This window comes from Excalfactoria chinensis, chromosome 6 (genome assembly GCF_039878825.1).
Source record: "Excalfactoria chinensis isolate bCotChi1 chromosome 6, bCotChi1.hap2, whole genome shotgun sequence".
NCBI classification, from domain to species: domain Eukaryota; kingdom Metazoa; phylum Chordata; class Aves; order Galliformes; family Phasianidae; genus Excalfactoria; species Excalfactoria chinensis.
This window is the reverse complement of record NC_092830.1, coordinates 19,734,734-19,802,238: the sequence shown is the minus strand read 5'-3', so window position 1 is coordinate 19,802,238 and position 67,505 is coordinate 19,734,734. Positions and strand designations below refer to the sequence as shown.

The following is a 67,505-nucleotide window of genomic DNA, read 5'->3' as shown; positions in this document are numbered from 1 at the left end:
TGCTGAGGAAGCTCTGTCAGGACTGGGCTGGGAGCATGTGTGGTCACCTAAGCTGAAGGGCCAGAGCTCCTGTGGGAGGAAACTGTGCCTTACCTGCTGAGAAGGGGATGAAGAACTCACTCTTCCTAAAGGTGCCTTTCTCATTCAAGAAATGTCCAGGATTAAACTCAGTTGGGTTTGGAAACTCCTTGCTGTCGTACAGTGCAGTACTGAGGAGGGGAATGACAGTGGTGCCCTGCAGTGACATAAGAAGAGCAGAACATGAAGGTGGGTGGCACTGGGTCACTTAATCCTGCTCCCTGCCAAGCTAAGGCTGTACTTAGTGGTATGATCATGTAAGAGGACGTGAAGAAATGGGAGTACCATGGAACAGGATCCAGCAGAGTGTGGTGAGCAGCTCGGTGCCTGTGTGAGGTGACACAGCTATGTTTTGTTGTGAACTTTGCATTTTTCCCCTAACTGGCCAGTGTGGAGAGCAAGAGAGCAGAGGTGCTGGGCAGAGCTAGTGTTCCAGTCTTGGCACACAGAGCAGCAACAGGGCATTGCAGGGAAGCTACAGGAGCCTGGGACTGTGGAGATATTTCCTTTATGAAGGCGTGAGTGAGGACAAGGTCCAGACCCAGCAATTGTTTCTACTTGCCAGTATCATTCAGCCTGAGGGCAACAGTGCTGACATTCTGTTGCCAGTCTGGATTGAGCGTGCCTGCTAACCTTGGGAATGACATAGCCTCTGAAGCGGACATCTTTGGTGACAGCACGAGGGACACTAGTGGGGATAAGGGTGATGAAGCGCTGGATTTCATGGACCACTGCATCTGTGTAGGGCATCTGGGTCCGGTCAGCCACGCAAGGTCTTCGTGATCGTCCCACTACCCGGTCAATCTCCTCTTGAACTTTCTCTGCCACGAGAAGCACAGCTGGTAAGATGGGTGAACAAGGCAACTCCCACCCAAGCAGACTGTTGTAAACAGTCCTCAAATCCCGTGTGTTCATTATTAAATTACTGATGATGGGGACATTTCTGCTGATTTTGGTGTTGTCTGGAATTCCTCTCCCCAGTGCAGCCTATTCCAAGAAAGCCTTTTAGCAACTTGATTATCTAGGAATACCAAGTTATAAAGTTGTGGGCACAGTCAAGTCCCTGGCCAGTGGAGGGTGGAGTAGTGGGAGGTGGAGTGGTGGGTGGGCTGCATTTGCTCCTGTTGCCAGTGAAGCCTTGAGGTCTCTAACAGCCATGCAAGGTATGATGTTGCAAGGATTTTGACTATGTATGTAGAGTATGTGAGAATAATGTTGGGAGAGGGAATTACTGTGAGATCTGTGTCAGACCCTAAAGAATAGTAGAGATAAGAAATACTGTAGACTGTTACCTTGTATCTTTGGATACTTGAGAAGAAGCAGCAGCCCGTATCGTGTAGTGGTGCTTGATGTCTCTGTTCCCGCAATGAACAAGTCAAAGGTTGAGGTTATCAGGTTCGTCATGTGGAAGTGTGATTTGGGATTGTCTTTTTCCTAGAGAAAAGGCAGTGCTGATTCTCAGGTTGAAAGGAGAATTGTGTCCCTTTCTTGTGTCACCCCATAATTTTATTTCCACCCAGAGCTGTTGAATGTCTCTGCTAAGCACGGCAGCCAGCTGGGAGAAAGCATCAGCAGATGTGTATTTGGGGATGAGCTGTGGTTTGGTGATTCCTTACCTCCTGCATTTTGCTGAGGAAGCAGTCGATGAAATCCTGTGGGGCACTGGGATCCAGGGAGGCTTGGTGCAGCTTTACCTCCTCTGCCACGAAGGCTTTTACAGCATCAATTTCTTTGAATATATTATTGTGTGGGCCAGGCAAGTAATCCAGGATGTAGGAGAACATCTGGTATAACTGGAAGGAAAGAAACAGAGAGGTCACCGGAGTGACAGTTGCCCTATTCTTTGTGATTAACAAAAAGCTAAGGCAGCTTCAATACCCACAACTGAGCCAAGCAGTAGGGCTGTGTGACGGGGTGTTCCAATAAAGCAATGGGGACCTGCTTGAACCTGGTCTGAAATTTCAGTTATTCATAGAACCGTGGAGTTGCTCGTGTTGAAAAAGACCTTAAAGATCATCACATCCAACTGCAACCTAACCGCACTACCCTAACTCAAACGACCCACTGTTAAGTCATTTCCCTGAGCACCACATCTAAATAATTTTTAAACGCAGCCAGGGATGCTGACTCAACCACCACCCTGTAAAGCCTATTCCAGTGCTTAACTGCCCATTCCTACTGAATGGCTTGGGATGGAAAGGACCATCAAGATCATCTTGTTCCAACGCCATTGCCATAGTGTGGCAAGGTTGTAACTGTGTCCTGAAGATATTCCCTTTTCTGCAGCAGCATGTTGATAGGTCCTACTGTGAAGAATTAAAAGAGACTTCCCTGTGAGGGAGGCCTCCTGTTCCCACTCTGAAATGTCTGCTGAATGTACCTGTCCCCAGAGGGAGTTCATCATCTCAAATATGTTGTTCATATTGTTCATCAGGGACAGGAACTTCTTGTCTTTATAGTCATATCGTCTCCCAAAGACGATGGAGCATATGACATTGGAGAAAGCACAGCTCAGCTTGAATGTTGGGTCAAAGGGCATTCCTGTGAGTTCAGAAAAGTTACAATCTATAAACAGGTAAAGAAATAATTCAAGAAAACCGATGGCTGCCATGGGTAACATGAGCTGCAGTGGACAGTGGGAATTCACAGTCTCCGAATGAAAGCAGAGATGTTCTCCAAAAGGAACTATGCATGATTGTGTCACTGTTAACAGCTTTCAGGGATCAAATGCACAGGAAGGTGCACTACCAGACTCACAGAACAGTTCAGAGACGTCTGAGAGGCCTCCTTGCCCACTGCTCAAGGAGGGCTGCCTCAAGCCACTGCCTCAGGAACCAGTGCAGACATCTTTTGAGTATCTCCAAGATTGGAAGCTCCACAGCGTGTGCTAAGAACGTGGGCTCCCTTGGCATGTTCCTTTTTTGCAAATGTAGGCTATATTAGAAGTGGATCGTACCATTTGTTTTAGTGAACTCTTCAAGCAAGTGCTCAGCTTCCTCCTGGATCCTCTCTTCAATGCTCCTCTTCCCCATCCCAAAGTTACGCAGAGTGGTGAGAGCAAACCGCCGCACTTGTAACCATCCCTCGTTGTTGCTGAAAACAATGCCTGTTGAGGAAGAAGAAAGAGGCCAGGCCCGTCATTGGTGTGCTGGACCTGAGCTGACTGAAGGCTTGCAATGAGAGTGCTGTTTCTGTGGGAGCACTGACATAGCACTGTGGTTTGGAGGCTTCCTCTGGAGATGCTGTAGTCCAGGAGCCCACTTTTGGCTTTCCTTAAGACATAACCTACCTCCTTGTTGACAGTTCATTCTTTGTAACCACACAGAACTTCCCTTGCTGCAATATGGCTCAGTTGCTTCTTGCCCTTCACTGTGCACTCATGAGACAAGTCCAGCTGCATGTCTCTCTTACCCTCTTCAGGTAGTGGGAGCCGGAGGTTGATAGCTGCTCTGCCTTCCCTTGTCCCTGTGGCACTCACCCTCTTCTCTTTGTCTGCCCTCATGTATCATTTGCTCCAGCCCTCCCCTGCCATACTTGTCCTCAGCACTTCCCCTTTCCTCTGAGGAAGCTCAGTCCGTGAACATACCTAGTCCTTTGTTAGCCCGATCTCCAATAGGCATGTGTCCTCTGGCAGCAAACTCATCCGCACGATCAATCAAGGCTTCTTTCACCACCTCATATCCAGATAGCACCACCACTGGAGTTGAACCCAGTTGCACTGAGAAGACTGGCCCATATTTTTCAGAGAGCTGTCAAAATGCAAGAGGGAACATGGCCGTGGAGCAGGTAGAGAGGAGGGACTGAAAAGTGATCAGGCTGTTGCTTCCTGCTGAAGTCTGTGCCTCCCTGTGGAACTGTAGATGTTAAGTAATGCCTGGTTCTCTCAAGACAAGCATTAGTGAGCCATCAGCCCCTAAGCAGGGGGGGCAGCAGTGAAGGGGCCAGCTGAGATCCCCAGGGCTTTTCTGCTCCTTGCCTGTTGCCACTCAGCAGGGTATAACCACACGTCATTCCCATGCACACAGCCCACACACTGCTCACTATCAGCAGAATCTGAGAGGAAATATAGGAATCCTTACCTCCTCCAGAGTTTTGGCTAAATTCTTTGGTTTCACCTGCAGTATGTTCCCTACGATGGGAAGGGGAGCTGGTCCCTCAGGCATCTTCCCCTTTCCAGACCTTTTCCTCCATTGCACGATGGAGAGCAGGCAAGCAACGCAAACCAGGAGGACAACACTGGCTGCTCCCAGGAGCAACATTTCCCAGGTGGGCACAAGCTTCTGATGTTGCTGTTGTGGCTGACTGTGTCTTTATATACTGAAGGGTTTTGCTTTGTTAGGTAATCAACAGGTTTTTGATCACATGGCTGAGTTACCTAATACTCCTTGTTTTACTTCTGTGACTGCTCTGTATTGTGAAATAAGGGCTTCTCAGGTTGTTGATTAATGACACGCCTTTTGTCAAACAACTGCAGAGGCCAACAGAGTTTAAGAAACTTTGTGCCTGCTCACAGGACTACTTGTTTCCCTCAATTTTCATAGTTACAAGTACATAGTATGGGTGTGGTGTTCCACTTGAGGTGCTCCCTGTAATGGGCTGTTGTAGAGCATGTCTCCTGTACATTTGTGCCTTGTGGATTTGCTTTTCTTTAGCTATGCTTCACTTCTCACTGTGTGGAGTCATTTGTGCTTGTTCCTGAAGTCTTCCTGACACCACTTGTTTTTGTCACTTTGCATGCGATATTCTGTAAATCTGGTGTTGTTTTGCATGCATAACAGTCAACCATGTTTCTCTCTCAGGGCAAAGTATGGTCTCTCTAGAGAGGAATGTTTTATTTCACTTGAACACAAATGTCTCTAGAGATGGTAGTATACAAGAAAGATATTACTGAATTAGCTGAGAAAGACATAAAAGAAGGGAACTGTTCCTTTGGAGTGACATCTTCAAGCACTCTTAGAAGACAGAGAGACAGAGGGAAGCAAGTAGAGCAGAAAGAATTCTAGAACCTGTGAGAGTCTCTGGGGAATGGCTCCCCAACCTGAGAAAGATCTGAGCATGTGAGAACAAGACTGGGTGCGTATCTTACTGCAACCAAACAGAGACAAGGCATGAAAAACCCTTGGAGACAAACCAGCAACTATTTAGGGCTTCAGCAGGGTGCTCTCTAGACTGGACTGTACGATGCCCTCATTGCTGCATAGAACAGCCTTGGCTCTGGTCTTCTGAGTGGTAGAGTGGAGATTCTTTCATTCAGGGTGAGTGTGAGGACATCATCTTTGTGGCATCTCATGCAAAAGGGATAGGGCATCTCTGTGTACCATCTCTTCATCTGGTAACAGTGTTCCCAGTGGCCCTCATTGGTAGAGCAGCATATGTTGAACACGGTGGTGGTATTATCTCAGCACCTCATGCTGCTTTGATTTATTAAAAAACAAACAAAACAAAAAAACCCCAAAAACTGGGATCATTCCTGCAACTGTCCTGATGCATCCTGTATTGCAAACAGTGCTACAGTCCAGAGCCAGGAGTATTTAATGGAAATCTTCTCTTTTCTCATGTCCACAGCTCACTAGTTATCCATCAATTGCATGCTGGGGACTCTGTCTATGCTTCCAAGTTAGCAGCTTGTACGTAGAACTTGAAGCATTGACACCTGCAACAGAGAGCACTGTCACTCAGCTTTTTGCACTTATGCCATGGAATGAGCAATCAGTGCATCAAGAGGGGGAAACACTGGGAAAAGCAGGCAGAACTGTTGGACTGGCCAGTGAGGGGAAGAACTCATCAGGAGAGGAAGAGCTGGAAGGGCCATCTGGATCTCCAGAATGAAGTGTAAAAATGAGCTGATCTCAGCATTATGTTGTGAACACGGAACCATCTCTTGACAGAAGCTCAGCCTGCACTCCGTGGCTGTTGTCTGAAATAGGTGCAAGCACACTGTGATGGGTTTGGAGGCAGCAGGGAGCAGTAGAATGTGTTAAACTGCTGACTTGAGTCTACTTGCAACCGTCAGGACTTTTTATTCCCAGCTTGTCCTACAGCTTAAGAGGGCCAGGCTAAGAGCAGGTGCTTCATAGTGCTTGGCAGGAGAGCAGGATGGGTGTTGTAGGGCAGTCCCTGGCTGTGTTTGGAGCTGTGTTCTTCTGGGGGTTGCTTGGTCCCCTTGTTTTGTTTGCAGGGACTTGGAGTAGCCCTTTTGCTGACCCTGGCTTGCTGGCATGTGGTCAAGGGAGTTTGCAGCTCACCTTTCCTCCTGGCTGGGAAGGGAATGTTTCCTTTGTGCTGACTGCTTGGGGTGTGTGAGGGTGCTGTCTTCTGAGTGCTCACCCATCAGATTTGAGGGTGTCTTTAAGCTCAGTGGTGTCACTGGTACTCTCTGCTGCACTGATGCTGACTGGATGGACCTTGATGGACTTGAAATGTGACTGCATCAGAGTTTCAGGACATTGGTGAAAGCTCACTTGAAGGTGCACTTGTTTGAGGCAATCTCCAAAACAAGAACAGACTGGGAAGTCTGCTCTTAATGTTGCAGCATTTTGGTTTAATTTTTGGAGGCATTGTTGTATGAAAGACTAAACCAGAGTTGGCAGTGAGCTCCCATGTCTTAAAAATCCAGTTGTATACTACAGCATATAAGGAAATGTGGCCTATTGGTCAAGGGATGTAATTCTCCTGCTCTGCTTTGCACTTCTGAGACCAAGAATGTCCCAGGATTAGAGAGTCACGGACTAGCTGTAGCAGGTCCAGAGGAGGGTTGTGAAAGGACATGGGTGGGCTGGAGCCCCTCTCCTGTGAAGTTAGGCCTTCACAAGGAAGTGGAAGGTGTGTAGTGATAGGACAAGGCGTGATGGTTTTAAACAGAAAGGGGGTAGTTTGGATAGACATAAGGCAGAAAATATTCAAGGCAAGAGTGTTTTGGAGCAGGAACAGGCTGCCTATAGGAGCTGTGGATGCCCTGTCCCTGGATATGTTCAAGGCCAAGGCTGGATGGGGCTTAGAGCGACCAGGTTTACTGGATGGTGTCCCTTCCCACAGCAGGGGTGTTAGATCTAGATGTTCTTTGATGGTCCTTCCAACAGAACCATTCTATGATGCTGTGGTATGGAAAAGTTCTGTTGTGGAAGGCCCAGAACTTTCTACTTTCCATTTGACTTCTGAAATACCTTTACTTGCTTCACTGGTGAATAAGTGAATTGCAAGCAAGTTTAGATAAGATTTTGATGCATAATCTCTGACACTGCCAGGGCAGATGGAAGTTCATGTGTCTCCAATAACTTCTAGTGGGTGAAAGTGGAGTTCATGGGTGTTTGCTTTTCAGAGGGCTTCATGGGAGTTTGCATTGCTTCATGGTGTCTCTGTGCTGCTGGTTCATACCCATGCTGGCTTTTGTGTAAATTTCCCCTGTTCCTGGGTTGCTGGGTTCTGTTCTCAGTACTGCCTCACTCTTTGTGCCATAATTGTAGAACAAACTCTGCAACTAGGATTACTTCCAAGATTTCTGGCTTTTATCAGGATGAGTTTGGTGTGTTTAATTATTCCCTCCAACCTGGCGCTCGCACGGGAATTTTTTTTACAAGTGGGGAGAACTCATGAGTTGCTGTCACTCTGACCATTTCCTGCTGGAAGCCGTATGCCTTTACCAGTCACAACAGCTCCTTTGCAAGTAAATCTCAAGCTTGCGGGACATTTCAGCTCTACATAGAGTCTCTGGTAGGCTTGCTGTCTGCTCCTTCTCTCTTTGGACCTCACTTCAGCAGGTGTCAGTAGCCAGTGCCACTCCTGCCCTCAAGGCTGCCAGCACCCCCCTTCCACAGGATGCTTGGAGAGGTTATCCCTGCTGTCTGCAAATGCCATTTGGCTTTGGCACTGGCTGGTGTGTCAGTTTTAGCATGTCTGTTTCTCTGTTGTTTTGCATGGCGTACAACGTCCCTTGCAAGGCATAGGGCAGATAGACAGCATTCTCACTGGAGGCAGTCCCAGAGTGCACAGGGCCATTTGCACTTTGATTCACAGCAGTTATTGATGGTGGTATCTAATTTCTTCCTTTCTTGTCAAAATTCCCCATAGAACTCTGAAGGTGACTGCGTCTTTCATGCTCTTTTACAAAAGCACCATAAATTGAGTGAATGCGCTGCATAGGATGAAAGTCAACTGCTGTTTGGGAGCTGGGGAAGATGGTTCAGAAAAGGAAGGAGCTGCTCTGATACGAACGTGTATGTTCAGAACCTTTTTTGCAATGCTTTCCTACTGCTGCCTGAAAAACGTTGTGCTTTGTGACTGTCATTCCTGCAATGATACTTTGCCCAGGGATGGCAACTTTCCTCCATTCTCTATTCCTCCTTACTCAGAGTGGTTTCTCTCTCAATTACACCGTTCCTTCCTCTGTTCTCCCACAGAAGATATTTCATCTGAAATGTGGAGTGGGAGGGTTTATTCTCCTATGATTTCAGATGGGCATGCTGTGTGAGAAGTGGTTTCAGCAGCCCCTTCTTCTTTCAAGCAAGGTGCTGAGGGGCCATGTTGATAGTCAGTGTTGTATCAGGTAATGCTTCAGGGAGACAGGGGAGCCATGGTGAAGGTGTGCCCAGCCCATCCAGCCTGTGCAATGTATGGGCCATAGCATGCCTGATAATTATGAAGGGCTCCCAATAGTGGGCAGAGGTGCGACGAAAGGGGAATGACATTGAAGCTCTGGCTTCCTTCTGCCTCTGATCTGGGTGTGTGCTGTCATCCAGGAGGGATGATGCAGCTTTCTGTCAGGCTCCTGTGGGCAGCACACTGGCTGGAATCCTTGCAGGCAACAGCAGTGAGTCCATTGGTGAAGCAGGCAGGGCCTCACACTTGGGAGGACAGCTCTGCATGCACAGTGCTGCCTGCATGCACTCTGACCTACTCCGCTGTGTGAATCAGTGGCTGCAGGCATGGCCCTAACCCAAAGAAAAGAAGAGCTCAAGTCCTCATAAGCAGATTGTTCTTTATTGGATTGTTAGCATACACATACACAACACATTCCATCTGCAAAGTTGTTGCTCTTGGTGGAACCTGTATGGCCATAGAAACAGGTGATGGGCAGCTATGGAGTCACAGTTGTGAAGCAATCAGCTGTTCAGTGGGACTGCTGTGCTCAGGGAGCATATGCAGAGTGTCATTGCAGTGGGGTGCAACATCACCTTCTGCGCTGTGGTGAGGAGGAGCAGTTCTGGGAGGTGTTCAGAGCATCCGTGTTTGATCTGCCTGGGACTTTGTCTGTGGGCTATCTTCATGGAGGCTTTGGGTTGTTGGGGCAATGCTCCTGCTTCTGGTTTGAGATGGGGAGCTGTAAAGGAGCAGACTGGCTCAGGAACTGAATAGTGAAGTTTTGTGCCCCTCAGCGGGGGATAGCACAGAGCTGGTAGTAGGGAGGAATGTTTCCTGTCCCACTCAGTGTTGGGGTGATGCTGAGTTCCTCAGGGCTGACAACAGGCTTCAAGGTGAAGTTCTGCAGGATGGTGGTGAGGAGTAAGAATATCTCCATACGTGCCAGGCCCTCTCCAGGACATATTCGTTTCCCTGGAAGCAAACACAAGCAAAAGGTCTGAGCAGGTGCTGTTGAGTGGCTCAGAGTTTGTAGCGAGCCCACGTGTTATGTATGCAGCCTTACTGACTAGATGCAGCCACAGCAGAAGTCTTGAACACAGAGGAGGAATGGAGAGGATGGGAGAGTGAGGGAATACAAAGGGTGGGTGGGAGTGGAGGGCTGGGGCTATTGGATGGTTGCTAGTTGTAGTGGGCTCCATAAGAGGAGCATGGGAAAAGTGGAGCTGCTACTTGGATGGCAAGTTGAATAAGGCTGGCTTTAATGGATGCATATGAAGGTGACAGGTATTTGAGAAAATGAGAATGGGTCCCCTGCATGCCATTCCATCAGCAGCTCCCAGGGAGGGCTTTGAAAATCTGTCAGGCGCCAAACAAGGTGTGCAACAGGGCTAGGGAAGGGATCAGCAGGGAGGAATGATACAGAGGGCAGTGAGTGCTGAGGAAGTTCTGTCAGGACTGGGCTGCGAGCATGTGTGGTCTCCTAAGCTGAAGGACCAGCGCTCCTGTGGGAGGAAACTGTGCCTTACCTGCTGAGAAGGGGATGAAGAACTCACTCTTCCTAAAGGTGCCATTCTCATTCAAGAAATGTCCAGGATTAAACTCAGTTGGGTTTGGAAACTCCTTGCTGTCATACAGTGCAGTACTGAGGAGGGGATAGACTGTGGTGCCCTGCAGTGACATGAGAAGAGCAGAACATGAAGGGGAGCGGTACTGAGTCACTTAATCCTGCTCCCTGCCAAGCTAAGGCTGGACTTAGTGGTATGATCATGTAAGAGGACGTGAAGAAATGGGAGTACCATGGAACAGGATCCAGCAGAGTGTGGTGAGCAGCTCGGTGCCTGTGTGAGGTGACACAGCTATGTTTTGTTGTGAACTTTGCATTTTTCCCCTAACTGGCCAGTGTGGAGAGGAAGAGAGCAGAGGTGCTGGGCAGAGCTAGTGTTCCAGTCTTGGCACACAGAGCAGCAACAGGGCATTGCAGGGAAGCTACAGGAGCCTGGGAATGTGGAGATATTTCCTTTATGAAGGCGTGAGTGAGGACAAGTTCCAGTCCCATCAATTGTGGCTACTGGCCAGTATCTGTCAGCCTGAGGTCAACAATGCTGACACTCTATTGCCAAACTGGCAGGAACGTGCCTGCTAACCTTGGGAATGACGTAGTCTCTGAGGTAGATATCTTTGGAGACAGCATGAGGGAGGCTTGTAGGGATGAGGGTGATGAATCGCTGGATTTCATGGACCACTGCATCTGTGTAGGGCATCTGGGTCCGGTCAGCCACGCAAGGTCTTCGTGATCGTCCCACTACCCGGTCAATCTCCTCTTGGACTTTCTCTGCCACGAGAAGCACAGCTGGTAAGATGGGTGAACAAGGCAACTCCCACCCAAGCAGACTGTCGTAAACAGTCCTCAAATCCCGTGGGTCCAATATCAAATTACTGATGATGGGGACATTTCTGCTGATTTTGGAATTGTCTGGAAAGCCTCTCCCCACTCAGCCTATTCCAAGAATGCTTTTTAACATCTTGAATAAATAGGAGGTCCAAGTGATAAAGATGTGGGCATAGTCAAGACCTGCGACACTGAGGGGGTGCACTGCATGGTCTCCATGTGGTATGAGGGTGCAAGGACAATGCCCATGCATGAAGTGTATGAAACAGAAAGAGTACTAGATGTGTCACAACGTGGGGAGCAGTAGAGGGGAAAGGACTGTAGACTGTTACCTTGTATCTTTGGATACTTGAGAAGAAGCAGCAGCCCGTATCGTGTAGTGGTACTTGTTGTCTCTGTTCCCGCAATGAACAAGTCAAAGGTTGAGGTTATCAGGTTCGTCATGTGGAAGTGTGATTTGGGATTGTCTTTTTCCTAGAGAAAAGGCAGTGCTGATTCCTGGGTTTAAAGGAGAATCGTGTCCCTTTCTTGTGTCACCCCATAATTTTATTTCCACCCAGAGCTGTTGAATGTCTCTGCTAAGCACGGCAGCCAGCTGGGAGAAAGCATCAGCAGATGTGTATTTGGGGATGAGCTGTGGTTTGGTGATTCCTTACCTCCTGCATTTTGCTGAGGAAGCAGTCAATGAAATCCTGTGGGGCACTGGGATCCAGGGAGGCTTGGTGCAGCTTTACCTCCTCTGCCACGAAGGCTTTTACAGCATCAATTTCCTTGAATATATTGTTGTGTGGGCCAGGCAAGTAATCCAGGATGTAGGAGAACATCTGGTATAACTGGAAGGAAAGAAACAGAGAGGTCACCGGAGTGACAGTTGCCCTATTCTTTGTGATTAACAAAAAGCTAAGGCAGCTTCAATACCCACAACTGAGCCAAGCAGTAGGGCTGTGTGACGGGGAGTTCCAATAAAGCAATGGGGACCTGCTTGAGCCTGGTCTGAATTTTCACTTATTCATAGAACCATGGAGTTGCTCGTGTTGAAAAAGACCTTAAAGATCATCACATCCAACTGTAACCTAACCGCACTACCCTAACTCAAATGACCCACTGTTAAGTCATTTCCCTGAGCACCACATCTAAATAATTTTTAAACGCAGCCAGGGATGCTGACTCAACCACCACCCTGTAAAGCCTATTCCAGTGCTTAACTGCCCATTCCTACTGAATGGCTTGGGATGGAAAGGACCATCAAGATCATCTTGTTCCAACGCCATTGCCATAGCGTGGCAAGGTTGTAACTGTGTCCTGAAGATATTCTCTTTTCTGCAGCAGTGTGTTGATAGGTCCTACTGTGAAGAATTAAAAGAGACTTCCCTGTGAGGGAGGCCTCCTGTTCCCACTCTGAAATGTCTGCTGAATGTACCTGTCCCCAGCGGGAGTTCATCATCTCAAATACGTTGTTCATGTTGTTCATCAGGGACAGGAACTTCTTGTCTTTATAGTCATATCGTCTCCCAAAGACGATGGAGCATATGACATTGGAGACAGCGCAGCTCAGCTTGAATGTTGGGTCAAAGGGAATTCCTGTGAGTTCAGAAAATTTAGAATCTATAAACAGGTAAAGAAATAATTAAAGAAGACCTATGGCTGCTGTGGGTATTGTGAGCTGCAGTGGACAGTGGGAAATCACAGTCTCTGAATGAAAGCAGAGATGTCTTCCAAAAGGAACTATGCATGATTGTGTCACTGTTAACAGCTTTCAGGGATCAAATGCACAGGAAGGTGCACTACCAGACTCACAGAACCGTTCAGAGACTTCTGAGAGGCCACCTTGCCCACAGTTCAAGCAGGCCTGCCTCAAGCCACTGTCCCAGGAGCACATGCAGACATCTTTTGAGTATCTCCAAGATTGGAAGCTCCACAGCGTGTGCTAAGAACGTGGGCTCCCTTGGCACGTTCCTTTTTTGCAAATGTAGGCTATGTTAGAAGTGGATCGTACCATTTGTTTTAGTGAACTCTTCAAGCAAGTGCTCAGCTTCCTCCTGGATCCTCTCTTCAATGCTCCTCTTCCCCATCCCAAAGTTACGCAGAGTGGTGAGAGCAAACCGCCGCACTTGTAACCATCCCTCGTTGTTGCTGAAAATAATGCCTGTTGAGGAAGAAGAAAGAGGCCAGGCCTGTCATTGGTGTGCTGGACCTGAGCTGAGTGGAGGCTTGCAATGAGAGTGAGTGCTGTTTCTGTGGGAGCACTGACATAGCACTGTGGTTTGGAGGCTTCCTCTGGAGATGCTGTAGTCCAGCAGCCCACTTTTGGCCTTCTTTAAGACATAACCAACCTCCTTGTTGACAGTTCGTTCTTTGTAACCACACAGAACTTCCCTTGCTGCAATATGGCTCAGTTGCTTCTTGCCCTTCACTGTGCACTCATGAGACAAGTCCAGCTACATGTCTCTCTTACCCTCTTCAGGTAGTGGGAGCCAGAGGTTGATAGCTGCTCTGCCTTCCCTTGTCCCTGTGGCACCCACCCTCTTCTTTTTGTCTGTCCTCATGCACCATTTGCTCCAGCCCTCCCCTGCCATACTTGTCCTCAGCACTTCCCCTTTCCTCTGAGGAAGCTCAGTCAGTGAACATACCTAGTCCTTTGTTAGCTCGATCTCCGATAGGCATGTGTCCTCTGGCAGCAAACTCATCCGCACGATCAATCAAGGCTTCTTTCACCACCTCATATCCAGATAGCACCACCACTGGAGTTGAACCCAGTTGCACTGAGAAGACTGGCCCATATTTTTCAGAGAGCTGTCAAAATGCAAGAGGGCACATGGCTGTGGAGGAGGTAGAGAGGAGGGACTGAAAAGTGATCAGGCTGTTGCTTCCTGCTGAAGTCTTTGCAGCGTTGTGGAGCTGTAGATGTTAAGTAATGCCTGGTCCTCTCAAGCCATCAGCCTCTAAATAGGGGGCAGCAGTGAGGGGGCCAGCTGAGATCCCCAGGGCTTTTCTGCTCCTTGCTTGTTGCCACTCAGCAGGGTATAACCACACATCATCCCCACACACACAGCCCACACATTGCTCACTATCAGCAGAATCTGAGAGGAAATATAGGAATCCTTACCTCCTCCAGAGTTTTGGCTAAATTCTTTGGTTTCACCTGCAGTATGTTCCCTACGATGGGAAGGGGAGCTGGTCCCTCAGGAATCTTCCCCTTTCCAGACCTTTTCCTCCATTGCACAATGGAGAGCAGGCAAGCAACACAGACCAGGAGGACAACACTGGCTGCTCCCAGGAGCAACATTTCCCAGGTGGGCACGAGCTTCTGATGTTGCTGTTGTGGCTGACTGTGCCTTTATATACTGAAGGGTTTTGCCTTGTTATGTAATCAACAGGTTTTTGATCACATGGCTGAGTTACCTAATACTCCTTGTTTTACTTCTGAGACTGCTCTGTATTGCAAAATTAGGTCTTCTCAGGCTGTTGGTTAATGACACACCTTGTGTCAAACATCTGCAGTGGCCAACGGAGTTTAAGAAGTTTTGTGTCTGCTTATCAGAGTACTTATTTCCCTCAAAGTTCATAGTTACAAGTACATAGCATGGGTGTGGTGTTCCACTTGAGGTGCTCCCTGTAATGTACTCTTATAGAGCATGTCCTATGTACATAGGCAGCACGTTGACTTCCTATTCTTCAGCATTGTTTGTACCAGTTATCACTGAGGGAAGTCATCTGTGCTTGTTCCTGAAGCCTTCCTGACACCAGTTGTTAAGGACACAGTGAATGCAAACAGTGCTGCAGTTCAGAGCCAGGTGTATTTAATGGAAATCATCTCTTTTCTCATGTCCACAGCTCACTAGTTATCCATCAATTGCATGCCGGGGACTCTTTCTGTGCTTCCATGTTAGCAGCCTGTGTGTAGGATCTGAAGCATTGACACCTGCAACAGAGAGCACTGTCACTCAGCTTTTTGCACTTATGCCATGGAATGAGCAATCAGTGCATCAAGAGGGGGAAACACTAGGAAAAGCAGGCAGAACTGCTGGACTGCCCAGTGAGGGGAAGAACTCATCAGGAGAGGAAGAGCTGGAAGGGCCATCTGGAGCTCCAGAGAGGAGTGCACAAATGAGCTGCTCTCACCTCTATATTATGAACACAAAACCATCTCTTGACAGAAGCTCAGCTTGTGTCTGTTTGCTGAAATAGGTGCAAGCACACTGTGATGGGTTTGGAGGCAGCAGGGAGCAGTAGAATGTGTTAAACTGCTGACTTGGGTCTACTTGCAACCGTCAGGACTTATTATTCCCAGCTGGTCCCACAGCTTAAGAGGGCCAGGCTAAAAGCAGGTGCTTCATGGTGCTTGGCAGATGTTCCTCTTACAGTAGCCTTCCAACACTTAAAGGGGGGTTCCCAAGAAAAAAAGTGGATTGTGTGTAGTGATAGAACAAGGCATGATGGCTTTAAGCTGAAAGAGGATAGTTTGGTTTGACATAAGGCAGAAAATATTCACAGTGAGAGTGTTTTGGAGCAGGAACAGGCTGCCCACAGAAGCTGTGGATGTCCTGTCCCTGGATGTGTTCAAGGCCAGGCTGGATGGGGCTTAGAGCAACCTGGTTTACTGGATGGTGTCCCTTCCCACAGCAGGGGTGTTAGATCTAGATGTTCTTTGATGGTCCTTCCAACACAACCGTTCTATGATGCTGTGGTATGGAAAAGTTGTGCTGTGGAAGGCCCAGAACTTTCTACTTTCCATTTCACTTCTGAAATACCTTTACTTGATTCACTGGTGAAAAACTGAATTGCCAGCAAGTTCATACAAGGCTTTGATGTGCTAATATTAACCTCTGCATAAGCTCTGACATTGCCAGGGCTGTTCATGGAAGTTCATGCGTCTCCAATAACTTCTAGTGGGTGAAAGTGGAGTTCATGGGTGTTTGCTTTTCAGAGGAGGTCATGGGAGTTTGCATTGCTTCATGGTGTCTCTGTGCTGCTGGTTCATACCCATGCTGGCTTTTGTGTAAATTTCCCCTGTTTCTGTGGAGTAGGGTTCTGTTCTCAGTACTGCCTCACTCTTTTTGCCCTAATTGTAGAACAAACCCTGGAACTAGGATTACTTCCAAGATTTCTGGCTTTTATCAGGATGATTTTAGTGTGCTTCAAATATTCCCTCCACCCTGGCGCTCACACAGGAATTTATTTACAAGCAGGAAGAACTCATGAGTGTCCTCACTCTGACCTTTTCCTGCCGGAAGCCATAACCTTTTTCATGTCACAATGGCACCTAAGGCTTTCCTGAATATTATCATCTGCTTGCAGAAGCCAAAGGCAAACAGGACTGGTTGTTCCTCTCCATCTGCGTGAAAGTCTGGGGAAGTGAGTTTCCAGCCTTCTCTTCACCATTCCTGGTTCCATTGAAGGAAATCCATTGGAGACATGTGTTTGGGATTTTCATATAACAGGCTAGCTGTGTTGTAACTTGGTCTCTTTTATTTGCAAGTAAAACTCAAGCTTGCAGGAAATGTCACCTCTGTGTAGAATCTCCTGTAGGCTTGCTGTCTGCTCCATCTCTCTTTGGACCTCACTTCAGCAGGTGTCAGTAGCCAGTGCCAATCCTGACCTCAGGGCTGCCGGCACCCCCCTTCCACAGGATGCTTGGAGAGGTTATCCCTGCTGTCTGCAAATGCCATTTGGCTTTGGCACCGGCTGGTGTGTCAATTGTAGCATGTCTGTTTCTCTGTTGTTTTGCATGGCGTACAACGTCCCTTGCAAGGCATAGGGCAGATAGACAGCATTCTCACTGGAGGCAGTCCCAGAGTGCACAGGGCCATTTGCACTTTGATTCACAGCAGTTATTGATGGTGGTATCTAATTTCTTCCTTTCTTGTCAAAGTTCCCCATGGAACTCTGCAGGTGACTGCGTCTTTCATGCTCTTTTACAAGAGCACCATAAATTGAGTGAATGCGCTGCATAGGATGAAAGTCAACTGCTGTCTGGGTGCTGGGGAAGATGGTTCAGAAAAGGAAGGAGCTGCTCTGATACGAACGTGTATGTTCAGAACCTTTTTTGCAATGCTTTCCTACTGCTGCCTGAAAAACGTTGTGCTTTGTGACTGTCATTCCTGCAATGATACTTTGCCCAGGGATGGCAACTTTCCTCCATTCTCTATTCCTCCTTACTCAGAGTGGTTTCTCTCTCAATTACACCGTCCCTTCCTCTGTTCTCCCACAGAAGATATTTCATCTGAAATGTGGAGTGGGAGGGTTTATTCTCCTATGATTTCAGACGGGCATGCTGTGTGAGAAGTGGTTTCTGCAGCCCGTTCTTCATTCAAGCAAGGTGCTGAGGGGCCATGTTGATAGTCAGTGTTGTATCAGGTAATGCTTCAGGGAGACAGGGGAGCCATGGTGAAGGTGTGCCCAGCCCATCCAGCCTGTGCAATGTATGGGCCATAGCATGCCTGATAATTATGAAGGGCTCCCAATAGTGGGCAGAGGTGCGATGAAAGGGGAATGACATTGAAGCTCTGGCTTCCTTCTGCCTCTGATCTGGGTGTGTGCTGTCATCCAGGAGGGATGATGCAGCTTTCTGTCAGGCTCCTGTGGGCATCATACAGGCTGGAATCCTTGCAGGCAGCAGCAGTGAGTCCATTGGTGAAGCAGGCATGGCCTCACGCTTGGGAGGACAGCCCTGCATGCACGGCACTTCCCACATGCACTCTGACCTACTCTGTTGTGTGAAGCAGTGGCTGCAGACATGGTCCTAACCCAAAGAAAAGAAGAGCTCAAGTCCACATAACAGACTGTTCTTTATTGGATTGTTAGCATACACATATGCAAAAGAAAAAGAAGAGCTCAAGTCCTCAGAAACAGATGTTCTTTATTGGATTGTTAGCATACACATATGCAACACATTCCATCTGCAAAGTGTAATGCTCTCAGTGGGAATTGTACGGCCATAGGAGCAGGTGATGGGCAGCTATGGAGTCACAGTTGTGAAGCAATCAGCTGTTCAGTGGGACTGCTGTGCTCAGGGAGCATATGCAGAGTGTCATTGCAGTGGGGTGCAACATCACCTTCTGTGCTGTGGTGAGGATGAGCAGTTCTGGGAGGTGTTCAGAGCATCTGTGTTTGATCTGCCTGGCACTTTGTCTGTGTGCTGTCCTCATGGAGGCTTTGGGTTGTTGGGGCAATGCTCCTGCTTCTGGTTTGAGTTGGGGAGCTGTAAAGGAGCAGACTGGCTCAGGAACTGAATAGTGAAGTTTTGTGCCCCTCAGCGGGGGATAGCACAGAGCTGGTAGTAGGGAGGAACGTTTCCTGTCCCACTCAGTGTTGGGGTGATGCTGAGTTCCTCAGGGCTGACAACAGGCTTCAAGGTGAAGTTCTGTAGGATGGTGGTGAGGAGTAAGAATATCTCCATACGTGCCAGGCCCTCTCCAGGACATATTCGTTTCCCTGGAAGCAAACACAAGCAAAAGGTCTGAGCAGGTGCTGTTGAGTGGCTCAGAGTTTGTAGCGAGCCCTCGTGTTATGTATGCAGCCTTACTGACTAGATGCAGCCACAGCAGTGAGGTGAGTGGAGGTTTGGCTGGATGTGTGAAGGCAGAACAGGAGCAGGAGAAGTCTTGAACACAGAGGAGGAATGGAGAAGATTTGAGTGTGAGGTGATACAAAGGTCGGGTGAGAGTGGAGGGCTGGGGCTATTGGATGGTTGCTAGTTGTAGTGGCCTACCTTAGAGGAGCATGGGAAAAGTGGAGCTGCTACTTGGATGGCTAGTTGGATAAGGCTGGCTTTAATGGATGCGTATGAAGGTGACAGGTACTTGAGAAAATGAGAATGGGTCCCCTGCATGCCATTCCATCAACAGCTCCCAGGGAGGGCTTTGAAAATCTGTCAGGCGCCAACCAAGGTGTGCAACAGGGCTAGGGAAGGGATCAGCAGGGAGGAATGATACAGAGGGCAGTGAGTGCTGAGAAAGCTCTGTCAGGACTGGGCTGGGAGCATGTGTGGTCACCAAAGCTGAAGGACCAGAGTTCTTGTGGGAGGAAACTGTGCCTTACCTGCTGAGAAGGGGATGAAGAACTCACTCTTCCTAAAGGTGCCATTCTCATTCAAGAAATGTCCAGGATTAAACTCAGTTGGGTTTGGAAACTCCTTGCTGTCATACAGTGCAGTACTGAGGAGGGGATAGACTGTGGTGCCCTGCAGTGACATGAGAAGAGCAGAACATGAAGGGGAGCAGTACTGAGTCACTTAATCCTGCTCCCTGCCAAGCTAAGGCTGGACTTAGTGTAGAAATGGGAGTACCATGGAACAGGATCCAGCAGAGTGTGGTGAGCAGCTCGGTGCCTGTGTGAGGTGACACAGCTATGTTTTGTTGTGAGCTTTGCATTTTTCCCCTAACTGGCCAGTGTGGAGAGCAAGAGAGCAGAGGTGCTGGGCAGAGCTAGTGTTCCAGTCTTGGCACACAGAGCAGCAACAGGGCATTGCAGGGAAGCTACAGGAGCCTGGGAATGTGGAGATATTTCCTTTATGAAGGCCTGAGTGAGGACAAGGTCCAGTCCCAGCAATTGTTGCTACTGGCCAGTATCTGTCAGCCTGAGGGCAACAGTGCTGATATTCTGTTGCCAGTCTGGATTGAGCGTGCCTGCTAACCTTGGGAATAATGTAGTCTCTGAAGTGGATGTCTTTGGTTACAGTATGAGGGAGGCTTGTAGGGATGAGGGTGATGAATCGCTGGATTTCATGGACCACTGCATCTGTGTAGGGCATCTGGGTCCGGTCAGCCACGCAAGGTCTTCGTGATCGTCCCACTACCCGGTCAATCTCCTCTTGGACTTTCTCTGCCACGAGAAGCACCGCTGGTAAGATGGGTGAACAAGGCAACTCCCACCCAAGCAGACTGTCGTAAACAGTCCTCAAATCCCGTGGGTCCAATATCAAATTACTGATGATGGGGACATTTCTGCTGATTTTGGAATTGTCTGGAAAGCCTCTCCCCACTCAGCCTATTCCAAGAAAGCTTTTTAACAACTTGATTAAATAGGAGGACCAAGTTATAAAGGTGTAGATACAGTCAAGTCCCTGGCCTCTAGGGGTTGGGGGGGGTCAGGTCATGTAGAGGGTGGGCAGCGTTTGCTCCTGTTGCCAGTGAAGCCTTGAGGTCTCTAACAGCCATGCAAGGTATGATGTTGCAAGGATTTTGACTATGTATGTAGAGTATGTGAGAATAATGTTGGGAGAGGGAATTACTGTGAGATCTGTGTCAGACCCTAAAGAATAGTAGAGGTAAGAAATACTGTAGACTGTTACCTTGTATCTTTGGATACTTGAGAAGAAGCAGCAGCCCGTATCGTGTAGTGGTGCTGGTTGTCTCTGTTCCCGCAATGAACAAGTCAAAGGTTGAGGTTATCAGGTTTGTCATGTGGAAGTGTGATTTGGGATTGTCTTTTTCCTAGAGAAAATGTCATTCTGTTTATCATGTTGAATTGAAGAGTATGGTTCTTCCAGATATGTTGAATCTCTCTGCTAAGGTGCAGCAGCCTTCTGGGGCCCTACAATGCTACTAAAAGGCTGCAAGCCAGCCCGAATTGCATGCTGATCTGCAGCTGAATGCTGTCTGGTACACAGCTGCCTTCTTGCCCTTCTTATGCCACCTTCTATCCAGTACAAGAGCTGCCAGACCAAATTGCAAGTGCCCCTGGTTAGTACCTGGTGAGATCATGTCAGTCAAAACTTAGCGTAATTCCACTGCATACACCTGTTGCCATGGCTGAGAATGGGGAAGGAGTAAGTCTGATATAAATATTGGTTATGAGAAGGAAAGTGATTCAGCTTAGGTGTGTTTTAGAATGAGCTGAGGCTGTATGCTCTCTCCTTACCTCATGCATTTTGCTAAGGAAGCAGTCGATGAAATCCTGTGGGGAACTGGGATCCAGGGAGGCTTGGTGCAGATTTACCTCCTCTGCCACGAAGGCTTTTACAGCATCAATTTCTTTGAATATATTGTTGTGTGGGCCAGGCAAGTAATCCAGGATGTAGGAGAACATCTGGTATAACTGGAAGGAAAGAAACAGAGAGGTCACCGGAGTGACAGTTGCCCTATTCTTTGTGATTAACAAAAAGCTAAGGCAGCTTCAATACCCACAACTGAGCCAAGCAGTAGGGCTGTGTGACGGGGAGTTCCAATAAAGCAATGGGGACCTGCTTGAGCCTGGTCTGAATTTTCAGTTATTCATAGAACCGTGGAGTTGCTCGTGTTGAAAAAGACCTTAAAGATCATCACATCCAACTGCAACCTAACCGCACTACCCTAACTCAAATGACCCACTGTTAAGTCATTTCCCTGAGCACCACATCTAAATAATTTTTAAACGCAGCCAGGGATGCTGACTCAACCACCACCCTGTAAAGCCTATTCCAGTGCTTAACTGCCCATTCCTACTGAATGGCTTGGGATGGAAAGGACCATCAAGATCATCTTGTTCCAATGCCATTGCCATAGTGTGACAAGGGTGCAACTATATCCTGAAGATATTCCCTTTTCTGCAGCAGCGTGTTGGTAGGTCCTACTGTGAAGAATTAAAAGAGACTTCCCTGTGAGGGAGGCCTCCTGTTCCCACTCTGAAATGTCTGCTGAATGTACCTGTCCCCAGCGGGAGTTCATCATCTCAAATACGTTGTTCATGTTGTTCATCAGGGACAGGAACTTCTTGTCTTTATAGTCATATCGTCTCCCAAAGACAATGGAGCATATGACATTGGAGACAGCGCAGCTCAGCTTGAATGTTGGGTCAAAGGGCATTCCTGTGAGTTCAGAAAAGTTACAATCTATAAACAGGTAAAGAAATAATTAAAGAAGACCTATGGCTGCTGTGGGTATTGTGAGCTGCAGTGGACAGTGGGAATTCACAGTCTCCGAATGAAAGCAGAGATGTTCTCCAAAAGGAACTATGCATGATTGTGTCACTGTTAACAGCTTTCAGGGATCAAATGCACAGGAAGGTGCACTACCAGACTCACAGAACCGTTCAGAGACATCTGAGAGTCCTCCTTGCCCACTGCTCAAGGAGTGCTGCCTCAAGCCACTGCCTCAGGAACCAGTGCAGACATCTTTTGAGTATCTCCAAGATTGGAAGCTCCACAGCGTGTGCTAAGAACATGGGCTCCCTTGGCACGTTCCTTTTTTGCAAATGTAGGCTATATTAGAAGTGGATCGTACCATTTGTTTTAGTGAACTCTTCAAGCAAGTGCTCAGCTTCCTCCTGGATCCTCTCTTCAATGCTCCTCTTCCCCATCCCAAAGTTACGCAGAGTGGTGAGAGCAAACCGCCGCACTTGTAACCATCCCTCGTTGTTGCTGAAAATAATGCCTGTTGAGGAAGAAGAAAGAGGCCAGGCCTGTCATTGGTGTGCTGGACCTGAGCTGAGTGGAGGCTTGCAATGAGAGTGAGTGCTGTTTCTGTGGGAGCACTGACATAGCACTGTGGTTTGGAGGCTTCCTCTGGAGATGCTGTAGTCCAGGAGCCCACTTTTGGCCTTCTTTAAGACATAACCAACCTCCTTGTTGACAGTTCATTCTTTGTAACCACACAGAACTTCCCTTGCTGCAATATGGCTCAGTTGCTTCTTGCCCTTCACTGTGCACTCATGAGACAAGTCCAGCTACATGTCTCTCTTACCCTCTTCAGGCAGTGGGAGCCAGAGGTTGATAGCTGCTCTGCCTTCTCTTGTCCCTGTGGCACTCACCCTCTTCTCTTTGTCTGCCCTCATGTATCATTTGCTCCAGCCCTCCCCTGCCATACTTGTCCTCAGCACTTCCCCTTTCCTCTGAGGAAGCTCAGTCCGTGAACATACCTAGTCCTTTGTTAGCTCGATCTCCGATAGGCATGTGTCCTCTGGCAGCAAACTCATCCACACGATCAATCAAGGCTTCTTTCACCACCTCATATCCAGATAGCACCACCACTGGAGTTGAACCCAGTTGCACTGAGAAGACTGGCCCATATTTTTTAGAGAGCTGTCAAAATGCAAGAGGGAACATGGCCGTGGAGCAGTTAGAGAGGAGGGATTGAAAAGTGATTGGGCTGCTGCCTCCTGCTGAAGTCTTTGCAGTGTTGTGGAGCTGTAGATGTTAAGTAATGCCTGGTTCTCTCAAGACAAGCATTAGTGAGCCATCAGCCCCTAAGCAGGGGGGGCAGCAGTGAAGGGGCCAGCTGAAATCCCCAGGGCTTTTCTGCTCCTTGCTTGTTGCCACTCAGCAGGGTATAACCACACATCATCCCCACACACACAGCCCACACATTGCTCACTATCAGCAGAATCTGAGAGGAAATATAGGAATCCTTACCTCCTCCAGAGTTTTGGCTAAATTCTTTGGTTTCACCTGCAGTATGTTCCCTACGATGGGAAGGGGAGCTGGTCCCTCAGGCATCTTCCCCTTTCCAGACCTTTTCCTCCATTGCACAATGGAGAGCAGGCAAGCAACACAAACCAGGAGAACAACACTGGCTGCTCCCAAGAGCAACATTTCCCAGGTGGGCACAAGCTTCTGATGTTGCTGTTGTGGCTGACTGTGCCTTTATATACTGAAGGGTTTTGCCTTGTTATGTAATCAACAGGTTTTTGATCACATGGCTTATTTAATCAGTTCTCCAAATCAGTCATTTGATTTTTCCTTGTTTTGCAAAGCAGGTACTGTCAGATATGAAATGGTGTTTAAAGGCACACCCTGTGTCAAACACAGCAGTGGCCTACATGTTTAAAAAATCTCAAGTGTGTTCATTATACTACTTATTTCACTCCAAGTTCATTGTTCCAGTGTTCATACTGTGGGAGTGGTGTTCCACTTGAGGCACTGAAGTTATAGTTATACATCTGAGATTGCTGTAAGGCAGACACATCCTACAGACAGCCTTGCCCTGGTCCATTGTGGTGGCAGCTCTAACCCACTGAGTGGCCCTGACCCTGTCTTGGGTGCATGCCTGTTACTCACAACAAGATATCATTGGTATGATGTTTACACTGTGCTGAAACCAGAGCATGGGGAGGGTGCAGTGCAGTGCTGGTACTTTTTATGGTGTGTAATTTTATACTTCATTACATATTGGCTAGAAACAGTCCTTTGACCTGTGTTAAATAAGCAGCTTCGCTTTCCTTTTCAATAAAGGAATTGGATTCATTTTCTTCCAATAAAGGAAATGGCCTAAAAAAAACCATCAGTTCTTTTGGTATATCTGTGAGTCCCTTTTCAGTAGACATAAATGTATTTCCTGTGAATTTTCATGTGGAATGTGGAGTTTCAATCACACAAAAGTCAAAGGAAAGTCTGATCATATCTTTTTACCTGGCCTTCATATGCTCTCTCTTTCCAGAGAAAGTATCCCTTGCTGCACAGTCATGCCTTATTCATGTGATCGCATTTTGGCAGTACATACATTTGCGAACCACTGTTTTCAAGGGTGAAGCACAGAAAGGGCTACATTTCATCCAGAATCTCTGATGACTCACCTGAGAACTGCCTAGGAATCACAACTACTCCCATCAAACCAGGCTGACACAGTTGTTTCACAAAATCAAGGTCACATATAGTATCATAAAATCATAGAATCACCAAGGTTGGAAAAGACCTAAAAGATCATCCAGTCCAACCGTTCACCTATTACCAACAACTCCCACTAAACCATGTCCCTCAACACAGCATCCAGTCATTCCTTGAACGCCCCCAGGGTCAGTGACTTCACCACCTCCCTGGGCAGTCCATTACAGTTCCTCACCACCCTTTCTGAGAAGTAATGTTTCCTAATGTCCAGCCTGAATCTCCCCTGCCACAGCTTGAAACCATTCCCTCTAGTCCTAATATCCCACTAATGTTTTTGTTGCTCTCTTCTTTTATGTTTTTATTAAAACAAAACAAAAATTTTGTTACTAATATGCATTAACTACATTATGTATTTTACAAGGGCTGCTCCAAAAGTAATACCACCTATATTATTATGTTGGCCCATGACATCAGAATTGGATGTTGGTGGGATGGCAGTGGAGGCTGAACCTTCCTACCAGTATCCTGTTCCATGTTGTTGCTGTGTGACAGATGGCAGCAGAGGGACAGTCTGACAAAATGGCATCTGAGATGGAAGCGCATATGGAGCAAAGGCATGCTACTGAATTCCTCTGTGCAGAAAAAATGGCATCCACTGATATTTTTCAGTGCTTGCTGAGCATTTATGGAGACCAGACAGTGGATGTGAACACACTGAAGCAGTGGTGGTGCATTTTAGTAGTGGTGATAGTGGGTCACCTCCATTGGTGTAGACGTTTATGAGTGCAGCATGCAGGTCTTGTTCATCGCTGGTGATTGCACAGCTAATTGTGGTGAATATCTTGAAAAATAGTGTTTTGTACCTGAGAGTTTGCTCAAATAGTTTTACTGTGCTCTTTGCATCTGTTGTAGTTTCATGGTAATAAATAGGAGGCATTACTTTTGGAGTGTCCTACATAGGTGTGGCCTAAGACAATTCCTCTCCAAGCCAAAAGGTTGGACACATATGTTGTAAGGTGGAAGAAAACAAGCAAATGGATAAGGAAAAGGTTTGGGAATGAGACAGATCTACATCTTTCCTCTCAGCAAAAGTGCTTTCCACTGCTTGTAACAACTTCCAAACAAAGCAGTTTGCTTTCACAGATATCAGGTGCATTTCACTTACCTCCCATCTCCACATCAACCGACATGGCAGTCACGTGTATGTACAGAGAAATTAGAAAGGGTGATAACTGAAACCATTCTCAGCACAGATATTGCTGTGGTGAAACTACAGCACTCTTAGAGTTAGGTTTGTTTGTTTGTTTGTTGTTGTTATTGTTGTTTTCAAATAGAGCTATTCTTTAAATATCTGCAAAAAAATTTTCCATCAACATAAACTATAGGTAAATTGAAGAGAACCATTTCTGTAGCTCCAAAGTACTTGCTATTATTTAGCCAATTATCAGCAGTAAATGTTGCTAACGTCTGAAAGCTATACGGCAGGTGTGTGGCAAAAGCAAGGCTGTCTGCATGAGAGGAGGAGAAATGTTGCAGTTACAGGCAGACAAAAGGGTACTGGCAGGATAAATTTTCTCCGGGATAATGGAGGACCTCCTCTTATCTATGCTTCTGGCCCACTGACAGCTTCCCAAGGAAACCCGCTGGCTTCTGGTGTGCAGGTCCCACAGAGCAGGTGGTCCCGATGCTCAGCAGTCTGTCCCTGTTATTCCCAAACATCTTGCACTGTAAACAGTGCTGCAGTCCAGAGCCAGGAGTATTTAATGGAAATCATTTATTTTCTCATGTCCACAGCTCACTAGTTAGCCATCGATTGCATGCAGGGGACTCTTTCTGTGCTTCCATGTTAGCAGCCTGTGTGTAGGATCTGAAGCATTGACACCTGCAACAGAGAGCACTGTCACTCAGCTTTTTGCACTTATGCCATGGAATGAGCATCAAGAGGGGGAAACACTGGGAAAAGCAGGCAGAACTGTTGGACTGGCCAGTGAGGGGAAGAACTCATCAGGAGAGGAAGAGCTGGAAGGGCCATCTGGAGCTCCAGAGAGGAGTGCACAAATGAGCTGCTCTCATTTTTCTCATTTTGTGCTCATTATGAACACGGAACCATCTCTTGACAGAAGGTCAGCCCGTGGCTGTTGGCTGAAATAGGTGCAAGCACACTGTGATGGGTTTGGAGGCAGCAGGGAGCAGTAGAATGTGTTAAACTGCTGACTTGTGTCCACCTGCAACCATCAGGACTTGTTATTCCCAGCTGGTCCCACAGCTTAAAAGGGCCAGGCTAAGAGCAGGTGCTTCATGGTGCTTGGCAGGAGAGCAGGATGGGTGTTGTAGGGCAGTCCCTGGCTGTGTTTGGAGCTATGTTCTTCTGGGGGTTGCTTGGTCCCCTTGTTTTGTTTGCAGGGACTTGGAGTAGCCCTTTTGCTGACCCTGGCTTGCTGGCATGTGGTCAAGGGAGTCTGCAGCTCACCTTTCCTCCTGGCTGGGAAGGGAATGTTTCCTTTGTGCTGACTGCTTGGGGTAAGTGAGGGTGATGTCAAGGGGCTTTCTGGCTGCTGCTCTCTTTACCCAGTGTTGAGGTATGGCTGGAATGTGAAGGATGCTGGTTCTGATGTGATATGTTAATAGTTCTAGTGCCACTTGTGTAATCTGGGAGCTGATTACCTGACCCAGCACTCAGGGATTTGAGTGGAATGCTGTGCCTGCATCTAGCCTTGGCTGCTAGGCTCTCTCCCAGCTCTCTGCTAGCACAGACCCTAATGTGGGCTGAGATGCCCTTTCTTTTTACCAAACAATAGAGATATAGTACACTTATGCCTTCAGCATAGGGTGCTGAATCCCTGCTTGTTTCATCTCCTCTTAGATACTGAGGGGAAGGCACATGCTCTGAAGAATGATTCTGGCTGTGGTCTCTGGCTGTTTGAGGCTCCAGATGGCTCCAGGGTAGTGTCAGTTTCCTACACCAGCTGCTATGTCTTCAGATGGGTGAGTGACCTGGGGACCCTGCTTGGGCTGCAGTGGCCTCTGCTCTGGTTGCATTGATTAGTGTGGTTCTCTCCTAGGATGGAAGTTACTTCATAATTGTTGGGCTTGAAGGGACAGATGCTGCTGGACAAAAAGTTCTTCATGAAGAGAAGCTGTTCATGTGCCCTGCAGACCTTCCTGGTAAGACTGACCTCTCCTGATGAAGTGCTGCCTGTGAATGGCCCTTCCTAGAAGGTGCCAGTTCCTAGACCACTTGTGGGATGGAAGAGGTAGCTCATGTCTGTACAGGTGACATCTTGGAGGATGTCAGTGCAGAGGGCCATGGTTTTCTGAGTACTTGCTTGTCAGCAGGCTTCTATGCCAGCTCTGAGCCATATGTTTGACACTCACCCGAGTCTGAAAATTCCCTCAACTCGTATGCAAAATCAAACTAGTGTTCCCTATGCCCTTGACCCTCTGCTGCTGTGCTCTTGCTGCAAGTTCTTTCTGTTTCTTGTAGCTCTGGATGCTCCTAGCAGCAGTGTCTGTTCTGCTGTCCACATCCAGGACCGGCTGCCCTGTGCCTCCTTACCAGTTAGCCAGGGAGACTGTGAAGTGCGAGGCTGTTGTTACAACCCCAGGGACAAAGAGAAGACTTGCTACTATGGTAACACAGGTGAGTGTGGATGGCCGTCCTCCTCTCTGATGCGGTGGCTGGCTGGAGTACCTGTTTTATCTGGCAGAGCAGGTGGCTTAGGGATGTGGTTCCAGTTGTCAAGGAAACTCATTCATATGTCCAGCCCATAATAAGTACTGCAACAGATTTGAGTTTATGTCCAGAATCAGTGCTGCTGAGAGTATCTAGTGCTGGTAGCACTTGTACCAGTGCTTTTACCTTGCTTTATTCAGTATATGCAGTGGGATTTACAGGAAGGAGGTCTTACTGCTCTTCTCTGTGCTACGTATTTGGGGCTGTTTCTCCTTGGACTTAAGACTGACTCTTTTTTTTTCCCCCCAGTGACAGCGCACTGCACACCAGATGGCCAGTTTTCCATTGCTGTCTCTCGAGATGTGACCCTGCCACCTGTTGCCCTGGATTCTGTGCATCTGGCCAGGGGGCACGTTGCTGGCTGCATCCCTGTAGTGAAAAACAGCGCCTTTGTTGTGTACCAGTTCCCACTCTCTGCCTGTGGCACTACTTTTCGGGTAAGAGTTATAGCTGAGTGAGCTGAAGCTTGTAAATCTGTAACGAGCTTGACTATGCACTGGGCACCCTATGAATTTCCAGAAGCCAACGATTGTTCTCCAGCCTGAGTTCACTGCAGTCAAAATGTCTGCCCTGTTATTGCAGGTGACTGGAGATCAGGCCATATATGAAAATGAATTGGTGGCATCCAGGGATGTGAAGACAGGGAGCCTTGGTTCTGTTACTAGGGACAGCACTTTCAGGTAATACCCTGGGGCAGGCACTGCTCTAACAAGCAGGATCTTGTCCAGAGAGCCTGCACACAAGTTTGGAATGTACAGCAGTCACCTGAATAGGCTGGGGACTAGCATGTCCCCAATCAAGGGGAATAAAGCTAGTGCTGCTGATCAGTACCACCCTGTGGACTCTAATCTGAACTCTGAAGAGAATTTTGACTCTTCAAGAGGAAGCACTGGAGGAGACTCTGGAGATATAATTAACTAAAGCAGATATTAGGTTGTGATCTTGGAGAAAAGCTAGGCAATGTCAGAGTAGCCTGTCCACCTGATTAGTGTTCCTGCCCCATCAGGTTACATGTCCGCTGTAGCTTTGCCATCACTGGGAATTTTGTGCCCTTGAGTGTTCGGGTCTTCACGCTGCCACCACTCCCTGCTGTCTCCCAGCCTGGTCCTCTGTCCTTGGAGCTGCGTGTTGCTTCAGGTATGAGAGGTCTGCAGGACTTGGTCTGTCTTCTTGGTGTAGGGCTCTGATCTTTGCTGGGTAGTAGGAGAACGACTCCTGCTACTGCTTCTTTGCCACACAGAGGACTTGATGGCATAGCTATGAAGGATGCTCTCAGTTTCTCTACTTGTTTATTCCTGCTCTAAAGTAACCCTCTTTTCTCATCCAGATGAAAGATACAGTTCATACTACACTGTCAGTGACTACCCCATTGTGAAGGTTTTGAGAGACCCTATTTACATAGAAGTTAGAATCCTTCAAAGGACAGACCCTGACCTGGTTCTAGTACTGCACCACTGCTGGGCCACACCAAGTATCAATCCCCATCAACAGACACAGTGGCCTGTCCTAGTGAATGGGTAAGTGGCTTGTAAATAATGTTGGGTGTGGGGGAATGACTTGTACCCATTAACTTTTGGCCTCTTTCTCAGGTGCCCTTATGCAGGAGACAACTATCAGACACAGCTGGTACCTCTGAGTTCTGCCTCAGGACTACTGTTTCCATCACACTACCAGCGCTTCACCTTCTACACATTTACCTTTGTGGACTCTGATTCCCAAGAGTTGCTCTCTGGGCTGGTAAGCTGCCTTCCTGGTTCCCCAGATTCCTCTTGAATTGGTTCTTATTGCTCACACATTAGGTGATTTCCTATCTTCATTCCTTGAGATGATTTTAAGTATAGGTAATGTATCAGTGGTGCAATGTGACAGAAAATAAGGTTACTGAAACAGCAGATCTACTTAAGTACTAGCTTGCTGTCTAAGATGTGTTGAAATAGTTGGACCACATGCCTTAAACTACACAAATCAAATCTGTAAACTTCTTGGCTAAAATGACTTGGAAGTAACTTTCTGGTGCCTGTAAGGTATCTGGTATGTGACTCTTGTGAACTACTGAGTACTTGAAAGATAAAGTTTATTGTTTCCTATGCTGTCTGCTCAGTGCTCCTGGATCAGCCAATACTCCAAACTGGTCCCAGTTGTGTACCTAGGCAGTGCTTACCTAACTGAGCTAATTCTAGGAGTCCAGGAGAAGTGCTGTAATTCCAGATCTGCCATATTTTGAAGGCTGTGGTCATGGTATCAAAGCTGCTATCCTGGCCAGATTCAGTGCACCACAGCAGGATATTACCTTGCTACACACAGTGAGCAATTCAAGGCTGTGTTGCCTTCTTTCTAGGTGTACTTGCACTGCAGTGCCTCAGTGTGCCACCGGTCTGTGCAGGAGTCCTGCACCGTCACTTGTCTTGCTAGATCCAGTAAGTGTCTTTGCCTTGTTGCATCTGAAGGGGCATCAGGGCTCTGGTCTCCCAGCCAAGTGGGTAGGAGCACATGCTGTTCCTTGGTACAGGTTAGCAGGCATTTCCTGCTCCTTTCCACTGAGGAAAGGCTCTCGCCACCCTGACAGAAATGCAGGAGTTACTGTAGGCTCCCCTCTCTGTTCTGATTCATGGCAGGCTTGGCTGAGTGTTGAGAAGGTAGCCAAAGCCTCCTGGCCTTGAAGGTTAGGCATCTTTGTCATCTACAACTCTTTTGCTGCTCCACAGGAGGTAGAAGGAGTGCTGAGCATACCCTTCAGGATGGTGCCTCCCGGGTTTCCAGCAAAGGCCCTGTTATTTTCCTGCAGGATGAGCTAAGACAAGTAGCTGATGTGAATGATTTCAGTAAGTGTGCAACTCAGTATAGGTATGGACCAGTCCCTTCCCCAGTCTAATTCTAACTAGGGCTTCTCTTCTCCACAGGAACAGCTGCAGCCACCTGGGCTCTGGGTTTTGCTGCTGTGGGTGCTGGGGCAGTGCTGAGCATGGTGCTGGTGGCTGCTGTGCTGTGGTGGAGAAAGTGATCTCACTTGTTACAGGCACCTGTGTTGTAATAAAGTGGTTCCCAAATGTTAAGTCTCTGGGATGCCTTCTCCTTTGTCCAGAGCATGAGGAGTGGAACAGGAGTAGGCCTTGGCACTGTGGTTGTTTTGTTTTCTTGCAAGACAAAATGATCCTGGTGGCTGTTTTCCAAATGCCCTTTATCTAAACTGATCTTGCTGTCTGTCTGTTCTGCTATGGGATTGGTGCAACTTTCTTCAAGTCAAGAAGGAGCCTCTGCTCTGCCTTGAGAAACTGCAGGCTGAGCTAGGAGTGATGCTGCGTGGTTTCTGCATTTCTCACAGGTATTCTTAAAAGTACTGATCTTAGCTCCTCTCAAACACAGCTCAAGTGCAGCAAAGCTAATTAAAAGGTATTTTTGCATCTGCTGTCTCTTTAGGATATGTAGGGCAGCTTGTGGCTGTAAGGAGGAGCTGAGAATCTCCCATTGCCCCAGAGCACACCAGCTCAGTTGAGGCTGTGCTGCTCTTTCGTGCTATCTCCAGGACAGGATAGTGCTTAGTTCTGTTGTGCTCAGGGCAGGAGCAGGTGATGCCCTCCACCCTGTCGTGCGAAGGCAGGGGAGTTCTCTGGCTGGACCATTATCAGCTTTATTTAAGTCTAATGCCTCCCTTAAGGGAGTGCCTCTTGCAGTTCAGTGGTATGTGTGAAGCTTATCTGAGAATGCAGTTCATGAACTTATCTGCCTTCTGACCTGTCTTTAGCAGCCTGCGTTATTAATTATAGGGCGATCAGAGGAATAGCGCTGACCACACCTCAGATCAGAGGCGGTCATCCGGCACTGCTATTAGTCGTGCACGCAAGCCGATAGCCGAAGGCTGCGGGAGCCTCCCGTGCCAGGCGGGCAGCGGCGCCCGGCCGTGTGCGGGGGGGCGGCTATCGGGGCCCGACCGGGAGCTCGATGCCGCCCCCCCGTGGGCTGGTGCTTGCGTGCTGGAGCCAACGCTTGATGAGGCTGGGGGCTCTGAGTGAGAAGGTGCTTAAGAGCTGTGCAAGTCTATGCGAGCTCTTTGGGTGCAAGCCCGGGGGCTGGAGCGACGCGTGCTGTGGCTGTGCGGCGGCTGTGCTCTGCCGGCGCCCAGCTGGCTGCTAGCAGCTCCATGGCCAGTGTTTGGTTCGGGGGTATTCTGTGGGTTACCATACCCCTAAAACATCACATTCTAGTCAGTCGCCTGTAGACACAGCAGTTGAGCAGTGCTGCTGCTAAACCTAGATCTCCAGAAACACTGGATCTGAGCACTTGTGTTTCTTGTCCTGGATGTCTTTCCCCTTCTCTCTGGCAGTGCTGAGCGCTGCGCTGCTGTGCCTGCCCGCAGCTGTGGACATGGAGCCCAGTTTGTGAAGTTGATCAGTCCAGTCTCTCCCAGCTGTGTCAGTGGGGCTCCCCCGGGCTGTGGGGAAAAAGCAACAGCCTGAGAAGGACCAACTCCTGCTTTGTAGGCATTGAAGGTGTTGAAAGCCCAGAGGTAATGTTTCCTTCCTCGATGAGCTGTGCTCACCTGAATAATATGCGGCAGTAACTGTACTCCAGCCCTGGTCTTTGTTAATAAAAGATCTGAAACCAGTTATTTCGTAAGTGATTTTATTATTAAACTTATTAAACTGTAATACAAGCATATCTTAGAGTGGAGAACTATACAGTATGTTACATGTTATAAATATAGTCTTGAAAATACATGAATATATTTCATATAATGCCGTAATAAAAAGAGTGCTAGTTCATCTTAATTTTAAAAACTGTAACACCTATAATGTGAGGAGAGTAGGGGATGGGGAAACACCAGTTCATGACTCTCTTGAAACCCTGCAAGTCCAGTTCTGCACTGATTCACATTCCTTATAGTGTCTGCACAGGTGGAGGGTGTAAGTTGAGGCAGGATTTTTAGCCCCTGGGATTTATGGAGATATACAGACTATTCACAGAATAATCAAGTCATAAATCTCTCTAGCTTTGAAGGAAGCTAGCAAGATATACAGTGAATAACCAAGTGTCACAGCAGCAGCTACAGTTAATGACAACTGAAATATTAAACACAGCACCTACTTCAGGGTACTAACTGTGAGTCAGCACAAACATTTTTTTAGATGCTAAATAACAGCAGCTACACTGAACTTCACCTGCAAACTATACTTGTGCTAAGTAAACACGTTCTGTTGTTCTAGGTGAGCAACAACTCTTTGCTTTGTGTTGCTGCTAGAACTGGGCTCAGAGAATCTCAGAAGAGATCCTGCTCTGCCTTGGAGGGCTCCAGCTGCTGTGAGTGAGCGAAGAGGAAGCACCTGCTGCTGAAGGTAGTGTGTTACTGTCATCTTCTGAAATCTCCGTTCCCAAGGATGGATCAGAAAGGATTTTTAAATAGCGAGTGCCTAACTTATGGTGTTATTGTCATTCAGGGGAGTAGCCTGCTCCTATAACAAGAGACAAAGTTGGTTTGCTTTAATCTTTACTCCATAGGCATAAATTCTTTTGCTAGTAGGAGCTAGTGCACAAAGATTACTGCAGCAGCAACAGCACCTTCAGAATCAGATGCTGTCAATTCTCTGAGCTCTGTGGAAGCATGGCAATAAAGCACCCACTAAGCATGGCTGTAGCATTAAAAAATAATACAAACTAGTAAGTCTAAAAGAGCAGCCCAAGGGGGGGAAGATGCAGAATACAGGGGATGTGAGTAACTCATCCTTTTAGCCCTGCTCTTCCAGAAGATGGACAGCACAGCCTGGTAGAGAGGTGGGCTGCTGGGTAGCTGAGATGCTGCCATGGATGTACCCTCCCAACTCTCTAATGGCCAATTCTTGCAGGACCATTCCTTGTGTTGACTTCTGTGTTTGGATGGCACTGAAGTCAAGGAGTGTTTGCAGATGGTGCAGCTGGTCGTGGGTTTGTGGATGGCCCTGGGAGAGAGCTTGGCTTTACAGACTTTTGTTCCTGTTGCATCTGAGTAAAACCATATAGCTGGTGAGGTGCTACTGGAAAGGGAAGAGTGTGCTGAGGGCAAGCAGCCTGCAGGTCAGCCCCCAGCTTTGAGGGAGATGGCTGCATTCCCAATGGCCATCTCTGCACCTGGCATTAGGCATGGTGCTCCTCTGGCCACTGTGAGGTTGAAGTTCATTTCAGCTGTAGGAGGTCCCCAGGAAGCAATGATAATTTAAAAGCTTTGGTGGTTCAGGTAGTACTGTTCCTAGCATAGACAGGAGGAAGAATTAATTACCGAGTCTCATTTAAAAGCCTCTCCTGGTTATGGCACCAAGATGGTGGCTGCAAGGTTCTTCTGTGGCTTTTGAGTATGCGGCAGGTTCAGGAGCGAAGCCATAGGTAGCTGAGTATGCATCTGTCCACAGACCTTTATCCACCTCCATATTCCTTCTTTCCCTTCCAACATTCAAATCAGAATTGCTCCGCCAACAGCCAGAGGATGCTGAGTGTGCAAAGCTGCACAAAGCACCCCTGGGCTCTTCCATTTTGTGTCCGTCACTGTTCCCACTTCTCCTTCCTGAAACAAAAACACGTGGTGAATGTAAGGGTTGTAACTAGAATGTAACTAGAAAGGGTTGTTCTGCATTTACCCAGTGGGCTTAATCTGTTTATTTTATCATGGGCAGATTGTTTTCCAATATATGTTTGGTTTATTATTTGGCAGTATTTGACTAAGACTGCAGGTAACTGAACTTGCCGCTGCGTTTCTTTCTGCACTGAATGTAATGCAGAATGCCTGTGTGATGCAGGCTAAATGACTACAATTGCTTTAAATTAGCTGTTCTTTTATTCTTAAGAGGAGGGGGCAGTGTGTGTCTGTTAACTCAAGGGTATATGGGCCAGTCTTCAGCTGGCATAAATCCATTAGTCTGAACTTCAATAGTCTGCTCTGTACCTGTTAGAGTATATCTGGATGAGGGAACAGAACTGCATAATTTCTGTGCTGAGTGGAGGAAAAAAAACAATGTAAGATGTTACTTTACCTTGTCCCATTTAACTTGGGTTATCAGAAGGGCCATATGTTTTCATTCTTTGTATTTTGTCCCAGAACAATCATGGAGTTCCTCTCAGTTCTCTCAGCTTTCCTCAGTTCCGAAGATGTAATATCTGGCCTTAATAAAATTAAAAATACAATTGCAGTTGACAGCAGTCAGCACACATAATGGTGTTTTTAGCACTAATATGCTGTGCATATGTACCCACCATCCAAGCAGCACCCAGTGCTGTTTCCCCATGCCAGCCTGGAATTCCAGACTATGTGCTGGTCAAATACTTGTGGCAGCATCCAAAAGAAACCCAAAACACTACAAAATGCATCACTTGGTGTGATACTGCAAAGAAGGAGGGAGAGAGATTGGTGGCTCACTGTCACAGGGGTTAAACAATTTTGGCCTCCAGAAGGATGTGAGGAATTGGAAAGAACAGGGCTAAAGGACTGAGCTCACTTCTTAGGCCATCGCCAACTTTGTTGTTGTTCCTTGTTTATTGCTTCCCCCTGCAGTCAATGCAGTGCATGCTGTTTGCTTGTAATGTCTTAGACCTCCAGGACTTGGGGAAGAAAAATTGTTTGGAGCGCTTTGTAAAAATAGCTGCTGATTGAGAAATAGAAGCTGTTTGTTGTTTTGTGTTTTTTGGTGATTTTTTTTTTCAATGCAACATTTTAAAGCAGTTCAAATGTGTAACAAATAACTCATTCCTATCTTTGAGATGAAAGCTGCTCAGATCACAAACCACAACTGATGTGATGCTGACTTCTATTTTCTAGGTACTAATTTTTATTTATTTATTTATTTTCTTTCTAAATGTTGTAGATTTTCTGTTTCATTAATTCTGGCTGATTTTATGCCTTGATGCTTTAGTTCTTTGGCTGACTCTGCCCCCCTGGGAGTAACTTTCCCTATGAAGAGTGCTGCTCAGACCTGGGCCTGCAATCTCTGGGTCATGGAATTTCAGTCTTTGCATGAGGCTGCTCTGATTAGGAGTTTTGGCATATTGGTGTTGCACTGTACTTCCTAGCTTACTTCACCCTAACCACCAAGTAGCTGTCATCCAGATATAAGCTTTCGGTGGCTGTCAGATCGAAACTAACATCCTTGCCCATGAAAGATACCATAACTTGAGGTTATCTCGTGCCCACGCAGGTACCTTAGAGCTGCAACTCCCGTAGATAAATAGGTGGATATGTCTGAACAGGAGTGCCAGCCTGGGATTATCTGAAGTTTCCCACATTAGAGCCTGCCCTAGGAAGGGACTGCAGATAGCATCAGTAAAGCTCCTGAGCTCAATGGCTTTTGTGGAGATGGCTGGGACTGCTTCTCAGCTGCAGTCAGGGTGAGCAGAGGGGGACTAAAAGTCTCCTGCGTACAAAAATGGCGCTAGGGAAAGTAAGGGTAAAATATCTCAGAGGAACTTATGTGTTCCTACTTGTTCCTGGGTTTCTGGGGACTGGTAGTAATGCAATCTAGCTGGAGGCAATTCCACTTGTACTTTATAATGTCAGATGGAGGGGCAATAATTTTTTCAAGGTGGGTTCCTTGCAGAACTTACAGCCCAGCTGGATTCTCCCCAGTCAGTGTCAGTCTGCAGTTATTTATTTGGGGCAAATATTTGACCTTCTGATGCCAGACTGTTACTTGAGAACAGTCTTCTGTCCCTGAAAGCAGTCATAGTGCAAAGAGAGATCAGCTCTTGTCTTAGGGGTCATTTGAGCTGGAAGTAAGCTCCTTGCTCTTTGTGGAAAGTACATTTTGCAAGGATCTGAGCGAGAAATCTACTTTTTTTTATTATGTGTCAGGCTCAGGTCCATTTGCTGTTAAATTCATAACTCCATGACCAAGTTGTCCATCAACTTCTTTTGGTCCTCTGAGCAAAACAGACTTTGCAGGAGTGAAAGTGCTACTAGGAAACAGAAAACAAAATAAAAACCTGAGTTTGATTGGAACTATATATGATAAATCACTGAGTCTTCTGCCAGTGTGTTTACCTTGGCAGGCTCTGTCTCTCCTGCTGGAAGAACCAAGTTCTCTCACTACTATGAGAATTCTTTTGTGAACTTTTTTCTAATAAAAAGAAGAAAGGAAAAAAAAGACAAAAGGAAAACAAAGCCACCGCCCTGAAGCAGATCATTCATCATAAACAGTGGGAGCATGAAAGGCGATTTGCTTTGACCTAGTTACAAAAACAAAAACAAACAGACTTTCTCTAATTGCCTGAATGACTCAAGTGGGCCTGAGCGTCAAAAGCAACAAATCTGTGCTTCCTTCAGAGCTATATGTTAAAGTGGGACACCAGGCTCCAGCCTGCTCCAGTTCATAGACCTTGAGAGATGTCTCTGAGCCCAAGGAAGCCTGGGTAAGCAAAAGCCAGCCAGTTCTGTGTGCCTGCATGCACAAACAGGATCAGGTGCCAGGACAAACATGTTTCATAAATTGCAACAAAGACAGTGGCTTTAAATGCGGGGACTATCAGGCCTTCAGTGCTTATGTTGCCAAGTGCCGCAGGCAAGTGAGACTTTTTTGCTTTGCCATCATAATACTGCTGCACAATGGGCCTGGCTTTCTGTCCAGCAGCATTTGTGGAGCTGCCACTGACTTTACTGAGGCTCAGTGTTTTATTTTAAATGAGTCTGAGCTTAGTTAGGTACCTAAAATGCCCTAAGAGCAATGTCTTCAGCTTTCTAAGCACCAGCAAAAAGCCCAAAGTCAATGCATTGCTATTGCAGGATGTGTGCTAGAATGGGTGAGTGAATACAGATAGGGCAGGTTAAACAGAGCTGGAAAGTAGGGGAAGAGGGAATGGAGAGACTTCAGGGACATGGGATGGGCGAGGGGTCTATGCCTTTACGTTAGAGAAAGCTGTTTATTTATCATCTATGGGAAGCAGCTTGGGAAAATCAGCATACCAGGTCTCTCAGGCTGCCCAGTTTCAGTCAGGTGAAAATCATCCCTTTGGCAATTCATTCTGCAGCCTTTCTGTGTCTTTCTGTGTTTTAGCTGTCCTACATACGTGCAAAAGTAGCTCTGTTAGGAGCTGTTGGGATGGCCTTTCAGTAGAAGAAAATGGATTTATTTAGCCTGTAATTTTCACCCAGGGAGTGCTGGCAGCATCCTCGGTGCTGCACAGAAAAGGCTGTGGGGGGTGGCAGAGACAGCACTTTTCTGGAGCCCACACGGAGTCTCATTTATTATTTTTTTATTATTATTTTTTTTTTTTTTTCAGTTTTAGAGGGCAGGTTCACAAGAGTTTGTATGTTTTCCCCAGCTGGTTCACCATCTATTTTAGATGGAACTGTTTGATCTCTTTCTGCTTGTGGTCCTTTCAGTTTCACAAACAATAGGAGGAAGCTTGCCTGTTAGTGTGTATTTGGGCCCCAGCTAAGCTTTTCCCAGCTGGAAAAATCAGTCCATGAACCACAGAGTGTTTTCTCCAGCTGTAATTACAAGATTTCCAGTTCCCTTATGCATCTTGTAAGGTAGGTACAGCTATCAGAGGGAACAAAGGGACATTCCTGAGTGGTCAAACAACTGCTGTTTCCCTACCCTTGCCCCTCTGAAAATGCAAGGAGGACTTAAGCACATCAGAGCTGTTCCCCTTGAGGTTACCAAGATCTCAGCTGAAAAAACACATGGAGGTGCCCAGATCCACGTAATACTCCTGCTTTGGTGAGATATCCAGACTTTCCCCGTAACCCTCTTATAGGCACAAACACCACAAATACACCAGACCAGCTGGGAGAACTTGGCAGGCATACAGAGGAGATCTGTGCAGTGGGTGCTGTTATCAACTTGGATGGAGAGTGCTGCACGTTGTAACTCAGACAGCAGGCTGTAGCCTGCCTGACAAACTCACCTGAGGGGCCAGCACAGATTTCTTAATAGATGTAGTAGTTAAGTCACTGGAGTGGCCCTTGCTAGTGATGACTGGGTGGGCACCTCCTTGGAGACCCTAATGTTTATGTCATTTTCATGTAGGTAACATTGTTCATCTGGGATCTTAGAGCACCTGGGTAAAGGACTGCGCTGGCTAGGATGCTCTCATACAAGAAAGAAAGCAAGGAGAGTCTTCACTCAGAGGAGTGTTCTCTAGTCACCACCAGCTACACCAGCACTAAATGAAACCTTCCCACAGCTCTGTCTTACCTGTACAACTGCGGACAGGACCTCTTCAGAGCAGCAGAAGTCAAACCCAGCTTGCTTTGGTTTCTCAGCCTTGTCTTCCTCATAAGATCTCTCATTTTCCCCCAGGCATGGCTCTCACCCTAGGGATCAAAAAGAAGCTGGGACCAGAAGTTGATTGCTGGCAGGCCTCATCTGGCCACCCTATGATACTTTCGGGTACACTAGGTTGGTGGGAAGAGGGGAGCTTCCCTCTCAGAATACATCCCAGGATAAAGGGATACATTCCTAGCAGAAGTGATATAGGGCTATGACTCTGCACAGTTGTGCGGTTCACCAGTGCATAGAATGCATAGAATGCAACTGTATTGAGCTGCTTTATTTTGGAAAAATAGGAAGATCCCTGGTTTTAGTTCAACCTAGCTCTTCTCTGATGAGTGCTGAATAGCTGCCCAAAGGCACGTTGCACCTTATTGTTGCACTGTGCTAAAGGAAAAGAGAAGTGGTTTGGTTTTCTATCAGCTTACCTGCACTCATTGCAGGGGGGTGGAGCGGGGCTTTACATAGCAAACAACCCAAAAAAGTAGCTTGAATCTCTTTCCCTTTTTATTGGACCAGGTGCATTAGTATCAGCCTTTCTCAAGGTGTCAACTTTTTGTGGCCCCTGAATTAGAGGGCACCAAGCCTTTGTCTCTCTGTCACGTCCACAGGCTGCAGCTGTTGGGAGCTTCCATTTGAAATGCTAATAGTGATTATCAGGTCAGGGAGTCTCTGAGGCCCTCCCTAATGTTTGCTGTCTTAGGATGAACTCATTTAGACTTATTAGCTTGGAAGAAATGGGTATCAAAAATGTCTGAGGTTTTTTTTTCCTACTTTGTTTTAAGTTTCCTAAAATAATGGCTGGGAAACCTTGTGAGCAGAAGGAAAAAGATCATGTTCTGGGGTAGAAATGTTGCTGACACACATTTTGGTGAAATTCCCAGAACCACTGTCATGTTTTGGGCATTGTCCTGAGCTGCCATCCCACAGTGCCACCAGCAGAGCATGTGCTCCAGGACAGCACTGTGAGCCAGGGCCACCTTGGCAGCATGACCGGGCAGCTGCCAAAGCAGAACCTATTACAGTAATTCTTGAAGCTCTGCTGAATTTCCACTTCAAAACTTCAGATGAGGTCATGGGCTCAGCTGAAAACTGCAGCAGTTTTCTGTGCCATTTAATTAATTGCCTGTAAGTGAGACTATTTACTCATGGAAATATCACACCTTTGTGTTTCTTACTAGGATTAATGTGTGCTGTGGCAGAGTTCTGAAGGCCTCAGCAGCTCTGCACTGTGGGAAGGTGGTCCCTGGCTGTGCCAAAGATGTCCCAGAAGAGCCAGCACTGTTAATGCCACAAAGGCTGAGCAGTTGCCTGTTCTTGAAAGCTATCTAACCATTGCCTATTGTGGGAGTGGCAGAACAGTGAACAAATTCAGTAAGTCATAAAAATAGCATATGTGGTCTGTTACTTTGGGGGTCAGTGAACCTCTTTTTTTATGTAAAATTCTGCATGCTTTAGGAGCTCAGTCCATGACAGTGCAGATACAAGTAAAATATATTCCACAAAGGCAGTCCTTACCAAGCAGTTCTTGCTGGTATCCAGACCCTATAAGCAAAGAAAAATAAACTCATGAGTACTGTGACGGTGAGACCATCTCACAGATCTGGACATGACCTGAACGCTCTTCTCAGATCTGCCCAGGACTTTACCCATAGCCTTGTCTAAGCCTTTATCTCTTTGTGTCTTTACATATGGATGGTAATCACTTCCTTTACTTCTTGTCTCTTTTTTTATTCAGGCTGCCAGTTCACATACCTATTGCATCTGGAATAGTGTGGCAGGATTCCTGTACAGCTCCTGCAGCTGTATAAGGTAAAGGGGCATTACAAGTCCAGAGTACCAAATACAGGAGTGACTGTGCTAAGATGTGATGTAGGAAGACTGCGTTAGGATTCGGTTTAAGAAGCGTGGATCTCAGTTCTGCTGTGCCGTGAAGTAAGTAATCAGGGCTTCCCATGTGCTTAAAATAATGTTCATACCCAGTACTTTGCTAGACACAAGTCACAGCGCTGAGCACCTTTCAGGTTATGTCCTTGATGGTGTTTATGGAGTTCATGCAAATGTTTGCAACCAATTTGCAACTTTACGTGGAAATTTCATGAGAAAGTCTTTCCCGTGAGAGACTTACTCCTTCCTCCTTCCTGTGGGGCTGGGAATACTCTGATTAGAGCCTCTGTACTGGTATTTCAGCACTTCTGATCCCCCTTGGAACAGTAAAGTGCTGAGGCAGCCACAAACAATGGGAGAGAGAGGGAGAGGAAAAGCATTTGTCTCAGCTTCCTTGGAATTCAGTGATAGGGCTTCCCCGAAACAAGCTTTGAGGGCTGATGTATTACACTGGTATGCTGCCAGTCTGGCAGTAAGCTACAGGCTGACCCACTGAAATAGTTATATGCAGTAATGAACGTGTGCTTGCTTTAACCTTGCTGGCAGCAGTACTGAAGGTGCTTAGAACTGACCTCATGCATCAAACTCCCTGGAGTTGGTAAGGGCTAAAGCTCATGCTGCTGTCTGCAGAGCTCCTTTCCCCCACACTAGGTACCTTGCTCTGTGCCCTTCTTGCCATGTTAGCATACTGTCTTTATTTGAGGCTGGGACCAGAAGCATACAGAGCACCCTTGCCTGCATGCCCCAGCCCTGGTGGGAAGCAGACAGTGTGGACTTGTTTTCCCAGTGCCTGACTTTGCATTTACCTGAGCAGGGCTCCCTGCTTCCCGCACAGATCCCACCCAGAGCCAGGCAGCGGTTTTATCACTCACCTTTCTGGCTGCAGGATCCTGTCTTTCAGCCATACCACCACCTTCTCTGAACTCATTCTCCTTGTTCCTATTGTTCGATGACTTCCTGAGCCCTGCCATTGGATGGCTGTTTCCTGATTCTGGGTATCTCTCACTTCCTGCAATGAAATGCAAAGACTTATATTTCTAGAAGCTCGTGCTTCTCAGCAATATCCTACTAGGAAGGCCTGTGGACAGTGCTGCCAGTAGCAGGGTGAGTCCTCTTAGGGTTTAATGACTGACCGAAAACTTTTTCTCTTCGTGCCACAATTTGGTGCAAGGAAGGTAAATGATCCAAGCTAGTGCCTGATAAGGGCAAATTTTCTGTTGCCTTCCTCGTGGTCTTATTTGCCTTTCAACCCTGCTCTGAAACTGCCAATAAAGAGAGTTTCTGAGTTTTGGCACTAGAGGGCCCAAAGGCTGTTTACACAGTGACCCCGTTCTGCTAGAAACATGTTAAAGTTCTGTGTTTCACAGGCTGGCTGAATTTGTAGGTTTGAAATAAACTAATTAGGCTCATTTAGCGTGGTGATTCAAAGGTAGCATTTTATCTAGGCTTTTCAGCTGGCTTTACATGATTAGGCTAAGCCCAGTCACTCTCAGCCTTCTGCAAAAGTTGGTCTCTAGGCCAGGCTTTGCAGCTCAGGCTTATTTCCTCTTGGTCTACTGAGTATGTCATCCTCCAGGAATGTGTTCTTTGCCTGCGTGAAAGGACAGGAAGGAGACTAATAGCAGATGTGAGGCTTCCCACCTTAGATAAAGGCGTACCTTGGCTGGGAGGATTTTAAAGCCACATGGAGGAGCTGTACTAATGGACTTGTTCAACTTTCCAAAAGAGAAACACATCTGGTAATATATTTTGCCTATCCTCTGTAGCTACATCTACAGTGGGCAAGAAATCCAATTTAGCACATGTGAAGGAGCGAGTATTCAAGGTATTTCAAAATTCATCTTTTAATGGGACAAAACCTTAGTGGGGAAGCTGGCACCTTCCTATCTGCCTGTCCTATGGAAAAGGGGGTTGCTGATCAGCTTGTCCCACCAAGTGGTGACAAATGAGAGGGCTGGTTAGGGACAGTCAAACTCACCACGGTAGCTGCTGAGCTTGTTGGTGCTTGCTCCTATTTCTGGGATGATGGAAAGATCAGAAGGGTTTCCAGTCTGAACCAAGAGGCTGTGAGGTCTGCTCCTCCCTGCCAAAACTGTCTTCATGTCTTGGTACGAGTTGAGGAACATGCTGGCAGCTCCACAGGAGCAATGCTGCATGAGGTACTCCTACAGCAGAGAAGAAGAAAGTATGCAGACCGTGAGACTGCAGCAGCTCAAGGTAATGGGGCAGTGTGAAGGTGCAGACAAATTGCAAGCATTCCAGTCCTGGGATGCTCAGCCTTGTCTCAAGACCTGTCAGGACCCAGATAAGGCATTTACCTCTCTGTAAGACTGAGCAATCTAGAGTGGCAATGCAGATTTTTCATGGATTCATTAGTATTTGACATGAACTGTTTGGTGTTCAGCAACTTTTGGGGTTGTTTCCCAGAAGGAGCTGAAGGCAGTTTTTAAACACAGAGCTGCTCAGCCAAGGCAGTTGTGCAAATAAACATCCATTATAACAGACTAGCATTTTATGATAATGTTATTTGTTTTGGACCATGCACAGACAACAATATCTTGTATTTTCATTGATGGGAGGCCATAACTTGCTAACATGTTACCAAACATTCCCTGTATGTGGTGCTTCTGCCGTAGCTGATACAGTGAGAGAGGGAGCCTTTCAATCTTGTGATTGACAATTTCAATGTAATATCTTATTTGGATATGTTTCATGTGGCACTTTGCAGTACCTGTGCCTTTGGGGGTGCTTTGAAAAGCTGATGAAATATGTTGCTTTCTGCCCAGGGCACTGAGGTTTCTTTGTAAAGCAAAGGATGTGAAGTAACTGTGTTCCCTATGCTCCTCGGTGTCAACTCTGTACACAGCCCCTGCAATAGGTATGTCTGGGAGGTCTTTTGATAAGTACAAAGTCATTGAGATGGTGAGACCTAACGGGATTGCAGTAAGCTTCCTGGTGTTTTGTGCAATAAATCCATACAGCTCTATCAGCTGAATGCTTCTGGAAATGTCCTCAGTCTCTGTAGGGGTTTGCCTTTACAGCTCTCAAGAGCAGCAATAGGAGAACATATATCATCTCTTAATAGCCCCCCAACCCATTTCTATGCAGGCCTATGACTTTCCTAGGCATGGAAACCTTTATGTGTTCACAGTCTGCTTTGAGAGTAAAAGTGGTTTGGCAAGTAGTCTTAAGATGCCCTCCAAAAAGTCATGTGGACTTCAGTTGCTATATCCTGTGGCAAAGAGTGGTAGTAGAGTCTCTTCTATACAGAGAAGAGGGACTGAAGAAGAAAATAATGGAGAATTACTTGAATGTAGGAGATGCAGGCACCACAGGAATAAGGGGAGAGTATTCAGTTTTGTAGATCACATTGCAAGTGCTGAGTGTTACAGCTGTGTAGTTCCCCACAGAGTACCGTGGGACATATGCAGGCAAGAAGGCTGTGCTGAGAGACCTTGGAAAATACTGTGAAGACTAGTTTCAAATATTTACATAAAAGCACAGTGCCTTTCATTTTAATGGGAGTTGGAGGATGGGGCACATATACCAGATGATGATTTGACCCTGAATTTGCAGTTTATAAGGGTTGCTTTGGGCAATGACTCAGTTGTAGAGCTTCAGGAAACATGATAACAATTCCCAGGCTCTATGTAGGAGGCTGCATTCCTCTGCGTGTGAGAGATGAGTACATGGAAATGACGAGCCTCGCTGCTCTGCAACCTGACTCACAACTTGGCTTCAGCTCTTAGAAGGAACCGGTCACCTACTGCAGATCCAGTCCCAGCAGGTGGGAGAGCAGCACTGGGGGAGGAATGATGGTGTCGGCAGAATGAAAGACTCATCACAGCATGGTGGGAAGAAATAGCTGATTGTGACAGATCCCTTGCGTTCCTTTGGGGGTGATAAAATAAATAAAAGGGGAGAAAGAGAAGGGAGGCAAAAAGGTGGAAAGCTGGTATGGTGGCCAAAGAAAAGGAACTGAGAATAAGAGGTGGTGCAGAGCTGAACAAAGTGTTCAGGGACTAAAAACATGCTGTGTAAGGAGGAAGCTGAAATGATTTGAAAATTTAAGTCAAATTTCCCAGCTAACTCTGGCTGATTTAGAAAATAAATAAAATGAAATAAAAATGAAACAAAAGACAAATGGGGGCACTAAGGTGATTCATGTCAAATTCTTCCTTTGGCAATTCAGCAGAGCAGTAAAGGAAAACAAGCATGGATGCTGGGTAGTGGTACCACCGATTCTCTCTTCCATTGTGTCTATTTTGTGGGAAATACTGAGATTTCTGACAAGATGATAATAGAAGGGAAAGAAAGAACTTGCAATTCAAAACATAATCACAACAGAGGTCCATGGAAGTGTTTTGTTTTGATAACACTGTCAGAGGGAGATGCATTCTTAGGGCATTTTTAACTGCAGAGAAATGAAAGATACCAACAGATCTGGCCATGGCATACGGTGAGGGGTCCCTTTTTAACTCAACAGAAACAAGCAAATGGCAGTTAGGGCATCTGAGAAATAAAACTGGATAAGAGGAGAAATCTAAGCCCACCCCAAGGGAAGCTGAGCCCATGGAGGGCAAGGGCTCCCTAGAGAGTGCAGTGCCCAGCCCAGGTGGTCAAGTAAAATTAGTATCATCCCTCAGGTGAACTGGAGACTTCCCATCTGGGCCTTAAGTATATCATGTAATGGAAGGTTCTATGGTGTCTGCTTACCTCTTTTATCTGGCTCATCTTCTGCTCTTTCTGCAAGCTGCAGACTTGCTTTTGGAGCCGCAGGTTGTGCTCCTGCAACTGCCCAATCTTCTCAATCAGTTGGCAGATATGTTCCAGGTACCCCAGGCCAGATCCCAGGGCTTTGCTGTTCCCTTGGTTCACCTGCAATGATAAAATAGGTTGAGCTAAAGATGGCAGGGCAAGTTTTACTGGCAGCTGGGAGCCCAGCTTGCTCCTTGCAGCCACATGCACCTGAACCAAGCTGCTAGAGTGAACAGCATCATTCCGCTTTAGTAGACCTCAGCTGCCACTTTCTCAGATGTGGAGGAAGTCTGCAGGACCAAGCTTGCAGCATAGCTTTGTCAGGATATTCTGTAAGTGCGGCACTAAATAGTCTTAAAAGGCTCTTATAAGAGCACAGGCATGGACAATCAGTGCTGAGGAGAAACATGGCAATGCTGTGAGTTTTGCTGTGCTGTAGTTCTTTCAGGATTACGAATTGCCCATTTGGAAATGTGTGCTCTCAGCTTGGTCTCTGGAGCTGAGCTCAAGGCACAGCAGCTGCTTGGGGACAGGGCGCTAGGAGGTGGTGTGATTTTTTGATGAAAAGGGTTGCCCATGTTCCGGCTGTGAGCAGTTGTCTGCAGCGTTCAGCAAAAGAGCACAGGCTGTAAGCAGGCTGTACCGCTTCTTTCTTCCTACCTGGGACCTGTAGTATCTCCCCATGCCCAGACTGCTGCTTCTGCCCTAGGGCTTCCACAAGGCATGCAGCATCTCGCTTCCACCCTGGTGGAAAGCAGGCACAGCCTGCTGCTGTGCATCTGATACCAGCAAGTAAAATAAGTCTCAATCTTTACAAAAGTGGCTCTCTAAGTTTACCTTACTTCAGGAAAAAAAAGTTCCCTCTACAAAAGCAGGAAGCCTACTCTGTCTCCTTTCCCACAACAATCTACGTTTTTGGGGAAATGCCAACCTTAGGACTCTTCCTGTCTTTTCATTATGTCAGAAAGCTCATGGTGTGTTCAAAAATAATCAGCATTAGGATTTACTTCTTTTTAAACAAATGATGATACAATGTTGTTTATAAATAGGCATTATTATGTCCAGATGTTTTTGTGTCTGAAGTTGGAACAGAGGTCACATGAAATGGTATGAAAAACCATGGCGACTCCAAGCCCGTCAGCCATTTGCCTTCATGCGTTCTGTGTCCCTCTCGGCAGCGCCCCAAGGAGCATTGGCAAGACAGAGGTCACCCAGCCCAAAAGCAAAGAGAAAAAAGAGGTACAGCATTTGCTCCAGGCCTTAGGGCAAGGGGGATTCAGCCCTGTGGAGGAACTAAACTACACTGGACATGATATACTGGAGGATCCCATTCCACAGCCATCCCTCAAAGAGTGCTCAGGTCCGGCACTTTAGGCTACTGAATAGCGAATTAATTTGTGTTTTGTTGCTGTGATCCCAGCAGGTGCAAATGAGTGAGAAGGCAACCAACCGGGCAGAACCTACAGTTCTTGCCCACCCCTGCCGAGCCAGCCATCTCCATAGGTAGCACACGAGTAAGAGCTTTGAAGGGAGCGCTTCACCTTTTGTGCCCTGCCACAAGGCCCATTTGCGGTAGGATTGCTCAGATATGGCAGGCATTCAATACAGCAAGTTTGTGTAACTTGGCAGGTTGCCCCCAAAAATGTTTGCTCAGAGAGGGCCTCTCCAGGGACCCTTTCAGGACTTTTTTTCCATGGACTGGAAACACCTACACATCCCTCGCTATCTTCTGGCTGTGCTGCGTGCAGTACAGAACCTGCTCTGTCACGTATTGGTATAAATATTTTTCTCTCAGCACCTATCAGAGCTTTATGCTTGAAGCTGTGGGGGAGCAACCACGGGAGAACTGCAAACATTTTCCAGGAGGAGTCCCTTTCTGTCTGTCCTCCCTGATGAAGCTTCCCAAAACATTCATCTCACGGGGCTGAAATGTTTCCCATTCCCCACTGGGGATTGCTAAATAGTACTTGAACAAAAGCCATGTACCTATTTTTGGGTGCATAAGACCCATGTTTCTGAAGAAAAAGGTGCAGACGATCAGGTAGAACTTACAAATCAGAAGGTTAAAATAGAATAGGAAAGGAAGTACATGAAGTATAAATAGTGCAAGCTTTTGTTTTCGAGCATGTCAGACTGAAAGAGACTCCCAGAAAGAAGAAAATAATACGAAGGCCTCAGCCACACTGTGCTGAGTTGCTCCCACTAACAACTTGACCCTGTTGATTGAAGGGAAACTGGAGTGGGATCTCTGCCCTTGGGAGTGCTCACCTGACTAGGTTTTGGGAATGGGTTTTCAGCACGTGTAGCCCTGCTCAGTTAGCAATAAATCCTCACAGTTCTGCTAGCTCATGAATTCCTTGGGAAGCCTGAAAATACAGGATCAGTGCCTGCAATGGGGACTTCCACTCTTATCTAGAGCACTCTGGTCAATATTCTGGCTAGTATAAAATCGTGCTTTTCCTCCAAAGTCACTGGAGTCGCTCTATCTTATTGTACTACTGAGGTATGAAGGCCAGTGGGAGTTGCAAGAAAGACAGTTGTTTACCAGACTCTTCGCTTTCTCCCATGAATGATTTTGAGTAGAACAGTGCTCTGTTCTTCCAGAAATCCCCATTCAATCTCCTCCACCCCATCAGTGAGGCGAGCAAGGATGGAGCATGAGGACTGTACAGTGGCAAAGGAATGTAAGCACACACTGCACATCATGGGCTTGGAGCGACTGATTGGTGACGCCATAGGCAGAGCGGGAAACATTTGTCAGTGGGAGCTGACAGCACCCTGAGGCTTGTGAATAACAGGAAAGTGAGGGATCACGCTGTATATTTCTGATCACTCCACCCTGATGTCCACGAGTGGTTGCACTGCTGATAGCTTCTGGTTTCCTGCACATAGCACGCAAAGGCTATGGGTAGAGCATCACAGCTTGCCCTGTCCTTCCCCTCAATCCTACTCCTCTCCGCTGACAAGTACTTTGACTTCTTCGGACAAGGATAATTAGTGCTGTGTGATTAATGGGCCTTTTTTTTTTTTTTTTTTTTTTTTTCATTTAATGATGACAACGTTCCCTCCCTCGCTCTTCTTGTAGGGGCCTGGGCTGACTTTAAATGTAAACTTTACAGAGTGTAAGGAAGTGTTTGCAAAGCAAAAGCATCAAAAGCTAAGTATCTTCAAACTGACCCAAAACATTTAATTTGGCTTAAAAGGAAATGCTTTTATTTAGGCTTCAAAGTTCTTTCTCTTGTTGTTTAACAGCTTCCACCCTCTTTCATCTTTTTAAATGTAGGCAAATTTCAAAATAACGCCAGTTCAAAATAGAAGATCAGAAAGCTTTGTTTAAGAAATGCCAGACTGAAGTGATGTGATGTGTATTTTCAACCAGAACCTTTCACCAAATGAATACAAGCATCAAAACATTTGGTCCTTCCAGTCCCTCTTTTCCAGCACTTTCCTTCATGCTTTTCAGAAGCAGACTCAGCAGGGAGGGAGGACATCAAGTCCTCATCCAGCCCTGCATCTCGTTTGGTGGTAAGCTCAGAGCCATTGGCATTACCACAGCCATCTGGGCTGGGGAAACTCCAAGTCAATTAATGCATTAGGAATTGCTTAGAAGGGGCATGTTCTTTGCCAAACAGAGTGGGAATACCACGTACTGGCCTGTTGTCTTTCAGATGACACTGACTGTGTTTCCAGAGATGGCAGGACTGGCATGGTCTCAGGGACACAGACTAGAGGCTGGATCCTAAGTCACGTTGCAGACAGGCAACAGGAACATTTGAAAACCCCAGTGAACATGGAGCAGGGCCTCAGCTGGGGCATGCCAAGATGCATCTATCAGTTGTAAAGATAGATGACCATTGGGATCACACGCTGTCCTGCCTGCACTGCATGACAGTGAGGATAGGACAACATTATGCAGGTTTAGCAAGGGCACAAAGCTCTGTCATTGCTGTCCTCATGCTCTGAGGTTCAAATACAGCAGCAGCCCTGGTCTCTTGTTGCCTCTGCCAGCCTAGGCACTGCTGGCATCCCATCAGTTAACAGAGTGCTGCTCCTGAGATAGCGCAGCCTGGAGGTGCTCTGTGATGGGGGGTGGGGGGCAGCCTTCCTTGGTGTCCAGGTCACAGCTGTATTTGTACAGCTCCAAAAACAAACACAGAGAAGTGCTCTGGGGCACAGAGCTTTAGCACTCAGCCAGTGAGGATATTAAAAAGGAGGGGAGATAAGCCACCAAAAGCTTCATTTCCTCTTCAGCCTCTTTCTGATTTATTCTCTTGTTTATTTAAATGCTCTGCTTTGGGAAACTGAGGCTTGGCTTCACAAAGGATTTAAAGGAATTTCATGGGCAGCCAAAGCTGTCAGACAAGATCAAGCTGGCTGCAAACCTTCCAGAGCGACAGAGAATTTAGGTAACTTTATAAAAAGTCTCCTTGTATTCAAAGTCTGCCGCTCCAATCCTTTCTGAACTCCCAGCCAAAAGGCCAGGCCACAGTCTGGGAACCATCAAAGTCACTTGCCTTGCAAAAATGTGTGAGGTGGCTCTGGTGAGGACAAGGACGCTCCATTTGATCATGACTTGCTTGTGCTGCCTAGACATGAATATTAAGGGCAGTGGGCCTGACATATAGGGCTATCTCTGACCTTCCTCACTGCTTGGGTAGGTCTGGCTGGGGAAAGGATGGCCAACTGATGAGTTTGTGCCTGGGCAGGGAGGTCATGAAACATGCTCGTTACATGCACAGCATGTGTCTCTTGGCTCCCTCCTGCCTCCCTTTTCCAATTTGTCACTGTTTCCCAGATGGGAAGCCACATGTGGGCAAACCATGGCAACACAGCCCCATATTCTGATGATATAGGCATCATCCCCAGGCCTGGTGAACGGCATGGAGTGACTGCATCTCTGGAAACTTCAACAGATACTGCTCCTGGGGTCCAGCTATCCAGAATTACTTTTTAAAGGGGTCTAAGCATCTTGTGCCTTCTGAAAAAACACCAATATGCAACGTTTGGTGTCCCTCCGCACTTAGCCTGCCCTCTCCTTTCCTTCTGCCTACCAGACTCTTTGTTCTGGCTCTCACTCGGGTATTAACTCACAGTGAGACCTTTTTGTCACTAGCTTCTGGAAGCCACTGTAGCAGGTTTGCAGTCTGTCAGTGTGTTTGTGTGGGCTCCAGGCAGAGCTCTGGCCTGAGCACTTGCCAGCATTCAGTATGGAGCAGGTGCTCAGGCAGCTTTTCATTCTCCTGTTCATCACACAGTGTACCCAGCAATGGGAAAAGAGTGAGTTTAGAGTAGGATGAGCTGCTGAAAAAATCTTTGCAATTAAGTCAGTCACTGAACACAGGAATTTCCATCACAGCTGTTCCAGTAAAGTAAAATGGGAACTCCCAGCAAAGATTTGGATTTGTGCATTAATTTGCTGTTCACTCACTATCTGAGAACTGGCTCTCAAACCAGCTTCAGGCCTGGGCAGAATGAACTGCCCCTCAGACAAGTTCTCTCCAAACTTTGGAGCCCCAACAGCCAGCCAGTTGTTCCCAGAAACAGGAATAACCTGACCTTGAAACCATGTTCTGCTCCCACCACAACTATCAGAGGTGGCGTGGCTCTGTAGGATTACTTACTTCAGTTTTCACCTTAAGAGCAGACATGAGCACATCCTCTAGTCTAAAGCTTTTTGAAACATCAGAGCCTTCCTGTTAGTCACTATTATTTAGACGTTATACATGAATTACATCAGAATTTCACTGCTATGAAAAGGGCTCTTAAAAATCGACTGCCATGATTTGCTATCAAGAGAGATTGTCTAGTTTAAATGTGTCTTAATTTGTTATGCACAGCAGAACCAAGACCTTTACTGAGATATTTAGACAGACCTAGGTGCCTTCCTTACCTCACTCAGTCTACAGCATTCATTCATGTATTCATCCAGGCTGTCACTTGTGGGATATTTCTTCAGCTGATGTCTGTGGAGCTGAAGGTCTTGTGTACTGCCAAAGGACTCTGTGTAATTGTCAGCAACTGTCTTTGGCTCCTCTATGGGAACTGGGGTGACAAGAGTGCTCTCTGTGGGGGTGTTCGTCTCTGGGGATGGTTCTTTTTCCTGAGATTGCCTTTCAGTCTGGTCAAAATATTCATCAGGACTTTCCCCTTCCTGAGGAATGCTGAAGTCTTCAAGGGAAGGTGTGGGAACCTGCACAACGTCTGACTCCTGGCTATAGAGCTCAGCTTGCTTTTTGCTCTCCACACCTTGGTGGCCAACCTTTCTGGCACGCTCTTTACATGCTCTCATTATCAGATGGTCAATTTCTGGAGAAGATGAGGTGCTAAGCACACCTGAGTCACAAAATGAGTCTCTGCTGTGAAGCACGAAGCTCTTCTCTGAACCTGTTGGCGTTGATGGAGAGTTGGCCCCGCTTGGCAGTTCAACTCCTGAGTCCTCAGATTCAAATTTGGAGAATCTGTGAAGGTGGCACTTGGACTCAAAGCTGCTGAGATCGGGCAGTGTGGCTACATAATCTGTGCCTGCTGGGGCTCCTGCACAGTCTGCGTCTGCCGTTGTGGCTGTGGCATTTGGACTTCCCTGGCAGTCCTGTGGGAGGTCTGTGCTGGGGAAATGGGGCTCCTCAGTACAGGCTGCATCAGCAGGAGCCTCTGGTACTAGTCCTGGGTTCTGGATTCCTTCATTGCTCAATATCTTCATATGTGTTAGCACTACTTTGTCCTCAGCAGGTGGACTCTTCTTACCTGCGTAAAGGAAAACAAGCAGAAGGTCACAAGAGACTGCAAACTCAGTCTAATCTATAGCCCATTGCCTGAGGAATGTGAATGGAAAGCTGCCTGCAGTCATACTGTCAAAGAGGGCAGCCCAGGTCTGGTTTGTTTTTTCTAGAGCTATATACAGCTTTCGTGTAGACTTTGCTACAACAGAAGTATTGTGTTTCATAGACCTGAAGTCCTTCAGGGGGGTCATAAATGCACACAGAGTTCTGATTTAGTAGGTAGGTAGAAAACAATGCATGTAGTCAGATGATTTTTTTTTTTTTTTTTTTGTCATATAATTGCAAATAGACCCAGGGAAGCACAAGATAGACATTAATTTCCTCATTAAATGTATTCTAAAGCAACAGGAAAATAAATAAATAAATAAATAAATAAATAAATAAGGGGGGGGGGGGAGGGGGGGGGAAAGGTCCAAACCAAATCTATACAGATTTGAGTGAATTTCAGGTTGCAACAAGTAATTAGCGAACTGTTTGGTTAGCAGTGCTCTGCACAATTACAGATGATGAAAAGCAAGTACTGATAGGAAAAGTAAATGAGGCACTGTAGGTCTTTCTCACTCTCTGTATGGTGTTAGCTTTGAAGTCATCTCTAAAGGAACTCTTTCCTTCCTTATAAAGAGAAAGGATGTGGGAGTAGCTTTGTTCATTAGTTTTTGCACGTGAACAAAGAGGACTTATTTTCACATTGTGATTATCTCAGGCAGTGATGTGGATGAAGTGGAGCACAGTCTCTAGGTGAAAGGCTGATCTGCACAAGCTGAAGATCTGCCCCAGGTTTTCTTACTGCTTTTCCGGATCTCACATTTCAGAGTGTAGATTTCTGCTTCACTCTGCTGTCTGCTATGAGGTGTAGCATGAATGGTGCAGCACAAAACTTCAGTTTCTCTGATACTTTCTCCTTTATTACTTCATGACCCAGGGCACCTCAAAGGGCTACCATGTACACACATTTGAGGATGTCTTACTTCCTCCTTCATTTCCTTTCATTCCCCTCTGTTGCTTTCCTTCCTTTTCACCAAGCCCACAGCTGCTTCAGAAACTCACACCTGGAAGCATGGCAGTCTGTAAGCAGGTAGAAGAGGTGGGGACCCCCAGTTGGAGGCAGTGAGGAGAGCTCTGCTGGGCAGCCCTCCATCACTGCAACCCAGAAGAATGCCTGTTTCCAAAATAACCCATTTTCCAGCCTTCCCTTCTCCAGCTTGCTTTCTGCAATGTCTGCAGTTGGGAGAATTTTACTCATTAATGCCAGGCTAGCAATTATGTGAGTCAATTTCTACTTTATTTAAATATTCCTTTTATGTGATCTTAAGAATTTCTCAGGACAAAACTGAAACATGCCCTTCACTGCTCATAGGCAGCCACAGATTTAATATTTTAAGTTGGATTTTCAAAAGGGCTGAGAGTGATGAAGAATCACATCTGATGGGATTTATCTGGGACTTTCTATGGGTGTGTAGTGCTTTGAAACCCATACAAAAGGCCTTGTTTATCCAATACAGACTTGCACTCTCCTCCTTTGGCAGCATTCTCGGGCATTTCTTCACTGCAAAGAGCTGCATCTGAGACAGAACCAGCCTGCCAGCCACACTACACCAGCACACTACTGTGAAAGATGACCAGAGAGAGACATCACCCATGGAAAAGCTTTGGAAAGCTCATCAGGAGCTGCTGTACTGGGCTGGGTAACAGGGCACCTCCTTTTTGGATGAGCATAGTGGACCCTGAGCTGAGGACAATGAGTAAGCATAAACAGCAGCAGTAAGGGGGACCTTGGTGCCAGGTCCTGGAGGGAGGTGCTGGAGCTGGGCTGTTACTGTTTCAGAGTGAAAAGCAACTGCTTGCTCAGCTGCCAGCACTTCCCTGCAGCCAGAGGCAGGGTGCTGTATCTGCTTGAAAAATGAAAGGCTTGCAGTCTTTTTGGATGCCATCATTGCCCTTTGTGGCACAACATTCACTAAGAGTCAAAGAGTAAAGCATTTGCTGTGCTGTATTTTTCTTTTTAAGAAGAAATAATGTAGCTGTCGTTCCTGCCAGGAATTACTGTATGCAGTAGCAGACCATTCCCAGAGACGCTGACTGCCTTCCCTTATTAATCAGGCCATGCTTTCATTCTGTTGGAGATCCCCTTGCTGTCTATCAATCTGCCCTTTTTACCTTGCTTAACCGGTTCACTGTGTCCTACACAAATATTTCTTTATCTGATATAAGGAAGCAACATATTAACATGAGGTCTTGCTGCTTACAGATGTCAGGTGCTATAATCCATATCACCTATGACTACCATGCAGCACCATGGGTACCACAAAGTTTGGTGAGGGCAAAAAGAAATAAAAAAGAAATGAAACTCCTGAATCTCATTGAGAAGGTCCCCTCGATGCCACCAGCACCAGAGCTGAGAAAGTTCTGCAGACAACATGGTAATTTGCTTTCTCCATCCTGTGGCCCCTATAATACCAACCAGTTCCGCAACAGTTTCTTGTTTATCTGGTGTAGGCTGCAAACTATCGGTCCTGGTACTGACAGGTCCTGGTAACCACAGCGGTAGAATGTTTCTGAATTATGCTCCCAGGCCTTTATGATGATGATGATGATGCAAAATGTTATCATCTCACACCACGTGTTCAGAATGGATGCAAAGGATGGCTGGATTTTGCAAGACATTTAAGCAGCCGATCCTCATTCATTCAGTGATACTTTCCCATGGTCAGTGACATCATCTGTACAACAGCAAAGACATCATCCATGATTAAGGCAGCAGCCTGAAACTCGAGTTCTTGCTTCACCTCTCTTAAGGAATAGTCTCCTTTACTAACTGGGTTATGGAGTCTACCCCATGGGCCTTTCGAGGTGTAGACTGTTTCTGCTACAGAGCCTGAAAGAGGCATACAAAAACGCTGAGCTCTTTCAAACATCTTGCCAATAAACACCAGAAAGCTGCAATTGAAGTTCACCTGTTCACCTGTTAAAAAAAAAAAAACAGATCCTCAGCTGCTATAAATTAACCCATTAGCAGTGTGGGGTCTTGCTAACGTGGTGTCAGGTGCTTTGAGATGAGGGTTTAGATTGTAAGTGCTTTGTACAATAGCAAGCAGCAAACAACACAAAGCTGGGAAGGTGGCCTCCTGCCGGGTGTTGGTGGAGTGTGCTGCGGGGCTAGAGTTACAGAGCTGCGCAGCGCTTCTGAAAGAAGGTGTGAAGCACTTCAGAGAACAGAGGGGCAGCATTAAAGCTGGTAAGATGAATTTACTTGTGCTGGAGGCCATCCAGGTTTGATGCTGACTGCTCCCTGGGAAAACAGCCAAGGCTTCTTTTTGTTTTGTTTCCCTTCCCCTGGGTTAGTTTTCCAAACCCCAGAAGGGGTGTATTTAAGGTACCAGAAGATGCTGCTTTCAGACACCTGGCTGGGGGTGCTGGTGTGGTAACCCTATGGGGAATGGAGCTGTGTGTGTACTTAGAAATGATGTGGCTTTCTTTAGCACTTTTGGCTATGTTGCCAAAGCAGCACCCAGGCCAAATGTTGTCTTAGGTGAACTTGTGTTATTTGCTTAGTAGCCCTCTCAAAGGGTTATATGGCTCTGTAATTGCACCAGAGATAAACAGGATTCCCTACGTTGTAATATAAGGCAGTAGCTGACAGTGACTGATGAGGTATAACCTTGGGCAAGTTGCTGGGTTTCCTACAATGGAAGAGTTGGAGGATAAGGCTGCTTCCCACCTAATGAGGAGGTGGTAACTGTGCACTACCTAATATCTGCAGGTAGTTGGTAGGGAGAGAAAGGAACTGGGTGTATCTCAGCTAAATCTCTAGAATGTTGTTTTCCTTTATTTCCAAATGGCTTTCTAGGATACCCTTCTGGCAGGTAGCAAAGCCTAACAGAGAAACTTAAACCCTCTCATCTGCTGCTGTCCTGAGGCTTTCCTTTCCTTGGAGGTTTAAGTCCGAGTGCATTTTTCCCGTTTCGTAATAACCAGCAGCTGCCAGGGCACAGCCTAGTAAATTAATATAGACAGTTCTGACCTAAGGAAGGAGGATGAGTGTCTAAGCATGAAAGTGCTTTCAAGCAGTTTCTCTATCCCAAGTTTCATGCAAGAGAAACACTCACACAGTAATAATCCAAAACAAGGGCATTCCCAGCCCTGCCCAAACTGAACTCCTGCAAAATCCCCCACCTTTCTACTAAACAGCCTTTGTTTAAATCCCCATACTCCAAAGCATTTGAAGTCCAGGTCATGTCTTTTCTCTTATGGTCAAGTATTGCATCACAGTGTTATCTGGTGAATAGAAGGACTGGAGGTGGAAGAGGCATTAGGGTGTTGCCAGTGGCAGCATGCAGCTAACTGAGGAGCTGGTGTTGTGCAAATGCAGTACTTGATAATGGCATTGCCCTGTGCTGCTTTCCTCCCTTATGGTCTGTGTCCATCTATCTTCTCAAAACATTCATTCTGATTTGTTGATTGCTTGGCAAGGGGAGAAACTGTTTCAAATGTGCACAATGACTGATCTAGCTGGAGCCAAGCTTTCCTTATCTCAGCTGGCCATTGTGTTGCAAGTGATAGCAGCGTGAGAGCCACCAGAGCCCTCTCTTTGGCCCCAGAAATGCAGCAAGATTCACGTGCACAAAGAACCCCTGTGCTCCAAATGGTACTAGCAGGGTTACTGGGGTGGCAATCCCAGGCAGAAGCATGAGGAGAGCAGACCTAAGATGCTCAGGTGCCTGTTCCTACTACATGTCCTTTGGTGCTATCTGGATGCATGCCGAGAAGGCTGGTACTCCTCATCTGTATTGTGCCACAGGAGCAGAGCATCAGGAATAGAGAGTATCACCAGTGGTTAGAGTTATTTGAAGCAGCAAGGATTTTGCACAGTCATCCTTCCAAGGGAGGCTGAAGTCAATTCACACCACAGTGCCCTGAGCACAGGACAAAGATGTGCCTGTGAAAGCCCATAAAAAGTTTTTTGGCACTATGCAGCTTGCATGGTCGCCCATTTCTGGCTCCAATTGTGCTAAATGTTCAGTCCTGTGAGGGGCAGGTTCTGTGATGGAGTTGAGTCTCCAATTACAGTAAGAGGTGATCACCCTGTATAGGCTTGTAAAGAATCACAAGACATCAGTGACTGGTGAGCTGGAGTCACTCTCATTACCTAGAAGCAAAAGGCTGCCTCTCCTACTCAGCCCTTGCATTCCCTCATTTTCCTTCCTTCCTTAACAAAGAAAACTCTCCCTCTAGTTCTGTAGCCTCTGTGTTCCCTAACACTGCTGGCTGCACAGCTCAGGTGGCATTTCCCTTTCACTGCAGAGAGATTTTTTTTTCCTTGCCGATGATGAGGTCTCAATTTCCCAGCATTTAAGAGAAAAGGGTCACTTCCTTTCTGAAACAATAGGCATTTTTTTGCTGCTGACTCTTCCACCATGTGTTCTAGGGGTTAGGTTGGGTTGTCACCTATTTCTCAGCAGTGGTCCTGGTGCAGGGTGCACAGGGGCTGTTGATTTTTGTAGCTGGGCTGTGGTTGTCCCATACCTTGCAGTCTCATGGGTACAGAGGGCTGTTGCATAGCTGAACCCCCTGTGGTTTCCTATGCAGTTAAGACAATTCTGAGACTAGGAAGTACTGCAGGAGCTTATGGAGGTTTTTATGGGAGGGGGGTTGGGAAAGAGTGTTGGAAATGGGGTGAAAAGGGAGGGATTGTGACAGGAAAACTCATTTGCAGAGAAATGTACTCCCATGCAGTAACTGAATGCTTGCATGATAGATCTGTTTCTCAGAATTTGCATTTATATCCATCTAGGGAACTGAAATGCATGTGTGTGGATATGTATATACACAGCTGATTTGTTTGAAATGTTGAATGCAGAGTAAAAATTGCAACAGGGCTGAGATCTTGGACAGTCTTGGAAAGAAAGTTTTTGGATTGATCCAGGGTACTCCCCGGTCTCACTGTCACTTGTGTGTGAAGTTCCTCTGGATTATAGTTTGGTAATATAGTGTGAACAGAAACGTAATTCCACTGTGTGGTGGTTTGGTAATCTCATCTGACCTAAAAGGTTATAGATAACCCCAGAGCTGCAGCAGGTAATGACAATTCCATATAGAATAAATGCTGAGAGGAAGATAACAGGGTTCAAGGACTCTGAGGAGGCATTCAGCACTTTAGTATGTATGTTTTAGCAGAGAAGGAGATAATTATAGCTGTTTTCAGGCATTTGAGGTGCAATGGAAGGGAGATGGATTGTTTACTGATGGATATAGTTGAAAAACCATTTCCTCTTTAATTTACCCAAGTAGAGAGGCCACTTGACACTTTTATTGCTTGCTTCTATTCATTCCAAGTGACTAGTGAAGTTTTTGAAACAGAGCAGCAGGTCTGATAAATGAATGACCTTTGGCAGAAAATCTCGGGGACGGCAGGTCCCCACAGACCACCTGGTTCATTGGGTGCTTGTATGGGCTGGCGCCTGACCTTGCTCATAGTACCAGCTAAAGAGCATTACCCCCTCATCACTGACTTTTGTGTCCTTAGGGATGTGACAGCTGCCAATATGTCCTGTGTCCCTTCATGTAAGAATGCAATGGAGAGAACACAGGCCAGAATCCTTTACAGCAACGTTTTGTATGATTATTGTTACCTCTGTATTTCATGAACAGCAATCAACTGGTTATCTAACATGCAGCATGCTGATGTGTCTGAGCATCAGAAAATAAAAACACCTTGGTAAAACTGCTTTATCTAGAAGCTCTCCCCTTGCCCATCTGATTTGCAGGCTACCACATATCATAAGGTATATTCAGCAAGAAATGTGCAGGGAGACAGGAGGCCCTTTGCAGGGATGGAACTTGCCCCCCAGGGATGACAGGTATGCAGTAATTCAGGTTTTATTGCCTATAATAAGCTTGGATAAACAGTTGTTCAATAGCTCTATGGACTGAAGCCATTAAGACCCCAATGCTTCTGCTAAAGTCAAAGGAACTCATGAATTATGTCATAAAGGTCGCTGGGGCTATTAACCTGTTCTTTAACCTTTGCTGTCATTGCTGTCCCCAGAAAAAACCTCGGAGAGCTGCTTTGGCACAAACGTCGTAGCAGCAGACAGGTATAACTGTACTGAAGAGTATGTTGGAAATCTTCCATGGTGGCAATGAGGGTGGTGAGGACTCCTTATTTTGTTGCTCTCCTTGGGACCAGAGTTTGTAGACTCATTAAGGTTGGTAAAGACCACTAAGATCATCTGGCCCAATCATCAACCCACCCTGACCATGCCCACCAGCCGTGTTGCTCAGTGCCACATCTCCACATTTCTTTAATACCTCCAGGGACAGTGACTCCATCACCTCTCTGGGCAGCCTGTGCCAGTGCACTACCACCACTCTTTCTGAGAAGAAATCTTTCCCAATCTGCATCCTGAACCTCCCCTGAAATGATGATGAGGAAATGTGAAGACTTCTGCAGCTGCATTAGACTGAACTTGCTGATATGAGACCCTGCCACCTGTTGCAACAGCTTTTCAAAACTTGGAGTCAGATCCAGACTATACCTCTGTTACTGAGCAGCACCTCTAAAAATATTGTTTGGTTTGTATTCTGCCTCTGGAACTGCAATTTGGAATGCAACTTTGTAGTCCCTGCTGCAGAGATTGCAAGGAACTGCAAATTTTTGGCTCTTTCTGCATGGCGCTGGGGCCCAAACCAAGATGCAAATAATACTTGATGCTTCTTTCCGGATGATGTGATTATGAAGTCCCCTCATGTTCCTCTAGCTGAACCTCTTTTAATTCCTCTATGACCTGCATCTGTTCCCACCACCAGGACCTCTGCCTATAGGTTTGCACCGTATCACTTTGAAGAAACAAGTTTGTGGCCACATAATGCACAGCAGAGAAGAAAAAGCAGTTGGTGGACATACTGTAAAAATGCACATTTTTCAAGCATTCTCCTCATCTTGTGGTGATGCTGGTGTGCTCCAGCAGCAGCACTGATCAGCTTTCTGCAGAAGCCAGCCCTTCACATCGAGGTGATGCCTGCTGGCCCCAGAGCTCAGTGTGCAGGTGGGAGATGAAGATCCCTGGCAGCAGAAACACTCCAGCACAGCATTTCACATGCCTTTAGCATCCCACTGTGGTGCAGCACAATATGCTTAAACCCTGGAAAAGTGTTTTTAGATGCCTCTGTGGCAAGCAAACAACCCATGTGGTGATGTGAGTGTAGACAAGAGTCACAGGCTATGCTTCCAGCTGAGGTGCATTCTGAGATGTGAAGAAATGCTGTAAGGATATAACGTACCCAACCATGCGTGCCTGAAACAAGCAGTCTAAGAGCATACCATCCTACGGAGTTACAGCCTCTCTGCCTGCCTCACCTCGTCTGTACTGAGCAGAAGGGAAAGGGCAAAACCTCTCAGAGCCGCGATAATCCGCGTTGGATGAGGATGCACCAACCGCGAAAGCGAGGTGATGCCCACCGCCGGCACAGCGGCAGGCACGCAGACCTGCTCTGCCTCACGTCCGTGCAAAGCCACAACAATACCCGCGGAGATAAAAGCGCATACAGCCTCTACAGATGCTAATCCCCTCTTTCACCGCGAGCAGTTTGCCCCCGTGGCCCCGCAGCCCTCTCGAGTCAGGATTCTCTCCTGCTCCCTCCTGAGCCCTTCCACGCTTACGGGCCGAACCTCTTTCAGAAGGGCGGCGAAGCTGGTCCCGCAGCCCGGGCCGGCGGGGCCTCTCGCTGCCGTCTTACCTGCGTGAGGACAGAGGCAGCCGGAGAGCAGCGAGCGCAGCATCGGGCCGGGAACGGGGCGGGCCGGGCCGGGCAGCCCTAAGTACCCTTAGGGAAGGAGGAGCGGGGCCGGGGGTGTGCCGCGGGGCGGCCGGGCTCACCTCTCTTCCAAGGCGCTCCCAGTGGAAAGCTCCGATGCCAGGCGAACATCCCGGCGGCAGCGCGCCTCAGCGCCGTGGGGGCATCGCCGCCGGGAGCACCCAGCGCTGCTGCGCGTCCCCCGGGCCGGGTTAGGGCATGGCCGGGCGCGGAGCTGCGCGGGTTGCGGAGCGGAGGGCGGACGGGCGGGCGGCCAGCGGCGGCTTATAAAGGGAGCAGCCCTGAGGAATGCATCTCCCTCGGCTGATAAGCCGAGATGACTGGAGGGGTTTGAACTACCTTCGCAACCCCCCAGAGGAGGGAGGGGGAAGAACGGGCGAGCAGAAAAAGAAAAATATTTCAGCACTTGCATAATGTCAATAAACAACCCCCCTCTCAAGTGGCAGGAAAGGAAAGGCTGGAATGCTTTGAGTGGGGATGAGAGAGCAGAGTGGGTCTTTTCCTTTCTTTTCATTTTTCCTTTCTTTTATTTTTCCTTCCTTTCTTCTATTTTCCTTTTTAAAAAAAAAAAAAAAAAAAAAAAACAAAAAACTTTTTTTCATTTCTATTCCTTTTTTAATTTTTATTTTCATTTTTTTTCCTTTTAACTTTCTTTCTCTCTCTCTTTTCTTTCTTTTCTTTTTTTTTCCTCCTCCTCTTTCTCCTCTCTCCTTTTCTCTTTTCTTCCATTTCCCTCTCCCCCATTTAAATCCCAGGTTTTGTGCTCACGGCAAATACCCCTGCCTTGGCTGTAATGGGAGCTGTGGGAAGCAGGGCTGAGGGGACGTGGCAAGACTGTCCCCAGCTCTGTTTCCCCCAGATGGTTTGGTGATGCAAACTGTGCAGCAATGCGCTTTGAGTGTTCAGACTGGACATACTGTGCTGTTGCATGCCCTGAGCATGGATGCATGCACCAGGTGCTTCACCCACACTCAGTGTGTGTGCATAAGAAGTTACTTATGGGCTAAATTTGGGTGATGCAATCTCTGCACAGCCAACAGCTCCGTGACCTTTACAGGGTCTCTGTCTGCTATGAGAATGCCCATCCCTGCATTACGCTCCCATCCAGGCTTCTGCTGACTCCAGCACTGTCAGGAGAAGATGTGCTGCTCCACCGGTTAAACCAGCCTGATGCTGTGGATGGGATCAGCGGCCCCAAGGAGCCCACAGAGAGTCAGCGGTGCTACCCAGGACTGCGTCAGCTCCATGCTGGCCCTGGAGCAATCCAGCCCTGCTACAAGTGCCTGCTGCAAGGAAGGCAGCAGGAGGAGAGCTGTCAGGGGAGATCCAATCCAGCTGCCCCTCACTCTGCTCTCCCAGCTGTCCTCCCCCTGTGCTTCTGAAACAAATACCACCGAGCAGATATCAGCTGAACTGACTTTTGCTGCAGCAGTTGTTGAAGTTTGCTGATTTGTGCCATCCACAGTTTAAAGGCAGTAAGTTAAATGTCCTTTTCCCCCACCATTTGGATTTTGTATTTAGTTATTATTTTATTGCTCCCATGCTCCTGTCATCCAACAAAAAGCATCCCTCCTCCCAAGTGTCTTCATGGCACACTGGGCACTCTGAGCATTCAGTGCCTGCTTCTGGTTCTTTGACAGAGCCAAAGAAGCTTATGCTTAGGGCTGGCAAGAAGGAAAAACGGTAAGATCCCTTTATAGCCTGGCTGTTGTGGGGGTTTTGCTCTCTGAGCCCTCTGCTGTGGGCAGGTGTGGAATGTTTGGGTGAAATTGGTGGGAAGACATCAGCCCCTGTGGCTTTCTGGAGAGGCTGTGATGGCATTCCCTCCATCCTGCCATGGGGTGTTCCTAGGTTAGAGGCTGTTTTACAGAAACAAGTGAAGGCAAAGTATTGCTATTGAGGAGACATGGATGAATTTTAACTCTGACTAAAGATAGCCTTGATAGCTACACTAGCTGGTAACGTGCCTTTTGCTTTATGGTATTTAGAGCAAGTTTCCCATTCTTTGGCTTCATGTTGCAAATGGTGCCAGGTTTCAAATGATTGTAGGTGTTCAGCACCCACTCACATGACATGTTTTCCAGGATGAAGAGATGGTGTCAGTGTGTTGAATTATTACAGCAATGACAGGGTAACTCCCAGGTGCCTTAGGACATACTCAGTAGCACTCTTAGTAGCCAGAGGGATTTGGAAGGCAAAGCATTACCTTCTCCTCCTCACTGCCCGTGTATGACAGACCTTCCCTGGTCCAGTCTGCATGATCCTTTCTGGTTTTCAAAGAGCTCCATTCCCTTCCATACTGCCTAAGTAAATTTGGAGACCAAAAAATAAGTAAATAAAAAAGCTACTGTGCTGCTGTCTAAGCAGTCACAGCTCAAAGTATTGTGGCAGGACTAAATGCAGAGGGTAATTATTGTGTGGGACTTTCCCTTTTTCGTAGGCATATAGACTACTTCTTCATCTCAATGAGTCTTCTCCTGCTCAGTCCTTCTCCAGGAGACATCCCTTTAGTCACTTTCAACTCAGACCAAATCTGTGAGGCACTGAAGATTATATCCAATGTTTTCAGAAATGTCTTGTCATTTGGAAGCTGCAGTTATGTATTTTATTCACCAGATAATTGTCTCTTGTTGGCAGTAAGCAAAAGGTTTGATGCTCTCAGAAAGCCAGGTTCCTAAGGAGAGAGTTTCAAGCTGTCTGTTTCTAAGCTTGGTTTATCCCTTTGTGTTCAGCAAGTGCTTGGGGCCAACAGAAGTGACTCTGTTACCAAAATATAAGAAATAAATGAATCCAGTGAATGTGAGCTTTTGAACAGGAATAGAGAAATCCCTGAGTGCACCCTGGCCAAGTATTGCAGCCCTGGGTAAATCTTGGATGAAAATGGCTGGAAATGAGTGCAGGATTTTAATACTCTATGTGTTCTTACAAGAGGGTGTGTTTGCATGTAGGCAACTGATAATGAATACTGGAAGTGCCCTGTGTTGACACAATATGTGACAGAGTTCACTGTCTGGAGGGCTCTGCAGAGCTTTTGTTGGCTGTTGTGCATGGCTGTTTTTGTCTGCACTTGGAAAGCTTTAGTGGTATAACTACGCATAGTTTTTTTTATTGTTGTCATTTTTCTTTTTATTTTTTTCTTTTTCTTCTGTGTATATTTTTTAAGCTATGTTTTTTACTTGTTGAAAAAATACAGGCCATTGGCTCTATTCGCATTAAGGTGGAAGCAGCTGCTGGAACAGCTGGCTCTGAGATGTGGGGCTGTGCTGCCAGGTGAGGAAGCATGCTGCCAGCACGGGCACAGGCCTTATGCCAGGGCGCACTCCTTTCCGCTCATCTGTGGTGTGGGATGGGTTCTCAGGATTGCAACCAGGCAGGAAATTCTCTCTTGAGCTGTAAAGGATGTAACGGGAAGAGGAAAAACCTCTTAGTCAGCATCAGCTTCATTTCTGATTGATGCATCAGTTTCCTCAGCCATAAGAAAACTCTCCACCCGGAGAAGTCCCTGTGTGTGGAAAGCCTCTGTGTCTCTGGATCCCCCGGGCATACAGCTGCATCCTTTCTCTCTGGTCACCTTTGTGAAACTTGTGACTGGTAGGAAGCACCTCAAGAGCACAGAGCACTTCTCTTCTGCAGAGGTACAGTGCACTATGGGATGGAATTCAACCCCGGGTTTTCCACTATAACACTAGTGTCCATTGAGAGACTCTGCAGATACTAAGGAGGATGACCTGCCAGGTGTGATCCTTGCTTTGAAAAACTCCCCAAGAGCCAAATTAGGCAGTATCAGGACAGAGCCCTGAGTGTGTGTGGCTTTGCACGGGAGAGCCCTCCTGGCTGAGACAGGTGTTGCTCTGCTGTTTTGCTTTAGGCGAGTCCCTTGTACAAATAACTTCATCTCTTGCTGCTGCAGCTTGTCTGGCAGAACAGGATTTTTGCAGGTAGTTTCAGGACTCATCTTCTTAAAGGTGTGCAGCCCCCAAATAACAGGATTTCTTGTGTGCGTGAAGGGCTTCCTCCACCTGGCCTGAGTTGTTTACAGTGAAGAAAAACATTCCAGTAACAGTGTTGCTGCGGTTTTCATACTGAAGGACACAATGTGATAACTGTCAACCTTTCAGCTCATGTGTATCTCAGAGCTCATTTTCCCCCTGTTATTTAAAGTTAGTTAAAAGCTGCATCTAGACAGGTTGCTCGATTGTGTGCTGCTTGGGTCTGTGCACCTGTGGTGTGGCACAAAGGGACCCTGTGCAATGCCAGCAGCTCCTCAATGGAATGCATTGCCTTTCCTTCTGGTGTGACAAAAGTTTAGGATGTAGCTGGCTGCACGATGCTGGATCTGTTTGCCAAGCTGGGGAGAAGGAGAGACACTGCAGAGGGGCTCCACATCAGCAGAGGAAGGGCAGGGAGGAGGGGGTGACCTGCCCAGGAGCTGTTGGGGTTTGCTGGGACTTGTCCCACCAGGAGGCCATCAGGGGCTGCTCTTGGCCTTAGGTTTCAGCTGCCTTTGCCACACGGTGCTTGTTGCAACCTACTCTGCCTCAGCGAGCAGCCCCTCACACAGTGGCTGGGTCGAGGGCACCATGAATGATCAAAAATAAAAAGATAAATAAAAAAAGAGGAGGTGTTTGAGGAGGAAACGCATGACACTCGTGTTCCTGCAGGCAGGAGTTTCCTGAGGACCCCAGCTTCCTGTGAAACAGTTCCCTGCTAACTTGGCAATGGCCTGCACATGTACAGCCTGCCCAGGTGAAGGGGTCAGAAGAAAGGAAGTTGTTTTTGATTTTTTTTACTGCAGTGCCCTTATGGCGCAAAAAATAGCTTGCTGGGACAGATCAGCCTTCAGCTCCCTTGTGAGTAACGTGTTAACCCCTGCCAGCCTGGGCCTTGCTCCAGCCATTTGCTCAGTCTAGATCCATCCACTGCTGCAGCAGAGCTCAGGAGCAAAGCCATTGTTGTAAATGCTGCATTGTTGTAAATGCTGCAGTTGCTTTCATTTGAAAGTGTTTCTTCTCATTTAGAACAATCTGTTTCAGTGAAGTTCAAGGGAAGATTTAGGTGTGACTTGCTAAACACATCACAAGCATTAAATTAAACCAGCAGTAAAATCCATGTGATCCCAGGCAATTTACATTGCATTCCCTTGGATACATGTACACACCTCAGTAGAACTAAATATTTTTCTCATGTAGCAGTTTAATTAGAACTGATTAAAGTAAACATGTCCTGAAGGCTTGAATATGACAGAGGCATTGCAGTATAAATGCCATTTTGGTTAAATAATGACTTTTTTTCCCTTGAGCTGGATAACTACCCAAAACAGAGGGGTGAAACTTTGGTTAATAATAAAACTCCCACCAACTTCAATAGAGCTATATTTCACCTTAATTGTATTCATAATTATACTTTCACAGCCTGATTACGGAATGGACTGTTTCCCACTTGGAGGAGGTATACATTGTTGTGCACCTCCAGAAGAAAACTGGGAGCCAGGTTCTGTCAATCTGCAGTGTGTGAACCTGGAATGAGGCTGTCGGCGCTGCTCAGGGAAGTGATGGAGCTCCCAGCCCATGAGCATGGAGTTGCCCCACGGACTCCTCCACTGAAAAAGGTATGAGAAGATGACTCTGGAACATTGAGTGCTGATTTCTGCAGACCTGGCTACTGTGGTATTTGGAAGTAACTGCAGAGAGCAGGCCAACCTTAAGTGGGTTTAAATATGCTACACAAGCCCTCATCTCATCTGGTC

At 47.0% G+C, this 67,505-nt stretch overlaps 5 protein-coding genes and 1 long non-coding RNA gene across 9 annotated transcripts in view; 2 read left to right on the top strand and 4 right to left on the bottom strand.

Moving 5' to 3' along the window:
* Positions 1-4,349, bottom strand: part of LOC140253753 (cytochrome P450 2C9-like) — a 4,993-nt gene extending 644 nt beyond the window's left edge. The window contains exons 1-8 of one of the 2 annotated variants that reach the window (XM_072339546.1): positions 4,158-4,349; positions 3,665-3,827; positions 3,035-3,184; positions 2,459-2,619; positions 1,695-1,871; positions 1,371-1,512; positions 712-899; positions 94-235 (exon numbers count right to left, since the gene is read on the bottom strand). In XM_072339546.1, coding sequence (XP_072195647.1) covers positions 94-235; positions 712-899; positions 1,371-1,512; positions 1,695-1,871; positions 2,459-2,619; positions 3,035-3,184; positions 3,665-3,827; positions 4,158-4,337 — 1,303 coding nt within the window. In that variant the 5' untranslated portion in view covers positions 4,338-4,349. The remainder of the gene's footprint in view (positions 1-93; positions 236-711; positions 900-1,370; positions 1,513-1,694; positions 1,872-2,458; positions 2,620-3,034; positions 3,185-3,664; positions 3,828-4,157) is intronic. The other variant, XM_072339547.1, reaches the window with a different exon arrangement.
* Positions 4,350-9,196: 4,847 nt separating this feature from the next.
* Positions 9,197-14,330, bottom strand: LOC140253760 (cytochrome P450 2C9-like). Its single transcript, XM_072339577.1, has 9 exons — positions 14,151-14,330; positions 13,675-13,837; positions 13,041-13,190; positions 12,465-12,625; positions 11,701-11,877; positions 11,377-11,518; positions 10,800-10,987; positions 10,182-10,323; positions 9,197-9,627 (listed from the first exon to the last, which is right to left on the bottom strand). Exons 1-9 carry the CDS (start codon positions 14,328-14,330, stop codon positions 9,446-9,448), a joined length of 1,485 nt encoding a protein of 494 aa, XP_072195678.1. The 3' UTR covers positions 9,197-9,445.
* Positions 14,331-18,094: 3,764 nt separating this feature from the next.
* On the bottom strand, positions 18,095-23,552 carry LOC140253752 (cytochrome P450 2C9-like). Of its 2 annotated transcripts, XM_072339544.1 has the most exons (9): positions 23,373-23,552; positions 22,880-23,042; positions 22,246-22,395; positions 21,670-21,830; positions 20,906-21,082; positions 20,337-20,478; positions 19,680-19,867; positions 19,085-19,226; positions 18,095-18,478 (listed from the first exon to the last, which is right to left on the bottom strand). In XM_072339544.1, exons 1-9 carry the CDS (start codon positions 23,550-23,552, stop codon positions 18,297-18,299), a joined length of 1,485 nt encoding a protein of 494 aa, XP_072195645.1. In that variant the 3' UTR covers positions 18,095-18,296. The 2 variants fall into 2 exon arrangements, with proteins under 2 accessions (XP_072195645.1, XP_072195646.1); XM_072339545.1 differs by lacking the exon at positions 19,085-19,226.
* Positions 23,553-26,850: 3,298 nt separating this feature from the next.
* LOC140254136 (zona pellucida sperm-binding protein 4-like) lies at positions 26,851-31,354 on the top strand. Its single transcript, XM_072340436.1, has 12 exons — positions 26,851-27,083; positions 27,427-27,548; positions 27,626-27,728; positions 28,048-28,203; positions 28,546-28,733; positions 28,879-28,976; positions 29,303-29,433; positions 29,624-29,813; positions 29,886-30,033; positions 30,635-30,713; positions 31,002-31,118; positions 31,197-31,354. The coding sequence occupies exons 1-12, from the start codon at positions 26,885-26,887 to the stop codon at positions 31,295-31,297; spliced, it is 1,632 nt and encodes a 543-aa protein (XP_072196537.1). The 5' UTR covers positions 26,851-26,884; the 3' UTR covers positions 31,298-31,354.
* A 1,551-nt stretch (positions 31,355-32,905) lies between these two features.
* Positions 32,906-62,152, bottom strand: LOC140254407 (uncharacterized). 2 transcript variants are annotated; one of them, XM_072340873.1, is made up of 9 exons: positions 61,822-62,152; positions 52,057-52,910; positions 46,125-46,286; positions 43,387-43,573; positions 42,281-42,417; positions 41,040-41,066; positions 39,447-39,565; positions 35,292-35,420; positions 32,906-34,825 (listed from the first exon to the last, which is right to left on the bottom strand). In XM_072340873.1, exons 1-8 carry the CDS (start codon positions 61,868-61,870, stop codon positions 35,315-35,317), a joined length of 1,641 nt encoding a protein of 546 aa, XP_072196974.1. In that variant the 5' UTR covers positions 61,871-62,152; the 3' UTR covers positions 32,906-34,825; positions 35,292-35,314. The 2 variants fall into 2 exon arrangements, with proteins under 2 accessions (XP_072196974.1, XP_072196975.1); XM_072340874.1 differs by lacking the exon at positions 61,822-62,152 and adding an exon at positions 61,682-61,740.
* On the top strand, positions 56,012-61,197 carry LOC140254408 (uncharacterized). Its single transcript, XR_011904196.1, has 4 exons — positions 56,012-56,180; positions 59,710-59,802; positions 59,991-60,150; positions 60,260-61,197. It is a non-coding gene; the product is annotated as an uncharacterized lncRNA (long non-coding RNA).
* Positions 62,153-67,505: the final 5,353 nt, after the last annotated feature.

What these genes read in the sequence shown, in the direction of transcription:
- LOC140253760 (XM_072339577.1), bottom strand. Translation starts at nt 14,330, where the DNA reads ATGTTGCTCCTGGGAGCAGCCAGTGTTGTCCTCCTGGTCTGTGTTGCT. An exon ending in AGAGTTCACTAAAACAAATG is followed by an intron (nt 12,626 to 13,040) that starts GTACGATCCACT and finishes CTGAACTCACAG; the next exon opens with GAATTCCCTTTGACCCAACA. An exon ending in CAAGTATCCAAAGATACAAG is followed by an intron (nt 10,988 to 11,376) that starts GTAACAGTCTAC and finishes TTCTCGTGGCAG; the next exon opens with AGAAAGTCCAAGAGGAGATT.
- LOC140253752 (XM_072339544.1), bottom strand. Translation starts at nt 23,552, where the DNA reads ATGTTGCTCTTGGGAGCAGCCAGTGTTGTTCTCCTGGTTTGTGTTGCT. An exon ending in TCCTTAGCAAAATGCATGAG is followed by an intron (nt 20,479 to 20,905) that starts GTAAGGAGAGAG and finishes CATTTTCTCTAG; the next exon opens with GAAAAAGACAATCCCAAATC. An exon ending in CAAGTATCCAAAGATACAAG is followed by an intron (nt 19,868 to 20,336) that starts GTAACAGTCTAC and finishes TTCTCGTGGCAG; the next exon opens with AGAAAGTCCAAGAGGAGATT.
- LOC140254136 (XM_072340436.1), top strand. Translation starts at nt 26,885, where the DNA reads ATGGGTGTTGTAGGGCAGTCCCTGGCTGTGTTTGGAGCTATGTTCTTC. An exon ending in CTTTGTGCTGACTGCTTGGG is followed by an intron (nt 27,084 to 27,426) that starts GTAAGTGAGGGT and finishes ATCTCCTCTTAG; the next exon opens with ATACTGAGGGGAAGGCACAT. An exon ending in TGGCCTGTCCTAGTGAATGG is followed by an intron (nt 29,814 to 29,885) that starts GTAAGTGGCTTG and finishes CCTCTTTCTCAG; the next exon opens with GTGCCCTTATGCAGGAGACA.
- LOC140254407 (XM_072340873.1), bottom strand. Translation starts at nt 61,870, where the DNA reads ATGTTCGCCTGGCATCGGAGCTTTCCACTGGGAGCGCCTTGGAAGAGA. An exon ending in ATACCAGCAAGAACTGCTTG is followed by an intron (nt 39,566 to 41,039) that starts GTAAGGACTGCC and finishes TTTGATCCCTAG; the next exon opens with GGTGAGAGCCATGCCTGGGG. An exon ending in TCCTGTCCGCAGTTGTACAG is followed by an intron (nt 35,421 to 39,446) that starts GTAAGACAGAGC and finishes AATTTTATTAAG; the next exon opens with GCCAGATATTACATCTTCGG.